Source organism: Thunnus thynnus, chromosome 9 (genome assembly GCF_963924715.1).
Source record: "Thunnus thynnus chromosome 9, fThuThy2.1, whole genome shotgun sequence".
Taxonomy (NCBI): domain Eukaryota; kingdom Metazoa; phylum Chordata; class Actinopteri; order Scombriformes; family Scombridae; genus Thunnus; species Thunnus thynnus.
The window spans coordinates 31,637,584-31,691,438 of NC_089525.1; the positions used below are offsets into that span (position 1 = coordinate 31,637,584).

At 39.0% G+C, this 53,855-nt stretch overlaps 2 protein-coding genes across 5 annotated transcripts; both read right to left on the bottom strand.

Annotated features, from left to right (window-relative positions):
* Positions 1–4,274: 4,274 nt before the first annotated feature.
* thoc3 (THO complex 3) lies at positions 4,275–8,625 on the bottom strand. The gene is made up of 6 exons (XM_067600047.1): positions 8,380–8,625; positions 6,568–6,724; positions 5,872–6,076; positions 5,471–5,632; positions 5,229–5,329; positions 4,275–4,741 (listed from the first exon to the last, which is right to left on the bottom strand). The coding sequence occupies exons 1-6, from the start codon at positions 8,557–8,559 to the stop codon at positions 4,578–4,580; spliced, it is 969 nt and encodes a 322-aa protein (XP_067456148.1). The 5' UTR covers positions 8,560–8,625; the 3' UTR covers positions 4,275–4,577.
* An 829-nt stretch (positions 8,626–9,454) lies between these two features.
* Positions 9,455–52,767, bottom strand: shtn3 (shootin 3). 4 transcript variants are annotated; one of them, XM_067600049.1, is made up of 17 exons: positions 52,454–52,766; positions 46,299–46,359; positions 28,706–28,800; positions 28,089–28,263; positions 27,596–27,693; positions 27,313–27,394; positions 26,880–26,974; positions 25,271–25,417; positions 23,593–23,746; positions 20,132–20,309; positions 19,058–19,128; positions 18,838–18,941; positions 17,747–17,761; positions 17,077–17,145; positions 16,169–16,295; positions 14,358–14,652; positions 9,455–13,159 (listed from the first exon to the last, which is right to left on the bottom strand). In XM_067600049.1, the coding sequence occupies exons 1-17, from the start codon at positions 52,523–52,525 to the stop codon at positions 13,024–13,026; spliced, it is 1,974 nt and encodes a 657-aa protein (XP_067456150.1). In that variant the 5' UTR covers positions 52,526–52,766; the 3' UTR covers positions 9,455–13,023. The 4 variants fall into 4 exon arrangements, with proteins under 4 accessions (XP_067456150.1, XP_067456149.1, XP_067456152.1 ...); XM_067600048.1 differs by having other exon boundaries at positions 16,169–16,298; positions 52,454–52,765; XM_067600051.1 differs by lacking the exon at positions 17,747–17,761 and having other exon boundaries at positions 52,454–52,767.
* Between the last annotated feature and the right edge of the window lie 1,088 nt (positions 52,768–53,855).

Here is a 53,855-nt window from a genome sequence, read left to right on the forward strand (position 1 = left end):
AAACCAGATAGACCCTCCTGCTTACACAATGAGACAGATTCGGATGAAGGAGGCCCCTGCAGGTAGCTATATTTGATTTATTGTCCCATGATGCTCGCTGGCAATAACATCCGAGGATATTGACCGACCTCTTCACAATGTCTCGGCTACAATAAATAACAGCTGGGATCAGCAGGGTGACTGATGGGATGACACGCTTAAGGGCCATCCGACCGCACCAAGCCACGTCGCTAAATTCAATAGCAGGTGCTTGACTCAACCAATTTGCATGTCGGCTTTGAAATGGTCCCTAAGCAAACACATAAACACACACACACACACAGTATGTCATACACAAACACTTTTAGCTTTTTTTGTCCTGTTGGTCGGGAGATTGAAGAATTTATTCTTCAAAATCATCCATCAGTTACAAGGTTTGCAAATGTAAAAGGCCAGTATGATGACTAAAGACTAAGACATGTTGCCTCTTGGAAACTATTTTCATATTGCAAATTTTTGACTGTTAACCTTCACAATTTAAAGCTCAGCTGAAACACATAAATTGTTCAGAAGTACAGTGTTTCTTTACTTTCTAGTAGTGTAAAATAAATCTTGTTTAGTAGTTAAAAGTCAGAGCAAAAGGCTGGATTTTATACTTTAAACTGACTCTTTTTTTTAGCGTTTAACACTCGTCCCTGTGGACTACAAACATGGCTGATAAAAGGTTTGTAGTTTCCTCCCTTACAGAGAACAGATGCTGAATTTATGTCAGTGAAAAGGCAGAGTTGGTTGTTTTAATCATTATGTCAGAGTGAGCTACAAGTAAAGTGAGATGAACATATGAAAAATGTCCCGAGAATCCATCTCTATCATTATGATCCAAATACTAGAAACATTTCATCTCTAGAAATCCTCCAAACAAAACAACAAATGATTTCATGTGTCAGTGGTGGTTTGTTAGCTTTATGCTCAAAAACTAGTTGATTACATTTATTGTACATCAACACATCACTTTTCTATTTCTGTTTATATAACCATATTCTTATTGTCACTGTCATCTTAATTGTGCTTTTTAGTATTTGTATATATTTTGTATATTTTGTATATAAGTTTTGCACTTTTATCTGTTTTATATTTAAGCTTTGTTCTTTTAATGGCATTTTAGCTGCTTTACATGAGTTTATTTCTTTTAATTTGCATTTTATTTGTTTATATATTAACTTATCTTGGGACTGATATAGATACAGATAAATGTGCTGTAATGTTTCTATTTCTTGTACGTCATACAGGTGGTGGCTTATATAGGTTTCTGATTTTTATTGTTTGTTTGTGATTACGCTTGAAAAGTAGATAAAAATGATGAATTTTGATGATGAAAATGATGAACAAAGTTGACTGCTGAAGGAAACAGATGTGAACAGCTGTGTCTTGTGTCAAAGTCACGATACCTTCAGCTTTGCTCCTACAAAGAAAAACACAAGTCATAATTCACAAAAGCTCCTTGTCAGGTAAACGTAATTATAGGTTATAACTGGCATTTGAACAAACAACCAGTGATTTTGTTTCACTGGGAATAACAAGCTCCTGTTTCCATATAAATCTTCTTCTTTCCTTCAAACTTTTAGCTGTGAAAATTCACTTTACAACTTCAAATAAAACTGGAAGTGAGATATATAATCTTCCCACAGTGCAGCTCTCTGTTCACCACATAAATCAGCTACATTATGTTCAAGCAGTGAAAGCATTTTCAGCAGCAGCTGTTTGCCAAAAAAAAATGCACAAAAATTTACAAATAAATCAATAAACTGAAGTTAAAATATTATATATTCATTCTGAGGAGAGGTTATTTTCATTCATTAATACCAGTGACTCAGCAGAGATGACGCTTCACAGGATTTCACAGGTTTTGAGCGCTTCTGTCTTCTTGGACGACAAGGTGCTCATGTGGTTTTTAAATTAAAGTGGGGGCAGCGGGGAGCCTTGTGACATCCCCGCTACGATGACAGGAAGCTGCGAAGCGAAAACATCCTGCAGCCTGCTGGCCTGAGGCTCGGGGGGGGGGAGGAAAGGGAGCGGCCAGCTGTCACCGGCCCGGGCCGAGGGCCTCGACTCTGGGCTCACGCTGCGTACGTCTGTCACGGCGGACGAAAATGAAGTCATCACAGGAGAAAAGTACCTGGACAGACACTCTCACTGCTTTAGAGTTGGACTGATGTTGGATATTTATAAGTCTGCAGAGGGCCAGTAGTTTATACTGAATATCGTGTTCTTTCACTTATAAGAAAAGAGGAAGGACGGACAAATCCATCTACAAAGTAACCAGTGACTCAGCATCAAATAATAGCGCTATAAAAAAGTCAGTCATTATGAAATGTAGAGGAGGAAAAGTAAAGTCTGGAAAACACTTAAAGGACACGTTCATAGTTTTTCAAGTCTGTCAGGAGCCCAAATCAACCCTGAAAGAGGTTTTTCTAGCTATCGTCATTTCTCATGTTCATACTGACCATTAAAAGATCCCTTCTGAATGACTTATCAAGTGGATATCTTCCAAAGTTAGTTCTTTTTAGTGGCAAATTCCCTCTTTTTGTTTCTATCTGCAACACACAGAGAGGGAATTCAACACCAGGACTGTTGCTTTGGTAGATGTAGCCACTTGATTTGACTAAGTCAGACTGATGAAGACTCATATTAGCTTCAGATAAACTTTACACTGAAAGCACACCAGGAAGGGATCTTTTAACGGTCAGTATGAACAGGAGGAACTAATTAAAGCAAGCAAAACCTGTGTCAATGTACATATGTGCATCTGAATATTGTTTGAAGACAGATTGTAAAAAACTACTTTAAGTAAATTATGAGACGCTCAAAGCTGAGTTTAAAGTTATAATCCTTATGATTTACGGAAACGATTTATGGCCAGTAGCTGTTTACTTTATTAGTAGTTTTCCATCTTGCTGGCGACGTTTTCTGCACCAACCCTTCACACGTCACGGTCAGGATTCACAGAAAATGGTGCAGGGATGATGGGATGTGACGCAGGTGATAAAAGCAGGTTCAGTATTGCTGTCTTATCAGTGGTGAACAATAATTAATAAATATTGGCTTCATTAATCAAACAAGTACATCTTTGGGAGAGTAATGTGTGTGTGTAGGTAGATTGTAGGGCTTTGTGTGGATGCATGTTGACTTGGTCTAGGTTTGTTTAATCTCCACCTTTTATTACCAACACACACACACACACACACACACACACACACACGCACGCACATCACAGGCCGGATCGGTTCAAAGTCCAGAGTGATTAAATGAATGTTTTCTCTCTGCTGCAGCCCTTAACAACATAAAAACACTGAGCTTCATCTTAAAAAACACTAAAAATGAATTAAAACCTGCCTGTCCTGCCATCATTTCATCAATTTCATCAAAAAACCTTTTTTGTAAGTGGTTATAGTTGATGAATCTTTTCTAAGTATGATTGATAGACTCCATTTTACTTCCACAGATACTTTAACCTTAAATATTATTGTCTCTCCAGTAGGTTTATATTGATGCAGCCTCCTTTTTCATTCTTTTTCTTCTGTTGCCTTTTCTGTTGTAGGTTTCAACACAAATTATAGCTCATTATTAGGATGAACTTGCCTGCATTACCAAAAAATTTAATATATTATTTTTTTTATATTTTTCTATATAACGGTTGTTATGGTAACTTTCTTAAATTACTTATGTGATTTATGATCTATATTGATCATGTGATCTATTTCACGAGTCTATATAATATTAATGTTACTTCTCAGAAGAACGTTCTGTTCCACATGTGGGAGTATCAGACAGTGTTGTTCAGCTCTGCTCTGATTGGTTCAGCTCGGGAGCAGATTGACTCTCAGTCATGCAGATCACAATCACCTGAGTGCTAAATGTGTTTGTGCCTACATATTGTTTGTCTTTGTCTCTGACGGTGATTTGACGACGCCTGACGAAGATCTCTGGTAGATCGAAACGTTGCTCAGTTAAATTAGCTGGGAGTTATTACAGTACAGTGTGCAGATCTTTTTTCTGATCTTTGCCTCTATGAATTCTTCTGGACTAAGTGTAATAAATATGTTTTATCTTCTATAGCATGTGAGAACAGATTTTAGTCTAGTATGCTTTGGAGAATTTAAACCATCAGCCTGTAAAAAAACTGCCTCATCACATCTTACAGAACTGAGAAAAAGACATAAATAATTTAATTACTTTGATTAAACAAACAATCCAACATTAACATTCATCAGTAAGAACTCATGTCACACAAGATATAAAAAGATCATTTTTTTAATATCAAAACAATGCATATTTTACATAAAAAACAATATATTACAGCACCGGGATCATGTTTTTATCTGTGTATAAAAATGGAATAAAGTCAGCTGTTTTATAGGAAAGGTAAGTAACTCCTGATGTGGCAGCAGCGCCATCTGCTGGTAGAAAAAGTCACTTCAGCCAAATGCAGCATCCTCTTGTTTCCTTGTGATGCTTCCTTTTTAATTTCCTCACGGTCGGTCAGACTTCAGGAGACAGCAGACTCATTTTTTAACCAGAACAAACTCAGCTGATGCGTCTCAAGAGTCATTGGGAAGGCCGAACAGTTTCACGGTGCCCGCCTCTCGGTTGTTGTCGTACTTGCCCTCCTTGTCGTCGCAGGCGTAGGCCAGCAGCGGCCTCTTGGGGTGCCAGGCGACGGTGAAGGTTGGAGAATCGCACTGAACCTCCCACAGCTTCTCTCCTACAAATACACACACACACAAGAATTGAGGAAGAGTAAAATTATGTCAAATAAATTACGGCCTGAAACACTTTTGGGGCTGTTAAAGGCAGTTATTGATGATGTAGATTCTATTCATAATTCCTGTCAAGCACCATTTCCTTTTCCTCTGATTTATTAACTCCAGATGTTTCTGCCTCATGTTGCTTTTTTGAAATAACTTTCAACAAAAATGAAACAAATGGAGGATTTTCCATTTATACTGTAACTGAAAAGGCTCCACAGCTGTTGCCTTTGTGAAATACACCAGAACAATTGACAGAAAAGTTTTCTTGCCTGAGCAATGTCTGAACATTCACTCTTTTCTTTTTACCACCAAAGAATGACTCCTAAACGTCTTTCTTCTTTTACCAGTGAACTTCCTGTTCAGAACAGTCACCTGATTTCCTGCCACAGTGTTTGGTTCTGCAGACAAGGTCTCTCTGACCTGACAGGATGTCGTACTGACCTGTTTCGACCTCTGCGATGTCTATGAAATGATCCTCGGAGGCCGACGCCAACATCTTCCCGTCGTGGCTGAAGCTCAGCGTCCTCACCGGCCAGTCCAGCCTGCGAGAGCAACACAAATACGAAGAGGTTTATAATTCCATACAAAGAAAGATTCAGCAACATAACCTTACAGGGACAAGTCACAATGATGCCAATTTTAACAGGCACAGAAAACACACACACACACACACACAGACTGACCTGGAGAAACAGCGAACACACACCAGCTCGTCCACATCCCACAGGCTGACCAGGGCGTCAGCGCTTCCTGTGGCGAAGTATTTTCCTGTGGGGTCGAACTTGATGCAGATGCAGTTGGACGGGTGAGCGTTGATGGACTGAATGGGCTTCAGCTCCGGATAACTGCAAACAACCAGACAGTTGATTTCAGCTCAGTCACACAGCTGGAGACACGTATGAGACGCAGCAAGAGTTACGATAATCTAAAAAGGATCTTCACACCAGGTGGAGCTTGAAATGTTTGTTGTCAGCTTTTTAACGTCTTTTTACATTCCTGACAACCAGTTCAGTCACTTTCATACCAAATTTTTTTTTTTTTTTAAATTCAATTTCACCACAGTTTGGCTCTGTGCGGTTCCTACCTTAGGATATTGATGCAGCCGTTGCCGTTTGTGAGGAAGAACATATCGTTGTCATTGTTCCAGGAGATCTCGTTCACCTCGAACTTGAACTGCTCCTCCGCCTTGGAGCGATGAGTCTTAGCGTCGATGAAGGTCACCACGTCGTCTTTGTTCCCGACAGCGATGGTCTGACCGTCAGGGCTCCAGCAGATGTTGATGTTCTCGCCTAAAAAAAACAAACAAAAAAACAGGAAATCAAGAGTTTAATATTCTCTCTTTCAAAGACATGAGTTTATCAGGTTATGCAGTATAGAAATGTCTTTTTTTCCATGTGGACGGAGGGAAACAGAGCAGCAGGGAGGAAGCGGAGTGTCTCACTGGTTCTGTCGGACGTAGGAGGTGTAATTCCAGACGTGTTACTGTGAAAACTAGCGTCTGTGAAGCTTCAGGCTGTGAGTTTGTAGTCGTGCTAAGTTCCGCGAAAGTTCTCACATACGTTATGGATTTCATGGTGATCAGAACTCCTATCCTGTTCCACTCTGATCGACTTATCCAAACAGGGAGAAAGTTGAAGGTTTGATTTTTATTAGGCAATTAACAGCTATATTAATAGCTATATACAGATTTATGTCAATTATAATCATAAGGTTCAAATATGTTCCCTACCAATGAATGACTGTGGGTTCCTGTAGGGCAATAATTTCCATAATGTCTTACCTTTGGTATTGACAGTGGCGATGCATTTGGTGGTGCGGACGTCCCATATGCGAATGGTCTTGTCACCGGACGCTGTGACAAACAGGTCTGGGTTGGTTGGATGCCAGCAGAGCTGATCCACGCTGTCACCGTGACCTCTGTAGTTGTTTTCCTTCACCTGGGGGATGAAAGAAGCTCTTATTTAACAGACAGCTACCGGATTCCCTCAGAACCGGACCTTCACAGGAGTAACTGCTGAGTTCATGATATATTATAGAGACCACATACAAGCAATGAAGTGAGGAAAAAGTGTTTATGAAGCTTCCTGATTGTAATTCAGTCAGACATAAAAGAAATTTCTAAAAATATCTACAATATTTCCAGCTTCCTGAAAGGTGCCATCGCTTACAGCTACATCTAAATAATATTCAATATTAACAATAATACGATCCATTCAACTGATTAAAAATGAGCTGTACACTGGTTATTAATGGTTTCACATGTTAACCATTACAAATATGTAAAACAATGAAAACAGCTGGTTAATTTAGTATCAGTTGGGTGACATCGGGTACATCCAATTTATTTGTCCTGCAGAGTGTAAAAGGCTGTTTTCTAGAGCTTTGATTAGTCAATTAACCAATTAGTTGTCAACCATTCATTTATTTGCCAACTATTTTGATAATTGATAAATCGCTTGGAGCAATTTTTTATGAGAAAAAAAACAAAACAAAAAACAACAAATTCTTTGATTCCAGCTTTTCCAATATGAATATTTTCTGGTTTCTTTAGTCTTCTATGGTAACAACTAATTCATTAATCGTGAAAATAATCGGCATATTAATCGATAATGAAAATAATTGTTACTTGCAGCCATACTATTTCCATAATAAACCTGATAAACCTGTACTTTTTAAGACATCATTTCCTTACAAAAACTGACTTCACAAGCTTTAGTAAAAACACTAATTTACGATAGTACATGTAAAACACAATTTACGTTAAAAATTCAAAGCTGTTAGTTTGCTACAGTGTTGGGAGAAGTACTGAGACCCTATGCTTAAGTAAAAGTACCAATACAGCAATGTAAAACTACACCATCGCAAGTAAAAGTCCTGCATGACAAATCCTCCTTTAGTAAAAGTACATAGGCTAAGTATAATCAACTTTTTGTAAAACATCAAAAGCCAAACAATGTGTTGTATTTTACAAGCTAGTAGAAAGTACAATATTTCCCTCTAAAATGTAGTTGAGTGGAAGTATAAAGTAGCATCACATGGAAATACTCGAGTAAAGTACAAGTACTTCGAAATTGTACTTCAGTAAACGTAACGTTACTTAGCTACTTTCCACTCAGTTAACGTTACTTGGTTCGGTAATGTTATAACGTGCTATAACGTTACTGATTTGTCGTTAAAACCGCTTAGAAACACAAATCATTACAAACTAGAGTATTTGCTGACTGCTCTACCAATTTACAAATTAATACAGGAAAGGCTGTGCGTTTAGACTGAAAGTTAAAACGTTAAATCAGGACATTTAAGAGCGGAGTTTGACGTAATATTTTCTAGAGTTAAAGCTAAGTTAAGTCGAAGGCAGATTTCGTGGCTATAGCTAATTTTTGCAACAGCGAAAATTTGATGTCGGTGTGTTGGTAGTATGTTAAACACGGTTATACTGAAGTCTGTATGTAATTACAGGCCACAGAAAATGTTTGTTTTATTACTAGATAACGTTAAAACTTCCACAGGGACCAACATCCTGCACTTTCATTCATTCTCTGAAACGAGGCTAGCGCTAGCATGCTAACCTGAAGACTGAACGGCCACTCACCAAACGGTCTTTTTCGAGGATGAAAACGCTCGCTGTTTTATCGAAAGACCCGGAGGCGAGTCTCCTGCCATCACAGCTCCACGCCACCGAGTGGACTTTAGCTGTATGAGCCGGGAATTCACGACTTTTGTTGTTATTTTTGAAGCTTTCTTGCATCTCTTGATAGTACTGCGACGCCATCTTGACACTCTACGTAATGTTTAATCAACGGTTGGAAACCAGCCGTTAGGAGCTTTACCGCCATCTTCTGCTTCGGAGTGGGAAGCAAATTCTAATTTTAAAGGTGCGGTGTGAAGGATTTAGCGGCATCTAGCGGTGAGGTTGTAGATTGCAACTAACTAAATACCCCAAATGTCTCATTTAAATGAATAGGAAAGTGTGTACAAACGTTTGACTGGTGCTGCACAGTGGGAATTTCTTCTCTCAAGTTTGGACTTTTGAGTTAAGGGAAGTCTTCATGTTCGAACTAAGACAAAAAAGGTGGATCTTGGTGTAGTCTGTGCCTAGAAAGGCTCTGTGTTTATGATAATGATACTTCTTGTCTATACAGTGATCAGAAAGCAGATTAAGAAATAGACATGAAAGTATAATCAGTATAAGGTAATATTTCCATGATGGATGCATCATACAGCGAGAACAACAGGGCCATGTTTGTAGTTCTGCTCTGAAAAGCTGGTCACAGTTGGTGGAAATGCTGGATTCAAACACTGGTTTCACCCGGGGTAAAGATGTTTTCACCCCGACAAACAGTAAACACCTGTGCTATCACGAAATACCTCGGAAGATGCCGGATAGAAGGTTAAATAATAGCGTTTTTATTTCCCCATGAGGTTTGTGCTGAAAAGCCCCCAAAACTGCAAAAGAACATATTCACAAAGGTTCATTGATGTACAATATTTTAGTGTAGAGGCAGAGTTCAAACACAGAAACTGAATAAATAAAACTACATCAATACCATTAGAGGAAAGCAGATGTGGGTTTTTTGTTTGTCTGGGTTTTTTTTTTTTTTGTTACTTGTTACTTTCCATCTGTGGCTTTTGCTGATTTCTTCTTCATATAAAGACAAACACAAGTGTTAGTTTGATTTGCAATTTATTTCAAGTGATGCTAAAATGAAAATCCATGTTTTTTAAAAAACTTTTAACACTCCATTTATATCCCAAACACACACAATATCTATAATCACCCAAACTCTGTCAGATACAGTAATTCCCTTTGTTAAGTAGCCACTTGGTTAACAACTGTATGCAATCAGTACAAGGACCCAAAAGGCAACCCAGCTGCAGGCCGGCTCTACAGCTGTCTGGAGGCCTGTACAAGGCCTTGATATGCATAATATTCAGACCTGTGGCAGCTTAAACGGCTCTAGCGGGTTTGTTTTATGTGCAGCCTAACAGTTCAATAACTCCCTAACATCTGGTCCTTTGCATTAGAATAAAATACACCTAATGGACAGAACAAAATGCACTTTTAAATGTGTTTCTGTGTTTTAAGAAAGACTGACAAGGTGTGACAGCATCATACAAATGTGCCTTATGTAATTGCATACTCTTCAAAATTGTTCTTAATGTTGCATCACATTTCAGGAAAGCTATATATAAACAGCAGGCCTTACAAATAAAAGTTTAAGGAATGCACGGTGAAATGTGATGGTGGGCGTGTTGACCGAGTACAGAAACGATAAGGGTGTGTCAGAATATGTGCATACGGGACTCTGGACTCAGTGCTGATTCAGTGGAGGAAGGCGTGTGGAAGACATCTTTTCTCCAGTTGAGGGACAGTGACAATATCTCATGAGTTTTTCACACCATGAAATGTAACTGGGGACGTTTAGGTTTAGAGGCAGGTGTCTGTGGAGAGGTAGACAAAGTACACAAGCACCTCATTCCTCCAAAGCTGTTTTTCTTTTTCTTTTTTTTAAACTGCTAGTCTTTAAAAAAAAAATGGCTTGCTGTTTGTTTCCTGATGCCACCAGCTCCCAAACGATTTCTTATCAAGCCCCAGAAGTGGATTTGATGAAATTTTGTCCCAAGGACCCTGAGAAGATTTCTGTTAGATGTGATTTAGTTGTAACTATGTGCTACTGTCTTTGCTATTTTGAGGGGCAAAATCTCTTGCACTGTCTCTTTAAAACCTGAAATATCAGTCACGTTTCTATTCCACGTTTGTCCGTTTTTCCACCATAAACCTTCACAAGCCTTACAACACACTGATAGTCGACACGCTGAAACCTGGACCAGGTACTTCAGCCGCAAAAAGCCAAAGAAAAGAAGAAAGAAAGAAAGAAAGTGGCTTTCTGTACAATTTTAACCCTTGTTGTATAAATTGTTCCTGGTTGTTTTCACTCCCTCTATTTAGACTCAGGAGGAGGTTGGACTGAACGGAGAAAGTTCATGAATGAGATACTCTAAATACCTGGATACTACAGGTAGGGCTGCACAATTAGGGTTAAAGACACCAGCCTGGTTATTTTGTTAGATATTTATAATCACGATTATGGCTGGAACCACTTTAAGTATGTCAATAACTGTCAAACAAAAAATGTAAAAAGCACTTTAAACTTCACTTTTGGACAGAACAAAACAGCAATTTCTGGTCAGATTGCTGTAAAAGTTTCTGTGGAAAAGTTATGCTCCCCTAATTTTGACAACATCATGAGATTTCTTCTTCTTCTTGGGTCATCCAAATCCAAATATCCCCCTGACCAACATTTTGTCCAAGAAAAGGTATCTGGAAAACGAATTAACAGATTTCCATGAAATTCTCTGAGGATATTTACAGTCTATAGAGAGTGAAATCCAACAATTATGACGACCCCTTTGATTTTAACACTAGCGCCACCATCAGTCCAAGATGTCAAGTTGTAATTCCCAACCTTAAGTAAAATGTTAAGCTCCACTATTCAAGGCTAAGTCATCAATATGTTGTTTGATCTGTTGAACATTTCAGCCTCGTGGGGGGGGGGGGGGGGGGGGCTAGCAGGGCTTTAGGATTTCAGTCCAGTTAACACATTTTGTACGCTGCTTATTTATCCAGGAAACCAAGTTTTCAATTAAAACATTCAATATTCATAGATAACTGTGTTCCAATTCAGCCATTCTTAGAATTTTTCAGCCTTAATCAAGGTTATCTGTCGTTATAGTTGAAGGAAAAACTCTTTTTTTGCATCTTCATTTAAAATCATCAGTATTTTTTTCACCACATCAAATAAACTATATACATTTGTTTCAGTACTGCCACTGACTAAATTAAACATATGATTACACACAGCCAACTGTGCAGCCCTCGGTACAAGTGGGTGTGAAGAAGAAGAAGAAGAAGAAGAAGAGGAGAAGCAGAAGAAGCCGGATTAACTGGATCCTAAACGGTACAGTGCATTCCTTCCGATGACACAAAGCGATATTGAACGGATCCTTTGTGCATTGAATAGAAAAGAAAACAAACTGAAAAAAAAAACATCAACCTAAAGCTTCGCAGTCATCATATTAGTCAAAGTGTTTGAAGAAAACGGAGGTTCTGTGCAAAAAAAGGTGCAGCTTCCCTCCTACAGTTCAGTCAGTCAGTCCTCCAGGATCCACAGGTTTGTATTCAAAGAAAAGAACAACTTAGAATATCGACCATTATAGAAAAGCTCCACCGTCAGACTTCTATGGGACATTTTGGAGTTTTTCACAGATAATTTTATTGAGCTTAAATCTTCACTTTTGGTTTTATTGATGGTGGTTTTAGTGAAGTTTTATGTGTCTGGTTGTTGTAGATGATAAAACCTGCAAACTGAAGGGAAACTGGCACAAATAAAAATGGAAATTAAAGAAAAAAACTCAATATTTTTTTTATGTTTTGGACATAAACAGGTCAAATTATATAATATTAAATTATAGTAAGAAGAAAAGCAACCATTAGAAAATAAATATAAAAAATGATTTTGTGTTGCTAAATTTAGATTTACTTGTTTCCTACCCCGTTAATATTCTCTTTGACTCCTGCTGCATTTATGAATTATTTTTTTTACATTTTTGCAGGTTTTTCTTCACTTTTAAGACACATCATCCCTATGATGTACCATTTATACCTTGACTCATCCATGTTTTCTCTTTAAACAAAACCTACTTTCCTGGCCGACCAGACGGACAACATTCGCAATCATATGAATATTAAAAATCACGGTAACAGGTATGACTGTAGTGTTTTCCCACAGATGTTTAATGTTACCAGCAAAGTTTCAAGATTTCTTCCTCCAGCTGCTTTAGGCGACAGATTGTAGATCTCACAGTTTTGACCAAAGTCTGTATGACGGGGTGGAGCTTCTACAATGGCCAGAAATGTTAAAAGCGCATTCACACTGAGCCGTAAACAAGTAAATAAATGAGCTACATGTTAGTGACTTTTCTTTACAGGCCCTGGTTGGCTTTTAACTGGTTAAGTGTGAAAATGAAAAAAAACAAAACACAAAAACAGCAGTACAATAAAGTCAACTTCTCCGTTCTAGTTCCGACCCTGTAAAATCAAAAAGCCATGGTGTGATCGCACCCTAAAACTTCCGATCTAAGAGTGAATCTTTGATGACATCACTCTTCATATTAATCAATAAATGCATGGATCAGATGACAGAAACTGAACCGGGATCCTCGGAGTCCATCCATCCTAGCACTCTGCGTCGGTGTTGCCGTTCTCGGGGCCGGCGCAGACGGTGGCGTGTGCGTCTTCTCTGGGCTCGGTGTGGTCAACTCCGTTTGACCGGACACATTTCTCTGTCGCGTTTCCATCGTCCTCCCCGACACTGCAGAGCGGGGACAATGACAGGTCAAAGGTCACAGATCCAAAACAACCAAATAACAGCAACCTGGTTACTGTCAACTTCCTGCAGTAACATGAAAAGTTATGTAAACAATAAACCTGGTTTCCTTTATCAATATGATATATTGGCGTCACCAGGTGCCAATCTTCTCTATGTGCTTAGTGCAGGCGGTGAAACAGCATTTAGCATCTTTCTTTCAGTCAAGCATTTTCTTAAAGGGATTTATAAGCATATTTACATTGTATGTATGTGTACTTTTATTTATTTTTATTTATTAGTTTATTTGTCAGGGTCCATGCAAAAAAAAAAACATTGTAACAGGTTAAAATAACATGAAACAGATGTATTGGATGTAGCATTTCTAGCCGAGGCTAATTTGCGACCCCTGTCCATGGTTAGCTAATTAACCAAAAGCTCATTATAAATAATGACATCCTAAATAACAACAGTATTTACATCATATAACAATTTACATGTGTTGCACATGTGTATGTTCCCTAATTCATGGCAATGATGTATTTGTGTGCATAATATTTATAGGTGTGTGTGTGTGTCCATGTACATACATGCATTATATGTATGTATGAATGTACATTTCTTATATGTTTGTATGGATGTGAGTATAAGCACATATTTTTTTATTTCATTATTTCATTTTCATGTAAAGCATTTTGAACTGCTTTTGTATCTATACAAATAAAATTAGAATTGAATTAAGTTACATTTAACAAAGCTGAGAGGATTGATCAGTTAATTTAGCTAAATTGGTAACATTTAATGCTTCCACTTCGTTCAGGCTGCAGCGTTGTGTGATCTGCTATCTGGTTTAAAACATAAAAACCTTTAATCTGAGGGAACTGACTGAAGCAAACTCACCAAACATTCTCTGGTTTAAGTTTCTAACAAGTGAAGATTTGATGTTCACTGTATTTAATTGTAAAGTGAACATCTTTAGAATTTTAACTGTTGTTTGGACCAAACAAACAATTTGAAAACATCAGTCTGAGCTCTGGGAACTTGTGATTGGTATTTTTCACTATTTTCTGGCAATTAATGGAGCAAAAATGAATTTAAAAATAAATAACACAAGTTATCATTAGCTGCAGCTGTAGAAGTGAGTCAGCGGAGCCCCCGTGCACCTCCCACCCTCCGTCATGATGCTGTTGCAGTTATTCTCCACCTGTTGATGCAGCCGTTGCTGATCGGAGACTCTGCTGTTTCTTTCTCGGACAGAGAGCTGCAGGACCTCCTCTCCTGCCAGGAGCCCACTCGGGGCTCTTTGCCCGTGTCGGAGCTCTTCCTCCTGGCTACGATGGGCCCCGGCCCTGACCCCCGTCTCTCCGGGCTGACCCTGGGACCCGCCGGGTCGGAGGGAACGCTCAGCCCCTCTGGATCCTTGCCCGAGTCGCTACTGGTGCGCCTTCCGTTCAGGCTGTCGGAGGAGGAGACGTGGCTCATCTGGCCCTCCTTCTCATCTGCAGAGGAGAAGAACAGTTTGTGTTTGGGAGCGAGGACGTACCGGAGAACAGGAATTATGTAACACGCTGCCATGTTCACTCTGTCTCAGGTCATTCAGTTCACTGTCTGATCATCAGTGAGTAAAAATCACTGTTATATTTAGAATACCTTCATTAAACAGTTTAAACAGACTTTTACTTTTTTTGTTGTTTTATTTTGGCATTTTTAATGTTAATTTTATTGGTTTCAAGATTTTATTGTCACTTATTTTCTCATTTTCACCCACATTAACATCCTCCATCAATTTGTAATCTAAACCACTACAACCTTCAGTCGATTATTCTCTGACTATTGTTGTTTGACTTTGTATCTACTGAATCTGCTCTCATTTTCAACGTACTTTTGATGGAAAAGTGTTTTCATTTTGTTCTGGTTTTGTTCTGTTCTCACAGGGAGGAGTGTAGGGCAGTGACACAGTTCACTGCGTCTCTTCGATGCGTCTTTTACTTTATTTATTCTCTATTTGAAAAGTCTTTTCGGGATCTAAGTTGACCGGCTTCCCTTCAGACCAGAGTCACTCATGTATTCAGTTCAATCAATCGCGGAAAAACGGATAAATCCATGTCAGCAGTTAATCTGACCTCCTTTCATGCTCAGTGTGTGTGTGTATGTGTGTGTGTGTGTGTGTGTGTGTTGATTCTGCGGTGTAGGTTGCCCTCTTCTGGACACACACAGACACAGCAAATCAGATCGGTTTTGCCCTCAGAGCATGAAAATGTTATGAGTACAGTCTCAGCGGGAGTCGAACCTCTGACCTCAGCAGTTTGAACGCCGCATGCTCTGAAAATTGACTAACAGAGCGACATGATAATTAACAGCAGGACCTCGTCTGAACCGTCGGGGGACAGAACTCATTGATCCGGCTTCATGTCTGAGTTCACTTTTTGTTTTATCATTGTTCAATTGGCCTTGTTTATTCTTCTGCGAGCCTATATTTGATTTTATTACCTGATGTTATGAATCATGGACATATTTTCTTGACAAATCAAAGAGTTTAAAGGCCTCATTAAACGCCTTAAAGTCCTCGACTCAAAGATGTGTGTTTCCCTTCTGGTTCCTTCATCTGCTGAAGGAGGAAAGTTTCTCTGCGTTCATCTTAAATCTCAGTTTAACATGTGTGCTATGAGCGTGTTTTGTGACATCACAACTATTTTGGAGCCAATCGTGGTTCAGTAAGCAACTTACACGAGTACAACTTTTGAAATGGAAAATATCTTTTGTGGAAAAACCACGTATTACGCCCCAAATTATTATTTAAAGCAGAGTATTTTTATATGTCTGAAAACATGTCTGGAGGGGAGCTTTAAAGATCATAATTAAGTTTTGTGGTTTGACATGTTATGTTAAAGGTTCATGTCAAAGGAGGATTGGTAGGACGATCTCCATCACTTTCTACTGGATGGAAGTTTTAAGTATGTGCAGGATGAGTCCGCTTTGCGTTCCTTCCTGAGCGTCCTCCTCAGGTGCGTTTACCTCCAGAACCGGCTTCTCCCGCCTTGTTGCGTCGACGTCTCAGGATGACCTCCAGCTCGCTGTCCTTCTTGCCCGGCGGCGACGGCCCCGCCTCCTGGGAGCCTCGGCTGGGGCTCCTCTTCACCGTCTCCTGGAGGCAAACACACAGCAGGGACTTTATCATCCACAACATGTGTGTCCATGTTTCAATTACATTAATACTATATGTCAGTGTACGACTGCTTTATTAAAGCCCCAGTGTGTCATCGTTTGTAAGTTACATATTATCTCATTTATATGTAATTGCATATAAATTGCAGGTGTGAATTCAAGATATTGACTTATAGATTAAAAACTGTATTTTATGTGTTTATTAATTGATCATAATAAAAAATGTCTTCATCTCTTCTTAAAAACTTTAAAGTTTTTGTTTTCTCTGAAGAGTTTTTTTAAATTTCTGTTTCTTTTTAATGTTCTTTTCTTTTGTCTTTCATTACTGGAATTGGTTTTTATCTGTTTTATCATAAAAAATAAATGAATAAAAATAAAGCTTATTGTGTAGAAACTTTACTGATGTAAACAAATCTTCAGCTTCAGACAACAATAATAACTAATAATAATAGGTGTTGTCTAGTGTTAATCACTGTTTTAATCTTCAATCAAACCGAAGCCCTAAAGAATCACCTCCTATTTACGCACAAACAACTGATAACATTCATGATCTCGGTCACTTCCAAGAGGTACAAACATGTTAAAAAATAAAGGAGCGACTGTTAAAAATAAACGAGCGACTGTTATCTCAATCATTTCCACAAATATAAATTATGAGATATAGTTTATCAAGACTGAATTAAGGATTTTAATTTCAAAGCAGCAGTTTTGAAACATCACACATATCGTGACAAAGCTGATAAAAAAACTGTTTTTACCAGGATGCCTTTCAGTTCGTCCATGGCGCTCTCCTGCGGTTTCTCCTCACACAGCGGAGGAGAGAAGGGCTGAAAAAAAAAGACAAATAATTCATCTTAACTGTAAGTTTTCTCTCTGTATGTAAGTCAACACTTAGAGCGCTGCGTTCAACGGGCTCGTTCCACAAGAGTGATTTGCAACTGTAGATACATGTGTGGGTCCTACAGTCCGCTCACATGTTCATGTATGGCTCACAAATATATTTTGATGAGTTAAATGTGTCAAAAATAACACGACAGAAAATGATCTCATGTTGGAAACTTGGTGAAAGTGGCCCCAGAATCACTGACGAGTCGGATATTTCAGCTTCCTATGAGGGAAGCATCGGTGTCTTCTGAGTTTTCTGATTAAAAACTGATCTTCCTCTTGTTGACAGATTGATTGAATGTTTGCTACAGCAGCACTGTAGACTTCCCTTTTGGAGAGGAACAATAAACCAGCGAGCGTCCGGCCCCATTAAGTTATTTGAAATGGATGTTAAAATGTGTTTAACTGATTAAAACAGGAAGTTCTGCAGCATGCGTGTGTATGTGTGTGTGTGTGAGGTCAGGGGGAGGGGAAAATGTCTTTTCCCCGGAGAGCGTCGATGACATCACCTCATAAGATTGATGCAAATGTCAATATACTCACTTTTACTGCTATTCTCTGTGGCAGCACAAAGGAGGAGACACGCGGAGAGGAAAGAGAGAAGAGAACAATCAGCCAGAGTGCATATAATGTGGAGTCAGTGTTTACAGATGTCTGAGCTTCACAGAGTGACGTAAAGAGACATAAAATGACAGCGAAACATGTTTCAAACTGATGAAGCAGATATATAGTTTCACTTTTTTTCCCCATCATGTTTAATTCTCTTGTGCAGTTAAAATTGATTTCAAGGTCACAGGAATATCTGAGTGCCTCTGTTGTCAAGTGCACTGTCACCTCTGACCCTTGACCTTCTTACTGTTATTGCATTCAGGGTCAAAAACTAATGAGGACTGAAGCTGATCACTGTACAGATTAAAGGACAGACTCACAATTTAAAACAACAGTCAGGTCCCCAAATGAACACTGAAACATAATCATTCCTCCTGTTCATACTGATCATTAGAAGATCCCTTCATAATGCACTTACAATGGAAGTGATCCACAGTCCTCTTTCTGTGCAAATGAGTCAAATCAAGTAGATATCTTTCAACGTTACAGTCTTTTTAGTGTCAAAGTCCCTCTTTTTGTTACTATACTTCCACCTGCAGCTCAACAGGGAAACACAAAGAGGGAATTTGATGCTTTTGATTTTTAGAATCAGGCAGAATTTCTGCTCGATCGGTTGTCGTGATCTCAAACTGCATTTCAAACGACAACAGATCATTACCATCGTACATATTTTTCCCCAGTACTAACTCTCGTTTCGTTCCGGACCCATTCCTCCATCACCTGATCCCCCTTCACACCTGCACACCTGCCCCTCATCACCTCATTAGTCCCTCAGTAGATATACCAGCTCACTCATCCGTGGCCTTTGTCAGATCGTCTGTGTGTTATCAGTTCATCATCTCTGCCTGTTATCAAACCCGTTCTGCTTTATCTCTGCGTCCTGCTTCTTCCTCATGTCAAAAAATAACTACATATAGAAACACGGATCATCAGAATCCTCTGCAGCAGTGAAACTTAACCTTTGCTAAACCAAGAAAAAAACACTGATGTTATTTTTCTCAGTTGTCCGCCCGTCTGGTCCTCACCTTGTTCTCCTGACTCTTGACGGGTCTCAGGACGACGCCATGTTTGATCCGCTCCATCATCTCATTCACCGCCTTCACCTTCACGTCATCTACGCCCTCAGCAGCTGGACAGAGAGAAACAAGACGCGTAAATAAGAACTCCAAGATGTTGTAACGCATCATGATAAACACGTATGACAACATGGATAGAAAAGGGCGTAACGGTCAGAGTGAAACCCACCTGGAGGCTGCTCGACCTTCACGGACGCTTTGGAGCCTTTTGACGACTTCCTCATGATGGCTATCAGAGAGCTGAGAGAGAGAGACAGACAGTAACTGAGGATGATTTATTATTATATTCTGAAAAACAGATCATGAATCCCTTTCGAAGATCTTTCATTTCTCCGTTTCTCACTCGCAGCTCCGTCGCCGTTTCGCCGTCCACTGGAAAGGTTTGATACGTGGAGCGTCTGTTCTTCAGCAGACACCTTTATATAATATAGTTCAGAGATGTTTTGCCAACATTTTTCTCATTTTACAATCATAACTCATACATGTTTTGCTGCCGCATTTAGATGCTCGTCGCTGTACTTGAACGTGACGACTTTTTAATGTGTAACTGATGTGTAAAATAACGACTTTACCCGCAGCAGCGTTTTCGTAATGACTGCTGGTTAACAGGAAGTATTTATGTGTAGTATTTATTTAACCATGATCAATTTTCACACTATGTCTGACATCTGACGTCAGAAACACAAAGATATGGAAACGAGGAGAACTTCAGCGTGTTTTGAGTGATCATACAGAGCAGGACCCTTCCTCTCTCTCTACCTCTGTCTGTCTCTATCTCTCTCTACCTCTGTCTCTATCTCTCTCTACCTCTCTCTATCTCTCTTCAGGCAAAGTCAGCAACAAATTAAATGCATAATTAAAAGGTAATTTTGAGTAAACTGTCAGTGAATACCCTCATTTATATACAGTCAGGAGTGAATTTCATGCTTCAGGAGGCATGAATAGACCCGGCGCCGCTCGCTGTGGACGTTGCACGTAATGCTGCTTTTATGCACTGAACTGCCTTTATTATGTCTTTCAGTTTGATCCTAAAGATGCTAAACAAGTTTATTATTATTGTTGCCACTTTGTCATACAACACTATGATTAGTAAATTAAATTGTAGAGTAATGTTAAAGCACGGTACGATAGCGTACAGTAAATCCTGCACAGCTCATGAGTTTTTAGTCATGTTTGTTGTATCATCGTCCTTTTATTCTTTTGTTGTTCAGTCACAGTTTATATTAAATGTAAACGTCCTCACCTGAGGGGGTTGCATCTGGAAGGGGGAGGTGGAGGAGGGGGTGGAGGAGGAGGAGGAGGAGGGGGAGGTGGCTGTGGGGGAGGGGCAGGAGGCGGGGCCACACCGGGTGCAGGGGGAGGAGGGGGTACTGGGCTGGTCGTCATGGTGATCTTTTCCCGGGTCTCCTGGAGCTCCCGGACTGTGGGGAGGAAGAAGAAGAAAACAAAGGAGACTTTTTAATATTACAAACATCTAACTCATCACTTTCATGTACTGCAAAAAAAAAAAGATCTGTGAGATTAACGACTTTCTCAAACTGTCTAATAACTGTCTATTATTTCAGTAAATACCACAAATATTCACCAGATATGTGTGTTTATCTGTAAATATATATGTTCTTGCAACTTTCTGTCCCATCATCTTTAGTAAGTTCCTCAAGTTTTAATTCTCATGATACGGGTCGACCATCTTCACCTTCCTTTCATGGTTTACATCTTTAAGTACTTCTGCATACTTTCATTTACAGAATCCATTCATATATCAATACGTTCAGCACTTTAAGGAAATTTATGCTATTACTTTTTATTTTTATAACTTTTATGCTTTTTAAGATATTAAGCTTTTTTTCAACTTTTTTTTTTTTTTTTTTTACAATGTAAGTAAATGGGAGCATACAGACACATGCATACTGGCCTTCATACTGTACATACATACAGACGTGTGACAAATTAAAGGAAAAACCCGTACAGGTCTGAATGCTTGACCTCTACTTTTAGGGGATCTGGTGGCTCTGTTGTGTTTTGGGGGGTATTTTCCCGCCCTGAGAAGCAGACGCCTCTCAAAATATTCACATTCTTACTATTGTTCTTCAAAGGTTTATTTATGATACGGGGCAGGTGTGAGGAAACACAGAACAGGGCTAACGATGCTAGATGCAGGGCAGGTGAGAAGATGGGAAAAGAAAGCACAGGAACATAAGATGAAACAGCAAAAACCCCCCCAAAAACACAAAACTCTTCATAATAAACCGACCTGCATAGAACCGCCACAGAATAAACATGAATACAACTCAAATACCCAACAACCAACACTACAATCTCTCATCTGCGACAAACAAAACCAAAAAAACCCCAAAACACAAAAAGTTCAAAAACCAAAAAAACACAAAAAGTCCAAAAACCCCAAAACACAGTACATGGACAGGTGTCCAGTGTGGAAATGCTTAACACATTAGCTTTATTTCTATTATCTGGCTTTATGCCGTTGTTTATACAGTATGTGCAAATAAAAAATGTACTAAACTAAAACTATCGCTGTTACTATTATTACTACTACTGTTACTTCTGTAGATGCATCCATATTCTCTGATTTTAGTTTGTTCTTCTTCTCTACTGTAGCAGCTCCGGTTTAATACTTCAAACCTCCGAATGTCACTCCAGAGTGGAGTCTCTTACCGAACGCACAATCTTCGGACACCGTGCGACTAAAGTGGTGAATGAAAGAGGCTTCTGTTTATGTTTTTTTTTTTTCCTTTCTAACGGTTTCTGGTTGAAGCCAATTGGTGGTTTTTGGCCCCAAACTTCATGTGACCCATTTAAAAGTAACAGACAGATGCCATGTTGCACGCAGAGAGAAATTCTGCATGTTTGCCAGTTTTTCCTGCAGCAGATGGGTCAATGGTCTGTTTCAGCATCAATGGAGAAATAAACACACAACAGCCACTAATGTTAGAGGCTAGTGACAGAAGCACTATTCAACACACATCCTGTTTACTGTGATCATCCAGGTGGTGCTTGATTTTTATTTTATCATATGATGAGACACATGCATTAAATCTTGTTTTTTTGGTGTAAAAATAGTGAATGATGTCTTTAGTTTTCCCCCTTTAACATTCTCCCATGTGTAGCTTTTACTAAATTGTATTAATATGTTTTTCATATTAATATTCCATTAAATATTAAATCATGTTATTGTTATTTACTGTATTAAGGCTACGTGATGCATCAATTGAGAAAAATGTTGAAGACAGATTTTCCGGCTGCACCTTTTCATCAAACGTTGGAAATATTCTAAAGGTCTTTCAGCAAATTTCCTCTAATTCCAGACAGATTTGATATCTTTGGAAGCTTTGTGATCTCCGCTAGAAATGTAAATTTAAAGTTCTGTGTCTGATTTTGGGCCTAAAACTGGGTCAAACGATGTATTCCATGTTTGAGTGTTAAAGGAAAGGTTCACAATTTTTCAAGTCTGTCATGGCTCTCACCGTGATCCTAGTGTGTATCTCTGTCTGTGTTCGTGTGTGTGTTCTTGTGTGTCTGTGGGCGTGGCTACTCCCTCCTCCTCCTCCTGCTCAACCTGCGACTGGCACACCTGCTCATCATTACCTCATCCTTTCGACAATATATCTACTCAGGCTCTCTTTTCTCCTTTCTGTCTTTGCCAGATAGTTCTGTCACCCATAGTCGTAGTTAGACGCTCAAGTGTGTTTTTTTGCTCCTCTTTGTGTTTCCCTGTTGAGCTGCAGGTGGAAGTATAGTAACAAAAAGAGGAACTTTGGCACTAAAAAGACTGTAACGTTGAAAGATATCTACTTGATTTGACTCATTTGGACGCTGAAGCTTCATATTAGCTTCAGATAAACTTTTAAACACATTTTTTGCACAGAAGGAGGACTGTGGATTTTGTCCCCCATCACTTCCATTGTAAGGTCATTATGAAGGGATCTTCTAATGGTCAGTGTGAACAGGAGGAATGAATACAGCAAGAAAATTTTAATGTTAATTTCGGCTCCTGGCTGTTGTTTTAGGACAGACTTGAAAAATTGTGAACCCGTCTGTTAACGTATCAGCGCATGCGTTAATTATGCGAGTCTGCCCATGTGTGTCTGTACGTAGTAAACATGTAAATAACAGGTTTGTGCTGGTATGTCTGTGGGTTCATTGTTGCTAGTAAAGAGACGCCCTATGGATAAACATCATGTTTGCAAAGGCTCAGGGCTGAACACTGCAGCCTGTAGACATTCATTCTTGTTTATCAGTTTGTTGTTTAAGGAGGTATCTAAATACATAAAGTAAAGGTGTCCAAAGTGACATCCGGTTTTTCGCACGCATGCATCGGCAATGTGGGGTTCATTCTCTCGCTCAGGGACACTGTGACACACAAACTGGAGGTTAGGTTAGTTTCACCAGCTGGCTAACTGCTAACCTAGCCAGAAGCATCAGTATTGTTGCTATGGTTACCTTGAGCACTGATTTAAATGGTGGTTAAACATTAATGAGATGTTTTTTGATGTTTGATGTGTCTACATACATGGAAACCTGCCAGTAAATCAAGTAAACATGGTGTGTATGTGTGTGTTTCTCATCTCCTGCTACTTTTATGTATGTGTGATTAACTTCATAACTAATTGATGCACATGTCCTGCTGCGTGTCTGAGTGTAAATGACTGCATGTGTCACATAAACACACACACACACACCCACCTGTGTTCTCCAGCTCCTTGTTCTTCTTCTCTGCTTGCTCCAGTCGTCCGTCCACCTCCTTCTTCTCCTCCTCCAGCAGCTCCAGCTGCCTCTGCAGAGCCTCCAGCTGCTTCTTCACACAGCTCTGCTCCAGCTGGGCCTCCAGGCTCTGCACCTACACACACACACACACAAACACACACACACACACACACACACACGGTACTGTATGATTCACAACATGGCTACACAATTATTGAAATTTGAAGTTTATTTCAATCAATAACAGATAATTTGGCAAGAAATTATAAAAAAGGAAATTACTTAAATACCACAGCTGAACACAATAAAACAACATGAAGATTTCTGCAGGCTGAAACTACCCAACCCTTTTTATAACATTTAATATCATCAAGAGCTAACACCAAGCTAAAACTAACAATATCCTGCACCCAATCATACTAATACCAATGTACCTTTATGTTCAGTAAATTATTTTTAAACATTTTCTAAACTTATTAAATGTGCTACATGTTTTCAGTTCCTCACTACAGCTTTATTCTTTATGTGGATCCCCGTTAGCTTCCACAAAGTGGTCGCTAGTCCTCCTGGAGTCCAACAACAACAACAACAACAACAACAACAACAACAACAGCAGCAGCAGGAAATAAAACAAACAGAAATTTAAAATCACATCGACAAGAAAAATCAAAACAAGCCAAATAAAAGATCAGAAAATAAGTGAATTAATAAAATGTAGGCAATACAAATAAATACAGTAAAACAGAATTGTCAAGATAAAAACAAAAAGACAATGAAAAATAATCAAAGTTTCTAAAACCACAATAAACTACAGCTGTACCATAAATTCACCCCTTTAACTGAAATACAATGATTTCTTTTTACATCAGTAATTTACATCACAATCTATTAAACGTGTGAATTCCTCTTAAATCACGTTGACTTTCTCTCATTTAAAACAACATTTGGATACTTTCAGGTAATTATTGATTTTGAACTGATTTTTAACATGATTTGAATCTTTACTTTAATAAATAATGAGTTTGTTGGTTCATGGTACTTTTGTTTACAATTATTATGAAGTATAAAAATTGGAGTTGTATTTGTTTTATATGTATTTCCTCATGCTTCTGTACATACAGTATGGAACTATAGAGGAACTGTATAAGGTGTATATAATGAAGCTTGGTTTAGAATATCCTTAATTTTATAGAGTATTGCAACTGACTTTAAAGGTTTTCCAGCATGATTTATTATTTATCATCACCTCCAGAAATGTAATTTCAGACACAGTTTCAATTTCAATTTATTAGAATTTCGTTTTCTCAGTTTTACACTTTACTGTAAAACTTTTTAACATCAGGTTATTGTCACTGAGAGTGTCGCTGTCTTTGTCAGGAATCTCCTACGAAAATATTGTTGTATCCCCACATCTGAGACAAAAATACAAAAATAAAACCCTGTTTTTGTCCTTTAAGACAAGCTCTAGCTGGCTGAACAAACAGAGACGGTGATGACTCGGTCCTTCACAATGAGTCGAACTTTCTGTCAGTCAAACTGGGCGGATATCTGATAGAGACGGACATGTCATCAGCTCTGCCGGGAAGAACACCGCCCTTCTGAAAATAGAAACTGAAGCGGCACATGTTTGGAGCTCTGACAGCTTTTTTGGGTTTACCTTCTGCTGATGCTGCAGACGCTCCTCCTCCAGGGTTTTGGTGATGGTGGAGACGTCCTCCAGAGCTTTCAGTAGCTGAACGCTGGGCTCAGCACTCTGCAGCAGGAGCATACTCTGCCTGTTGGCCTCCTTCTGCTTCACCAGCATCTGCAGAAGAGGAGGGAGGAGGAGGAGGAGGAGGAGGGAGAAGGAAATCAGTAACAATTCACATCTTCTATATTTCTACTTCCAACAAAGCAACCCAGTTTATCCATCACACACAAGGTCTGTTTTAATCCTGCAGGCTTTTCACTTTTCAGGTCAGTAAACAGCATATTCAGGACATTTCATTAATCAGGCACAAGGTTATTAACACACATCAATTACCAGCACAACAATGCAGGTCACCATTTATCACTGAAGCTAATAACAGCATCACCCAACAGCTTTCATTTGATGGAAAGCAGTTAGACAGCTGCTATAAAAGTGTTATGAGACGGCAGCAGGACAAGGACAGGTGTTCTTCACATTAAAGGTTAGCTGACGTTATGTGTTATGTGTTATGTGTTCAGTGTGTTTGATGGATGAAAACTGAAAAACTCCTCCACTGTTGCCACACTGCTGGTTTAATTCACTTTCAAGAGTTACAAGCAGCTATTTTTGTATCCAACAGAAGCTGAAAAAACAAGTTTTTTTCTCTACTTGATTAAAAGAAATAATACATTGAGAAATATCAACACTGAGTTCAATATCTTTTAATAGTAAAATTGTTTGTTGTGACAAATCCTCAGAGAACTACTACACCTCTTTTGGTTTTATGGCACATTTTCTGTCTTTTCCTTATCTTTCTTCTTTTTTGTTTTTAAGTTGGAGAAGTTTCCGCTCTTTTAAAACTGACAGGAGCCCAGTGTTGAGCCCTGAGGAATACCAAGTTTGTTTCCCTCTTTTCTTTCTTTCTCATTTTCCTTTTTTTCTTGTAAATGTATCCCTTTATTTCTTTTTTTCTGGTTCTGTCTGTCTGTATTCCTTCCTCTTCCTTAGTCTTTCCCTCACTTTCTCTCTGTAATTCACTTTCTACTCCGTCTTTCAAGAACTTTTCCTCTATTCTGTACGGTGGCTGAGAAAGCTCAATACACTGCAACTTGCAACTGCAGAAAAAAACTAAAAGATAAAACACAAATAAATAAAACCACAATGACAACAGAAATTATGAAACACATTCACCAGTCTGACAAAAACAATCCAGGGTGAACAAATTCAGATAAACCTGCCAAACGCTGCCTGCCCAGCACCAAACAACAGACAATGATAGAGACTAGCTAGTGAAGAAAGTGGAACATTTAGCAGCTAAAGAACCAGATATTTTTTTTCAGGAGCTGGTGGAGACCAAACCAGAGCTAAAACAAGAGAGATTATGGGATTTTTGTAATTAGCCATAACAACTTTCACTTTATTTTGATGTTTTTGTGGCCTTTGATTTCCAAAAATCAATGAATGCATCTTTAGAGTCCGCTGCAAACTGCTAACACATGAACACATACTCTGTCCTCCTGCTTGCACTGTGTTACATTATAATGCCCCAATTTCCACCTTGACAGCAGTATGTTTGTGTGAGCTTTTCTTCTTTTACCTCATGTGCATAAGTCTCAGCTTTGACTCTGAGGCTCTGCTCCAAGTCGAGCTGCTCCTTCATCCCCTCGTACTCCTGAGTCGCCATCATCGAGACTGCAGAGAGACCGCCAGACAAGAGCGAGTCATTTCACAGAGAGACAACATCAGATGAACACTCATTAACACCAATTTCTGCTGTCAAATCATATTATTCTTAAAATGCAGGAGAATTTTTTTCCAAACAACTTCTATTTAGCATGTTAGCATGTTATATGCTAATATAAGCATGTTGACAAGTACAGTTAACTTTTAACCTTTTTATAATTAATATAGTGTAACATACTGAATGTGTATTAAAAAAGTGTTTTTTTTGTTTCAGAGTTAAAGTTTAGTAGCGTGAACTTCCCCTGCTGTAATGTTTTTGATATATTTCATGATGTGCTGCGACTCACCTCTGTTAAATCTCTTGATGGTTTTATTTTGTTGCTCAACTGTTTCACGCAGTTCCTTCATTTCCGCCTGATCTTTCTCGGACTGCAAACAGCGAAAAAGAAAATGTCAACGAAATCAGGCACAAGGCATCTGAAGAGTGAAAATTTGCTTTAATTTAAAATTTGATCTACAGTGTAAAATGTTTTAACATTTTAAATAAATACTGTATGTTCTGCCATGACATTTCGCAGCAGTAGACGTTTTTGGTTCTGTGACAGGACGTTTGTACGGCTCCCTCCTCACCTGTGCGGCCATCTCTTCTATTTGTCTTTGCTGGTCATGAATCTGACAGACGAAATTCTTCTTCTCCTCCAACAAGCTGTTCACCGTGTCCCTCAGCTCTGACAAAACACAGAGACGCACATCTGAAAGTGAGTTCATTCATACTAAAAATGACAAAATGATTTACGCTGGAAAAATGCCAGCATGCAGACTAGAATCATTAGATTTTCGGGAGTGGTGTTGATGAGCAGGAAAGCAAAACAGTATGTTAATATGATATAAAGATAGTAGTGTACTGTGGTGTGATGCCTCCATGGATGTGATAGAAAATAAAAACTATAGTAACATTTCCTGGAAAATGTTGGCATTGATGGCTTTGATATTTCTTGTGTATGTATGTGGAAATGTTTTGTTGATGGTGGAGCTAAAGTGATTCATCTTCTTGGGACAATTCATATTTACAGCAAACTTAATGGTAGTTAACATGTAATTGATCGTGTGTATTGTTCACTACCTTTAACCTGTTGTTGGTACTGCGTGAAGGTGTCAGGACTGCTGTCTGCTGCGTCTGTTTCCGCGTCTGCGTCGGTCTCCAGCGCGATGCAGTCCGAGATGCTGGGAAGCAGCTCGTCCAAACACGGCCGAGACGACAGGCTCAGGTACTTCAGCTTCCTGTTCTCACAGTTCAGCTGGAGGGCAAAGGTCACAGGGGTCAATGATAGCTCAACTCTAGCAGTAGCTTGACCTCTAGTAACAGCATCAAGTTACTGAAAGTATTTGTCTAATGAAGAGTTTATGGAATATGCTTGTCATACATGTTCCACATTAATTGATGCTGCTTTGTTGTTATATTATATTATATATAGTTTAAAAGCAAAAATAAAGATTAACTTGTTGGATCAACTTCCAAACAATATTAAAGTTTCATACTGTATGAGGTCAGAGTTTTTGCTGTGGAGGCAGTAAGAGATGATGTAGTCTCTGTGCCGAGTCATCCTGACTCAACTTTTCACTTTATTCTCCTCCTAATGCCAGCTGGACCCTGGACTAATCTTATAGCATTGATTATTGAGTGTGTGTGTGTGTGTGTGTGTGTGTGTGTGTGTGTGTGTGTGTGTGTGTGTTTCTGACCTTTGTGGCCAGGGCCTCTGCATTCTCCCGGCACGACTTCTCGATCTCTAGCTGAGTCTGCAGAACACTCACCTCCTCAATCACCATCTGAGACACTGAGGGGAGGACACACACACACACACACACACACACACACACACACACACACACACACACACACACACACACACACAAATCATTTTAATGGTGCACGATATACTGCATTAAAGGTGCAGTGTGTAGAATTTAGTGGCATCTAGCTGAACGATATTGGCAGAAATATAATATATACCGGATAATAATAATACTCATAAGTATGTTTAGGTAAAAAAAAATTAAAACACACTTATGAATATTACATTCTGTTAATAAGGGCAGTGGTGGTGCAGTGGTTAGCACTGTTATTAAGTAAACATTGTTAAGCCGGTGATTCTGGGTTTGAACCAACCGGCCGGATAATAAAACAAAATCTGTCTCAGTGTGATGAAGGAAGCTGCCGTCTGTCCACTAAACTAAAAAGAAGTTTGGAAATGTTACACTAATATATTTACAGGTTCTCATTCCTGGGCTTAGCATTGAAATGGAAAACATACAAAATCATTTTCAAAAAGGAACAAGGTAGCATCCATTTTTAATCGTTTAACTAGCAAACAGTGTAATCTCCTGTTTTTAAACAGCAAGCACATCTCACGCTTGACCTCTCATGTCAGAAATACAAACTCACACGAGTTCCTTTTGAAGGCAGCGTCTAGATTTTGCATATAAAAAAAACAAGAAGGAGTAATGTGACGTATTGTCAAGATCACAATAAGTGTGTTTCTGTGTAAAACCGTCATAAACGATAACAGCTAAAGCCTGAGCTTGTTAGACGCTCGCAGCTGTCAAACATGTCACCAGAGCTCAGCTAGTCCTCAGTTATTTTAAAATGACCCAGATATGGAGACTTTAGGAAAATCTAGACCGAGAGGAGAAACTCAACGTGATGAAGCAGCTTTGCCGTCACGTCAAAATAAAGATCAAGCTTCTCTCTTTTCCCTCTTCCGTCTCCTTCTTTCTTCTCCTGCTGCATTTCGTTTGTAATGAGTCGGACTGCTGGGAGATGATTTCTATCATTTCAACCTTTTTCACACAAGAATTTAAATAATATCGTGAGCAAACACATATATTTTGAAATCAATTTTAAGAAATAATCCAAAACAATTACAAAATTCCAAGCTTCTCTTCTCTGCAAGTTGATACTAAAACACAATGAAGAACTAAAAAATTACAACTTACATCCATTAAAGGACCAGTGTGTAAGATTTAGTGGCATCTAGCAGAACGAAATAGAACATAATATTCATGAGTATGTTTTAATTAGTATATAATCACCTGAAAATAAAAATCGTTGTGTTTTTGTTACCTTAGAATGAGCCCTTTATATCTACATGGGGAGCAGGTCCTCATGTTTCTACAGTAGCCCAGAAAGGACAAACTAAACACTGGCTCTAGAGAGGGCCTTCATGACCACTGTAGCTTCTTCTACACGCTTGGAAGGGGAGGGTGAGGGGAGATGTGTTCATTTGGTTGCAATCTGCAACCTCACAGCTAGATGCTACACACTGGTCCTTTAAATCTCAATATTAAATCAAATATTTGCAGAGCTCAACTATCATTTCCTCTTCATCCGTCTCTCTCTATCTTCATCGATCGTTTCAGTTTCGTTGTGGTGACACAGTCGGACCGGGACTCTTTCAGGCTGCTGTGGCTGGATCGTGTTACAGCCGGCAGGAAGCTCCCACTAACATCCCTGATCCATTAACGGTGTCCTTCCTGGCTGATCTACAAGCCCCAAATGTGATTACACTGTTCACACACACAGCTGAGGGCAGAGGGGAAGATGTTCCTGCCCTAAAGCACTGCCAAAAATACTCTCAAATGAGATACATGTAATCTTGCTTATTTGAATGTTTTATTTAAGTTTATGCAACTACAATAGGAAGATAATTATCAGCTGTACAGATCTTATGCGTTCCAGTACAGTAGCTGTGCATCTACCACAGCTCCTATTAGTTATGTTCATAAAGAATAGTTTTGCTGCAGTGACTTACATCCAGTGCTAATGTTCAGAGCCACAGCAGAAGTTAGTGTAATGTTCATGTAGTGCAGTCAAAAGTGAAAGTGAGTGTGTTTTAGTCTGTATAAGACTGCAGATATTTCAGTTTTAAGACTAAGAGTTTACAGCCATGCTAGCAGCTCTGAGAAGCTAAATGTTTATGTCAACTTGCTAACATGCTAATAATGACAATGGTTAACATCGTGTTAAACAAGTGTAACGTTTACCATTTTCGCCATCGTAGCATGCTAAAGTTTGCTAATTAGCACTAAAAACAGAATACAGCTGAAACCGACGGGGATGTCATTAGTTTAGCAGGTATTTATCTTACACCAAAGTATTGTATGAATTAAATAAATAAATAAGAGTAAAAGTTAAAGGATCACTAAAGTTATTAGAATTCATCCTCTGGGGAACATCAATGTCTGAACCAAACTTCACGGTTATCCATCCAATAGTTGTTGAGATATTTCATTAAAAGCCAAAAATGTCAACCTCATTATGGTACTAGAGGTAAAGTACGACCATGAATGTCTGTACACATTTTCATGACATCAAATAGTTGTCGAGATATTTCAGTTTGGACCCACGTGGTGGACCGACAGACCAACAGACCGACCACTGTTACCATCTCTAGAGCTGCTAGCGTGGCTAAAAGTCCATTTATAAGTAGTGATTGGCCAAAAACTGAGTTACTGATTTAGTCAATGGTCAATATTTTGAATCCATAGTGTGTAGTGTGATTTAATTGGACTGCACTGTCTTTGACCAATATTTCAGGAAGCTTCAGACCAGTTAACTCCTTTCCACTGACACCTGCTGCAAAAAGCCCTTTCTCCTGTTTTAAGTTTATTTAATGTCTTTTATAAACTGAAATTGGTGTAGACCTATCACTATTTTTGGAGTTCCTCTTTCATGTTGCTTTCCCTTGAGCCCAGGTCGTAACAGTGTCCACCCCTGTTTGTAGTCATACTTAGTTCGAATTTACCGTGTCATTACACTAGAATATTCTCTATGGTTTGTTTTTACCCAACTGACACAGAAAAAAAAGAGCTCAGATGGTGTTATAATGAACAAACAAACAAATCAATAAATCCTAAATAAATTATACAGTTTGGTCCTCAAACAAAAGACAACGAGGTGGCACTTTTCCAAATGTGAGAGCCGATTACGAGACACCGTTTAAACTAAAAACTACAACAAACCAACTATCTAATTAACCATCTCACTAGCTAAGTAACCAAGTCATCCATCTTATTTACTGGTGGCATATTGGAAAAATTTAAGCTACGACATGAATTAACTGTGTTGGAGAATTTGAGTCTCTCTTCAAACGGAAACTTACATCTTGCAGCTTGCTTTCTTCTTTCCTCTTTCTTTTTATTTGTTCCTATGTATTACTTAAAATCACTGTATTCAGATTTCAGCTATGAAGACAAAATAACAACCTGATATTAAAATATGTTGTCTTTAGATGAGCATTCAAACACAGTCATTAAGTCTCAACATTCAGCATATAAACAGTGTAACGTTCACTAACACCTGCTCAGTGCACGTTTCACATCACAAACAGCAATTGAGCAGTTAATGACAGGCTGCCTGTCCTTCATTTTCCACATGCAGACGTGTTGTTATGCTGCTGTAAGTGAAACCATCCTGCCTGCTCAGCACACGCTCAAGTTTCATACAGATAACAAAAGTGTCTGTAACACTATCACACTGACACGCTGCCATCAATCAATCCGATTCAAATAATGACTGAAACATCTGGGAGTGTTATTATATACAGCCATAATAGAAGAGTGACAGAGATGTTGAAGAAGAAAACTGCTAATTTATGTTCACAACCGTCTTTTCGTTCAATTCTTGACTGAGCTCAAATATATCAACCATCCCTGAAACAGACAAATAAATGAAAATGAGTTTCAGAGACACTGTGATCAAGACGTAATTGTATCACAAGAGTCAGAACTGTACGTGACATCCAAAGCTAGTCTATCAGTCCCACGCAAGTCCACTAATCATCATACATCATAATGTCAAGGGAGTGAAATCATTTTAAGCAAAGTAAAACTGATGGATTAACTGTGTATTACTCTGAACTAGGGCTGCCTAGTATTTTTTTATTGCATGTAAACTGTCATCGTGCACAAAAAGATTACTTTTTATCAAAAGTAACTTTGCTGATAACTGTGTCCATTAAACTGTGATGTGAATAGTTTAACTATATACACACCGGCCACAGTTTAGACAGCCGCTCTGTGATAATACAAACTTAACACAAACAGCAGAAGATGAAGAAGAAGAAGCACATTTATGTGGCAAGTGTTGAAACATTATTAAACTGGGTGTTCCTCTCTACCTCAGTCGGTAACTGTATGAGATAACCTGTATTTTTAAATATGCATGATCATGATAGCCTTGCAGGTGATGCAGGTCTTTTATTATTATTGCTGTTGTGTGTTCAAGTCCTGAGAAATATGACTGTATCTTAATCCTCCTGCATTAGAATATCCAGGTGACACATAATGTCCCACAATCACACTGATCTTTAGAAGAAGCCAAATATTTAATATGCAACAGTATTAGAAAACCATGAGTAAAGCTCGCATTTATATTGCTTATATATACCTACTATTGTGTTAACACACTGAGGAAAAAACAATAAGAATGTCTCCATGACGACAATCACCAGAAGAATAACTGTATCTGTGTCATCGAGGCCTTCAGGCCCACAGAGCCCATTACGCTTCAGCCTCTTTCTGCCTCTCATAGATCTCAGGTGGAAGGTTCTCTGCTCGCAGGCTACATGACTAATGCTTCTCTGTCTGTGATGATGCAGCCTAGACGCAATGCAATTAGTCCTACACGAACACACAGAGACACACACACACACATACCAGCAGGGCTTTGTGTGTAGCTGGTATGTGTGTAGATGCATTATGTAGGGATGCTTTTAGAGGACAGCATGTCTCCAAGACATCACGCTGCAACTACAGACCGACCAGCAGCTCATATACTGATCCGATTTCTGAAACACAGAGCTCTGACTTCATTTAAAGCTTTAGAAGTAAACAGATCCAAATCCATTATTTCCTTTTCCACTAACAGTACTTTGTAAAGAACCCTTTTATGGGAACCTGACAGAATAAAAGGCTTGATCTTTTATATTATAGAGATACTACAACAACTACAAAGCACTCAGAGAACAGGCTCCTCCGACCAAGGCCAAACAGTCCTCCCAATGTGTTATTTCAATACTGGAAAACATTTTTATTCTGCCTCAATACACAGAATGACTGTGAGAGGTTTTATTTCTTAAAGGACGGGTTCACAATTTGTCAAGCATGTTTTAAAACAACAGTCAGGTGTCCATATGAATAGTGAAGGAGGTTTTCCTCACTGTAATCATTCCTCCTGTTCATACTGGCTATTAAAAGATTCTTTCAAATGTGCTTTCAATGTAAGTGATGGCAGCAGTCTGAGACAGTCATATCAAGTGGATATCTGACACATTTACAGTCTTTTTAGCATCAAATTCCCTCTTTGTGTTTCCTCGGACAGTGTTTCCCTGTTGAGCTGCAGGTGGAAGTATAGTAACAAAAAGAGGGACTTTGGCACTAAAAAGACTGTAACGTTGAAAGATATCTACTTGATTTGACTCATTTGGACGCTGAAGCTTCATATTAGCTTCAGATAAATAATATATTGACTACATTTTTGCACATTTTTGCTGTGGGTTTTGTTCCCCATCACTTACATTGTAAGTGCATTATGAAGGGATCTGCTAATGGACAGGAGGAATGATTACAGCAAGAAAAACATCTTGGTCTTCTGTGGCCAATAAAGATGAAGTGAGTCCATTTAGAGAAAGCCAATGAACGGAGAAAGAACAAGAAATTATTCCCGGAGAAGACTCTGCACCACTGCTTGATTCGCAAGCCCCCATTGACCACTGTGACTTTATTTACTGGCAGATACAAGTTTGGGCTGATTGTAATACTGTATGTATATTCTTGGAAGATGAGCTGACCATATCTAGAGTCAACATCTTACAGTATGATGAATTTCATGACAGAAAAGTGAGAAAAGCCACCAAAAACAAGTGATGCTACATTTATTTAATAAATCATTCAGAAGACTCAAGACTTTCTTGTTACTTGTTCTTTGTTTCGATGATCCTGGACAGAGATGTTGACACATCTTGACTGAGTTTTTGATTCACGTGAAGTGTGCAGAATATTATTTGCATGACAGTTCCTTTTGTATTGTGTGCTACAGGAAGAATGTTCTCTGCGTCGGGCTCTGAAGCCAATTTTACATAGTGGCCAAACCATGTAAGCACAACTTCCTGTCTGTCATGTGATGCACAAGCATTTTTTCTGCACACAATCATTGGAAAAGAAGCAGCTGTAAAACGGTAAATAAATTTTCTGAGCGAAATGATTCGCTTTACTATCAGAATTTGATCCATACAGTCCAATAACATTTAGAAGTCTAGAAGGTCCTCACAATATGAATAATTTTATCCCCATTCAAGTGAGCAGAGAACCAACAGGAAGTCAACCAGCTCGGCCAGTGGAAGTCTCGGACGCACCGGAAAGACTCTTTAGGCCCAAAAGTGCGGATGCGTGAGGAAGACAGGAGACACGGCAGACTGTTTTTGGCTTCCTTGCAACTTTCATAGGAATGAATTGGCCCTGTCTTTGAACACAGCATCCAGTTGTCCTTAATACATCCATTGGCCAAATGGGTCTCAGTGTGATTGTTTTGGTCTGCACCCAAGTAGGATTGATGTGTTCAGATCAATTGCACCACATGGGAAAACTAATATCAATCTGAGATGTTTGCCAAGCAATATATCTCAAATGTCACTAAAGGGCCAAAAGCTGGATACAGATCAAAAGAATAGCTTTAGCTGCAGTAGACATTTTACCAAGTGACCTTCGAAACCCTTGATGGTCTCTGAACGCAGTGCTAGAGAGGCTCTGGGTTTGGGTGAGGAAAGACTAGTGAGAAAACCCGAGTATGATATGAGAGAGAAGGAGGACGGGGAGGGTTTCTGGATCTATTTTTAATCCCTCATTCAATGTTTAATGCTTCTGGATGGGCTTTAGTGGTGTGATTCCCTCCCAGCCAGAGACTCATTTAAACCCTCAGCGCTCTCAGGGCTCTATTCAGTCGCTTTAACCACCGTTTCAACCTACATGCCACGGTGGATCGTCCTCAGCGTTGCTCAGCTGCACCGCAGTTCAACTGAAGCTCTGTGGGTCAGACGCAACAAAGGAGGCAGAGACGGGAGGAGAGCGGGTCATACTCTGCTATTTATAGTTCTTTTTTTTTATTTTACTCTGTTTTTTACTTGAGAAACCAGCAGCTGGTGCCATCACAGGAGAATACTGGAGAATTTTCTGTTAGCTGAGTAGTCAAGCTTGTTTTCATTTGATAATTGTTTTGCCGTTTCCAAGGACTTAAACTAGTATTTTTCTTTCTTTATACAGCTATTTGGTGTAGAATTTATTTAAAATTTTGTTCATAAAAGCATTAAATTGTATGTATGTATGATGTTATGATTGATGTCTTTCTTTTGGGATTGTATTTGTGTTGACGGAAGATGTCTTGCTGTATTTTTGATTTTCAATATAAAACAGTGGCATGACAAGGACATGGAAAAATAAAGAATTTAACCAACTAACTAATTAATTAATTAATGACTCTGCTTCCTGAACTATAATCACCACCCAATTCTTGCATTTGTCCAATGATCTGCTGTTGTGTTCACTGACAGCTGTTGTTTGGAGGAACATTTGACAGCAACAGACACACAAAAACAGTGACAAGTTTAGATGAGAATGACGCAGTTGTACAGTTTGTTGCAAGTCTCATTACAGAAATAAATATATTATATATTTACCAAAATGTAAAAGAGAAGCTCCACTTATGATGTGCTTATTTTCAGCAAGTGTGCATTTCATTTAGGGCATCTATGTTGTGTGTGTGTTTTTTTTAATTTTTCACTGAAAAAGCGATGAATGTTTTACTTGAAATACTAGTGTTTGGTGCATTTAGAAAAGCAAACACCTGCATCAGAGGTGTCTGATTACACTGTACGATTACTAGAAAGTAATGGACACCTGTCAGCCAATCACAAATAAGAATTCTCAGTGACAATGATATAAATATATATATTTGGCAGACAAACTAGAAGAATTCTCTCTCCTTCGTCATTATAAATCAAACTTTTTGGGAGCTCTGAAAGCCATACAATGAAACTAGGGTCTCCTTCATGAGGTAGTGTTTGTCCTACAGGCCTCCGTCACCCTTCAGAAGAAACTGTTCTGGGTCAGTAACTCCTCCGAGTTTCAGGGCTACATAAGATAAATGACGTGCCCTTAAAACCTGTAATGATCAGACTAAATACAAAGTGCTGCTTTTGTTTTTCACCAGTGCGCCGGGGTAGGGGAAAGCCTCTTTAGTGACGACCCATGTTATTAACAGATGATTTGGAGGATTAGCCAACGGTAAGCACATTCATCCGTGTGTAATGGTGAAATCCCAACACAGGGTGTTAAAACAGGGTTCAAAAGCTGGCCAGGGAACGATCACAAGCCAACATGCAACCAGTCCAAGCCAATCCCAAAACCTTTCTTGAATGATCGTTGCATTTACGTAAAATGGTGTATTTCGGGGGAACTCTGGGACACATCAACGACTGAAAAAGTCACTTTCCTGCTCGGCCTACAAAGGATTTATAACAAAAAGAAGCATGAGTATTAATGCCAGTGAGGTATAAGCTGTAACACTAACCCGAGGCTAAGCTGTGAACAATAGGTGGACTAATGCTGCCTTCAAGTGCTTCTCATAAGCTTCTGCTTGAGAGATTCAGAGTGGTATATATGAGTTGTTGTGCATTTGAGGGCTGCGGATGGGAAAACAAACAAACCCAACTCTAAACAGTTAAAGAACACTGTTTTAAGACAGATTTTTATAATGTGTAGTGTTATCAATACCAAAATAAATATCTATCTTCTCTCTATCTTTGGCCTATAAGAGAAAAACAGGCCAAGTTCCTATGTCTGATAAAGAATTGGCTTGGTATAGAGTACATGTTGATCTGTTGAGTTTAGATTGAACATAAAAATCATGTTATAAGCACCCATCTGGTTTAATAATGGAGGCAAAAGTTTAATTTTCTGTTGATTGTCCTTGTGTTTTTTATGTTTCTTTGACTTTTAACATCTCAGGACCATGTTGGAAATACATGTTTTTTTCTTTAACGTAGATATATACACAGATACCTTATTAAATTACATCAGAGCAGCCCACACCTAACAACGAAACAACTTGAGCAGTGTGCTCATGGACAACAAATATTACCAGTAATTAAGGAGCAAGAATAAAACAATATATAGATATAAAAATGATGAGTGATGTAACACAATTTTCAGCCAGCACAGAAGCTGCGATAGTCGTTATAAGCAGTTGCTACAAGCAGTTGACTGTATGGGTGTCTTTAAACAATACTCAAATAAATATATTTAAGCATTTTTCAATATTCCTGTAAGTCAACTTAAAACAACTTGCACAGCTGCATTGCATGCTTGACGCCATTTTTCTGTCACAAATTTTCATGTATTAAAGGATAGGTTCATAATTTTTCAAGTCTGTCTTAAACAATAGTCAGGTGCACATATATAGGGCTGGGTACCAAACTTCAATACTTTAATGGCACCGACCAAATTGCTTCAATACTATCGAATATCAAAACATTCTTGTCCAAATTTCGATACCTAGCAGGAGCGAAGCTGTCCAGAACATCCAGCTGCTTCTCAACATAAACAGCAATGTCTGAGGTCAGCAACAGCAGCTACATCAGTAACAGGAGGTTGGACCAAAACACATAACCTGCAGGTAAGACAAGACGAAGCTGTATTAAAATATCAAAGATGATGATACTGCCTATCGTTTGACATCAAAACAGTGGTGGTTCGGCGGCTGGCGAACAGCTGACAACAGCGTCTTGTGAGGCTCAGCTAACATTAGCTACCATTAGCTGTGTTGTTATAGTCACACTTAGACTGCTTTGCTACGTTAGCAAGCTACCGAACCACCGCTGTTTTGATGTCGAATGATAGGCAGTATCATTATCTTCAATATGTTAATACAGCTTTGTCTCGTCTTACCTGCAGGTTACCTGTTTTGGTCCAACCTCCTGTTACCGATGAAGCCGCTGTAGCTACTGCTGTTGCCTCCATTTGCTACATTTTGAGCTGTTAGCCCGGCCAGCATTAACAGACAATATACGACACAAAACAACTGTCATAAAGCGAAGTGATAAAACCATTTATGCTAATGTTAATTAGCTGCACAGAGAAAGTCAACACACTTTCTCTTTAAAATTAACCAATGCTAAGTTTTGCTAGTTTCTTCGATATAGCATGATGTTCATTATGTAAATTAGGGTCCCATTTAGAGCAAAATAGACGATAAAGCAAGGTATGCTTTAGGGCATGACTATCTTGTGATTGACAAGTCGCTACCATGGCGGTGCACGCGTGGATGTATAAAGAGAACTGGATACAGCGTTGGAGGCAGGGCCCCGTTCATTCCTATGAAAGTTGCTCATTGGCGCATGAAGCCAAAAAAGTTCGACTTCCGTGTATAAAATTACCCGGATCTTCCGGGATCATTGGGCCCATAGAGCAGGCGCACTAGTGGCTTTTGCTGGCTGAGCCAGCTACTTCCGGTTTAACCCTCCGGCTAACTTGAATGGGGATAAAAAAGAATGGGGACGTCTCTTTCACAATGTAAGTCTATAGAAAAAAGTCTTTTTGGGCCCAATAGCGCCACGTGATGTTGTAATTACACGGTTTGGCCGCTATGTCAAATTGGCCTCACAGCCCGGCGCTGTTCCTGGGGGCTTGGGTGCATGAGGTGCTGTAGTTGGACCCTGAGAAGCTCCTCCCAAGCTCCACCCTCTCATCCAAATATGGTCACCTCTCATCACTTCTGGCTCCAAAAAATCAAGATGGTGACAGTCAAAATGCCAAACTTGAGTCTTCAAAATGGGAGTCCACAAACAGATGGGTAACGTCATGGTGGCTACATCAATTATTTTTATACAGTCCTGACCAGGCGTCGGTATGTGATGAGTTGGGATTGAGAATGTGTTGGTAATTACAGTATTTTCAAGAGCACTTTAATGCAGGGAAAAGTGCTGCCACAGGCTTTTATCTAAGTACAGTAGACTGAATAAGTAGGCTGCATAAGCTAACAGTGCCACAGGCGATCAGTTTTGTAAAGTGGTATCACAGTTAGCTTCCAGCTACTTGTTCAGTTACAGCTTCAGATGACACTGCAAAGAGCCTGAGATTGCGTGAGTGAAAAGAAATACTCTGAAGAATATCTACCTTCATCTTAAACCATTTCGATTCATGAAACTAAGGTTATTTATTCATGTCTTTTTTTGGAGCGCTGTGCTGTGAATGTACCTGTCTCGTCTGTGTTTCTTTTTCATCTTGATTCAATTCTTCTCTTTTGTTTTTGAGGCAGGATATTTTTATCGATTTCCCTAGAAGGTGTCTTTCCATTGCCTGCAGTTTTTACATATATATATATTTTTTTTTTAACATTCCTTTTTTCCAGTTTCTTGTCATTCGGAAACCAACCCAAATGTATTTCTCTGCCTGCATCTAATTTGAAATTTGGAGAGAGATTTTGTCCGCTATTAAAATCTCATCCTGAGGCATGTTTGACACTCAACTCCTTTGCAAACAACTTGTTCTGCTGCGTGTCTTAATACAAAGCATAAATTACAGACTGTCAGACATCTGCTCCGCCTGCTTCCTAGCAGCTGAAAATCTCAGTAACATGCAGTCTATTTTAGAAAGGTAGTTTGTTCATATACTGAGTATTGGAGAGACTGTCCTCCCAAGAAGAAGAACAGGATCAAACGTTTCAGCGAGTGCCCTAAAACAACATATATTTATGTTCAATTGATAGCGCCCTCTAGCTTATACAGGTATATATAGCTTGTTTTAGACCAAGCAACCTGCTGATGATGTCATTACGATTCATCCTCTGGGGAGCATAATTGTCAGAATGTACAAATTGTCATAAAATAATAATTGTTGAGATATTTCACTCTGAATGAAAGTGTTAGGGTTAGGGTTAAAAAAAAAAAAATCAACGACAAAGTCATTTAGAAACCCAGATGCATCACAGATTAAATTCACTGTCAGTGTGATCATGAGTGAGCTCATCCGTCAACGATATCGAGTGCATTACCTCACAGCGAGTTACAGGTCAGGTCATGTTTTCACTGTTTTATAGACAGTTAATCTGTGCTGAACTCCCTCAGTCTGGCCTTTCAGATTCAAACGAGCCTGAAATCAAGTACCTGCCGGCGAGACCAGTCTACCTCATTAAATCCATTAACATGTGGCTATCAAATATGGAGTAGCAGGTAGAAAGGCCTTTTGAGGGGCCACAAAGGATAAAGAGTTATTCAGGAGTGGTAACCCCCTCCCTCCCTCCCACACACACACACACTCATCCTTCCCCCATTTTCTGCTGCTGAATAATTCATGGGAGAAGGTTTTAATAATTCATGGCAATAACATGACAAGAGCGACTGCTGTCTGCTCAGGGGACAGGCAGTGAATGAATAAATGAGTGAATGAATGAGAGACTGAGCGTATGAAGTGACGGCGTCCGCAATGAAAAGGCAGATTAGAGTTTTTGCTGACTGTGAGGATTTGAGGTCCATTTTTGCTGCTTCAGACAAGTTGTTGACATGTTTCTGACACTGAATGAGGTTTGAGTACGGGACCTGTCTTTTACGTATCTTAGTTTTTATTCTTTTTTTTCACTTTTGGCTTTTTAATAAAAGTGCATCTGCATCCCTCTTAGACAATCAAAGGATTTCCAACATTTTAGTTTTTGTCAGCTTGTGAGGAAACTACAAAACATCCTGACAAATAACCTCAGTTTAATTATTTACATCCAACTCTCCCCGCTATTTTACTTGCATGTAAATTCTAAAATGTAAATCTCGGGATGGCCTAGGGGTCTGACTATGTAATCACAGTGTCCATCCCTCTCCTCCCTCCAGTCATTTCCTGTCATCTTTCTATGGTCCCTCTCAAATAAAATAAATTTAAAATTTAAACATATATTTAAACCAACAAAAAACTTGAAAACTGCTGTTGAGTGCTGACAGAACTGACTTTTAGCCAATCTCAATTACATACTGTGTGTCGGCCTTTCACAGCAACACTCTTTATGAAAGACAATACCTCCTCCATTATCGTAATGGCAGTGAAAGTAAATCACCACTGCAGAATCATATAATATGAACACACTTGAGTGGAGACTTGACTATGATGTGTGATGAAGGGTATAAGAAAACATAACCTAGACCTATCGATCTGTTTGTTTTCTTTCAGCTCTTGTTTCTTCTTCTGCATTTTTTCTACCATCCACAACCATTCAGTAGGCGGTCGCCAAATTCATTTTAAAATGTCTAAATCTAAACTTTACGAGGTAAGTAACACTAGGCCGGAGCTAAACACCTGAAGAATAATAGTCTACAGCCTTGCTAGCGGCTGTACTTCGTCACAGTGGAGGTTTGCACTAAATGTCAAATGCAATGACAATGCTAACATGTATAATGTTTACTCTGTTCACCATCTTCGTTTAGCATGTGGTAATTTAGCACTAAAAACAAAGTACAGCTGAAGTGGATGGGAGTGTCATTAGTTTTGGACAAACTCAAATTTTGACTTGATGATGGTGCTATGCAAAATTATTGCATATCAGTCCTGAAGGGTACATGAACATCTGTACTAAATTTCAGTAGTTATAAACACATTTCACTCAAAATCTGAACCTCTGGGCGACACTAGAAGAAAAGTTAGAAGATCACCAAAGTTAATGGGATTCACCAACTGGCGACCATGAATATACTTTCAAAATCTCATGGTGATCCATCCAATAGTTGTTGAGATATTTCAGTCTGGACCAAAGTAATGGACCAACTGACCAACATCCTCCTCCATACAACTGCTAGCAGGACTAAAACCAACATTCTTCATTTGATATTTGTCATAATAAACTATTAAAAGTCTGTATCAGGTAATTTTATTTTAGGCTTTTATGATGACGAATGGTAAATTATTCCAGTGGTTGATCACCCAAGCAGAACAGTTTTTTTTTAATTTGTTTTGTTTTGTTTTGGCACTATTGTAATCCTATTCATCTTTCTAGTGGTTATCCCTAAAGGTAACCATCTAGAAAAGACAGTTTGGTTGTGTTATTGCACATATACCCCAGACAAATGCTAAAAGACTACAAACAAACCTTTCCTCCACCTTCAACCACAAGGCACGCACTCTATCAACATCTTGTCTTAATGTACAGTTCAGGCTGTAAAAAAAAAAACAATTGAAACACCACACCGAGGTGAAGCTCCAGGTGGAGGCTACCTGGGTTTCCTGTTACCTTCTGAACAATAACAGCTCACTCAACAGGTGACCACACTGCCTGACACCACTGACCTCTTCTCCATGACAAATAAGTTTCTTTGCAATCCATCTTGTGTAAAAAGGCCACAAAAATACATACTTAATCTCTTTGGAAAGCAGATATTGCTTTGCTTACCTTTTACAATTATATATGAGGAAGTCACAGGATTTAAAAAGTGACTTTAATTTTTCTACAGAGAAAACTGCTGAATGTTCAGAGGCTGGTAGTCTTCCACTTGGTTGTATTGTCTTAAATCATGACAACAGACAGAAAGGGTCTCACCTCAAGCTTAACTTCAAAACTATACTTTATTATATGTTTTATAGTTTAGGTCCCCATATTTAGCATTTATAGGCAGTCTATACACAGCTAATAAATGAAGTTAATAAGTCAATAAATGATTTGGAACATGTTATAATGTAGTTGTAAGCAGATATAAGTGTTTATTAGTGTATTTGTTAACAGCCATAACTCCTCTGGGCAAACATAACTTGATGTTGGTAATATAAACAGATATTGAATGACAATATAGTAAAACACAGTTGTATATTGAATATTGTACAATTATAAACACTTAAAATGTCCTTATATATTCTCATAACTACATTATAATGTGTTATAAACCATTTATTACATGTTTATACACTGCTTACAAATGCTAAATTGTGGAAGTTAAAGTTAAGTGTTACTGACTAACCACTTGAGTTTTTATCCTGCAGCTATGAAATTTTCTTTTATTCACTCTTATTCACCTCACAGGAATATGATATGTAATTATTATTAATAAAAGCTGTAAACTTCCTGTCTATGTATTGTCTTACCTCGGTGAATAGTCATGACAGAAACCAGCGCAGCCGCAGCGTTATCAGCCAACAGATAATGGCAGACGTTCAGCTCCTCACTGGGCACAATCAGGAGGTTAAACTCCCCAACACACAAACACTGACCTACAGTTGGCTACCTAACCCGACAGTCGTCATGGAAACGGGGACACCCCCCCTCTTCCCCTCCTTTTAAACACACCCATTCAGAGGACAAGGTGTCGGTGATGTCATGTTGCCAGAGGTGAGGAGGAAAGGTGTGAAGGATGAGAGGGAGGAAGTGAAGGTATCGGCTGTCCAGTTGTAGGTAGGATGATATGTCTGTCTATTTGGTGATAAATGATATTTGGATAGAAGTGTGTGTGTTGGGGGTAAATCTATATTTAATCATTTAAAGGATAATACCAGTTTCATAGTAGTTTTGTCTTCCATTTCTATCAGTAATAACAAGGTGACATCACCAAAAAGAAATCTGACAGATAAAGAAACACGAGCAGTCGATCAATCAATCACACAGGTTGGAAACAAACCAACAGTTAAATCCAGATTATCTAAACCACTTTATTTGGAGGTCACACTGAAAGTGAGAACACCTGAAATGTCAGTAATAATTAAAGTGAGCGCACAACTAAGGTGAGAACAGCAGGTCAACGTTGAAGCAGGAGGATGGTCTGTAAACTGTAATGGATGTTTGGATCATTACAGCCCGCCTTTGTTTTCTTTTCCAAAAAAGTTTGATTAACCTCGAGGTTTGTTTCCAATCTCCCCATTATAGTGATGTCACCCAAATCTTAGCAATTAATTTGGTCAGAAATTATATCATTACTGATAAGAATGATGGACAAAACTATAAGAACAACACACATGTTGTAATAAACCATATTATCCTTTAAGTACCAACTATTGTCAAAGTTTTCACAAAAAATAATAAAGATAATAGGATTTATTTTGAAATCCAAAGCCAGCCATTCATTGGCAGCCATTACCAATGACCACACCATGAGCTCACACTGTAAGATTTATGAACAGTCGTAAGGACAACAGGAAAGCATTTCCCCCCCATGTTACTCTTTCTATTATGAATGTTTAATATATGAAGGTTTTATATTCATAAAACTTTCCCAAATCCCAGAAAAATGATTTTAAAGTTTATGACATCATCCCAATGTAAAGTCATTGGATTGAGTGGGAAAAAACACTTCTATACATATTCAGTGGGACGCACGATGCAGAAGCTAGAAAACTTTTTTGGACTACGCGCCGGGTGAGCAATTTTTATTCGAGTGCATAGTTCCTAAAACATCCATGGCTAACATGCTCACAATAACAATGCTAACGTGCTGTTGTTTAGCATTTACCTTGGTTAGCGTGATAGTTTTTTGATAGCAACTTTTGCTAATTAGCACTAAACACAAAGCAGAGTTCAGGCTGATGGAGATGTCATTTGTTTTGCAGGTATGTGGTCATAAACTAAAGCACTGGACAAATGTAGACTTTGACCAGAAGATGAAGCTAGATGAAAAGTCAGAGCATCACCAAAGTTATTTAAATTCATCTTGTGGGGGACATGAATGTGTGAACCAAATTCAATATGAATCCTTCGAATAGTTGTTGAGATATTTCACTCTGAAGCAAAAATGTCAACCTCATGAGGATGCTAGAGGCAACGTCAAGGGATCATGGAAGTGATAAGGATTCATCGTCTGGAAACTTTGAATGTCTGTGCAACATATTCTGTCAGTCCATCTTGTAGATGTTGAGATATTGAACTGGATAGGTGAACATTTTAACCTGCTGGCGGTGCTAGAAAAAGAGTCAGGGGATCACTAAAGGAACTGGGATTCACTCTGTGGGGATCTTGAATATCTGTATAGAATTTCATAGCAATCCATCCAACAGTCGATATTTCAGTCTCAAACAAAGCGGTGGACTGACCAACCAAGCAGCACTGAAATTCCTACAGCCACGCCATGAGAGTGGCTAAAAATGTGGGGTTGAACATCTGGAGAAGCACCTCATGAGTTTAAATAACTTCACTGTGCCTCCCCAACTGATTACAAACCTACACGTTCGTCTGATCTACACTTTAAAATAAAGTTCTGTGAGTTTGAACGATGCTTGGTGTCTGTGATGGCGGAGGAGTCTGAGGAGGTGTAAGGAAGCACGGACTCACCTCTCTTGATGTGTTTGAGTTGTCTCTCGGCCTCGTCTCTCTCCTCCGTCAGCCTGTTGCACTGCGGGAGCAGACAGCGGGGTCAATGTGTGAGATCATGTTCCACAACAGACTGAATATACAGGTCACTGATACCAGCAGCAGCGTTCAGTTACACACACAGTGAGTCACACACAACCACAGGCTGTACAACAGTTTAGCTTGGCTGTTAGAAGACACAAAACACTATAATCTCCAAATGTTACCTGAAATTTATTGGTCTGTATTTAAAAGCTGCAGATGATGAACCATGGAGCCTGACTGGTAACAAATATTTGATTGTTTATGCTGACGTTGTGTTGCTCAAATGACTTAATTTGTTTCTGATAAGTTATAGTAGCAGGAGATACTGAAGCTACAGACTTCCTTAAGGTTTGGTAATGTGGTTGAAATCTAGATCATGATAAGAATATATTCATCATCACAATATATAGCAAATGTATGCAAAAACACATATAAAATCAAATTGATGTTCAATGTTACAGCAGACAAAACTCGACCAAAACCAGTTTTAAATAACTGTTTTTATTTATTGTATATCTACTTTATTCATGTCTACTCACTTCAGCTTCTTCCCCAACAGAAAAAATGCCACATCCCAAGACCTGCAGTCAGGTGTCAATCCACCAAGACCTTTGCCTCTCCTCCAGCCTCACAAATCAAACCCCTATACTACACTGAATTATTAATATGAATGATTCAATGAATAATTTCAGTGCACAAGCTACTGTATGAAAAATTTTACCCTTGGTACCAGCCAGGGTCCATAACCTACAGAAGGAACTGATTTTGTGAGCAAAACTCTTCAGCTGACTCATAACTTCTCTGACTTTTATTTAGTGCCACCAGAGTCTGAATGACATTATTTTCAACTGGAAAACTGAACTGCAGAGAGAACTAAAGCATTTTTTAGATCCCAGATTTTCCTTTGAATTGTCAGAATGGCCCACTGTCTTCTTGTATGCTGCTTTCAAAACCATAAACCTCAAAATGGATTGCACACAAAAATTTAAAATAACAATCCCAAGTGGTGTCCAGTGGCCATGACAAGAAACTACAGGGTTCAAATAAACCGCTCACAACATGCTGACTGTGGCTTTAATGGAGAGCAGCCTCTGTCGATCTTCAAACGCACCAAAAAATTGGAAATTTTGGGAGCCAACATTTCAGTCTCAGGAGACTTAAGAAAGTGCAGTCGAGGCAGATTTCTGCTCTCTATGCTCTCCATATAAATATTCATTGTGCTTGATCCTCCTCCCTGCTGAAGGCTGCGCTGCCCATCTCCATCGTCTCTAAATGTTGCCTGGCCTTCACAATAACACTGACTGCCTATCACTTCTGATAACAGACTGACTCCCTCTGCTCCCGCTGACTTGACGGCTGCCCTACAAAAGGCAAAAAGGCTGTAATTTTCTGATCTGATGTAAGTATCCCCTGTTGTGCTAAATTTAGGGTGAGCAGCTGTGGAGAATCCTGGTTTGGATGTCAGAGGGATGAAACTTGGTTGACAGCAGCAGCAACTGCAAATGTCACTGAGGTTAACAAGTACAAATTAGCCTAGCCCTAACCCGAGATCGAGTTTTCTGCCTAACAAACTAACTCCTTGTGGTGATTTTATACTCAATGATCAATTATTTTTTCTTCCCCTCCCACTCTGTTCAAATTCAGGTTAACAAGAGAATGACATCATCTCATTTTTTAGCCAGTATCGAAGCTTTTGCCTCTTTTGTTTTCAGGACAGAGATCCACAGTGGCCTTCTGAGTGACCACAGTCAATAACGGTGAAGCTGCACACGGTTCATTTAAAATGGTAATTGGAACTCATAAAGCCTAACAAAAATAACAGTCAACAGACAAAGAAAACTGTCTCTTCAGGGTCGAACAACCATCAGAGGACATGACTGACTCCATGTACAACCATTCATTATATCATTTTGTTCCTTGTTTATCTTTTAGTTATTCTACATTATGCGGTAACACGATGCTTCATCTGACCCAAATCCAATTTGGTTCCAACAAAATCACAGAGGGCAAAATAAGTCCACATGGATATTTTGCATCTCATGAATTTGCACATTGACCGATATCAAGCCGACTTTATTGTCCAAAAAAATGGAGGAAGCTTCTGTAGCTTGTAAACTGTGTTCCACCATTCACTTTTTTTAACCTCATTTATTGAAGTAAAAGCTAGTCCACACAAGAGCAAAGGTTTGCAGACAGGAGTCGATGGTGCAAATATGTCTTTTGAATAATCTGAAGATAATTCCTGCTAGCAACTGAGCTCAGCTAACATGCTAACAGAGTTTGCTCAGAGAGCTTTATTTTCCCTCGTCAGTAACATTTTTTTTGAACGACATCGTGTGTAAGCCTGAAGAAAATGCCAGGAGGAAGGAAACTGAAGCTAAAATAGGGAACTACTCTGACTGAGTTAGCGGTTAGCTCGCCAGCTACAGTAGTTCATCAACTAGCCCAGCAAGCAGTCACTACAGATGACTACAGATTTGACACAATGGATAATATAACAAGCTTTTAAAATACAACACATTGTTAAAGATGAAACCAGTGGTTTCCAACCTTTTTTGGATTTTGACGTCTTACAAAAAGCAGTGTGTAGTCGGGGTCACATTTCACATGTCTATGAGTTGTTAACAGCTCCACCAAATAGTGATTTTTCCCTCTAAACTTCTCACATGCAACCCCTTGGTTGGGAACAACTGGACTAAAGCTGCATTCGCATGGATTCAGGCAGACAGCAGACGGCAGATGGACAACCCCTTCTGGACAGTCCGATGGAATGGCAGGACTCGGCCAGCGGCTCCCCCACATCTCCGTAAACATAGAAGCAAATTTCCAAACAGGCGTTATTTTGATAAACTGACCACATATTGGGAATTTAAATGGTAACTTTCTGAAAAAATAATAAAACTTAATAAAGTGACATATTTTGTCTTCTATATGTCAGCTTCTCTGTTTCTGTGTAACATCTGGTTGTAAATTCCATTGCGGAGGACGGCAAAAGTCATCTACCGTTATCACTGTCGGTATTCTTTGCTGGCTTCACCTAATTTTACCGTCCTGCTCTCGTCCATTAAAATGATATCCAGTTTGCCCTCTTCCGTCCACCTGAATCCATGTGACTGCAGCAAAACTAGCTAACTGTATATAAAGTAGTGTAAACTAGCTCCACCTCCAGCAGCTACAACAGTAACATGCTGCTCTAACACTGATGCTTCACTATTAATAATCTAATGATGTCATATATAATAATATATCAGTCAGAGGGACCAAACCACTACTTTTACTGCAATACTTTAACTATATTTTGCTGGTAATACTTTGAATAAAGTAGGATTTTTCATGCAAGACTTTTACTTGTAATGGAGTACTTTTACATTGCTGTACTGTTACTTTTACTTAAGTAAAGGATCTGAGTACTTCTTCCATGACTCTTCCATCTATGACATTTAATGAAATAACTTGTTGGCCTGATTGGGCTTAAAGGTTAAAACGTGTGACTTTGAAAAGGGCGTAACTGCGACATATCCACCCCGATATTCAGAGATAAAAAGGACAAAAAGGACGCTCATCATCCAGCTGTCTCTCTCTCTCTCTCTCTCTCTGTCTCCTCCAGCAGCAGGAAGCACTTGGCCCACTTTCTCTCAGCTCTACCTGCAGTCTCACACACTGTCAGCTCAGATTTCCCTTGAGGAGCACAGCGAGGGCAGCGGGTTCACCGGCAGACTGCAAGGCACTGCCGCTGCCAGGGTGAGCGGTTCAATTCCCTGCGCTGCTTAGAGAGTAGAAGGATACACAACACTACTCTAACTGTGCAGGAAGACATTTACTCAAACACTTTCATTACGTTTCATTAACTTGGAAGATGCTTTTGCCCGAATCATTTTACAGTTTTTCTCCCTGCAGACATGTATATAAATATGAACAGTAACTGACTGAATTTGAATTTTAACAAAAACATGTTGGCAATTAGCTCATAGCTTCGGTTCTGTTGTTTTCTCGGTTCTGGTGCAGCAGTGTGGCAGTGACCAGTGATGGTCGATGGCTCGCAGGTTTAATACATTTCAGCCTTTAATGCTCATATGTTGGACAGTAACAGTTGGACGAAACAAGAAAGTCTGTTTTTTTATGTTACGCTAAGTTAGCTATGTTGCTAATTATATTATGCTAGTATATTAGATGCAAAATCTCTTTCTGCACTTTTTTAAATTTATTATTTCTTATTTGAATTGTGTAGATATTGGAGATTGGATCTGTTTCTCACATTTGTCTTTCTAAAAAGCTGAGACGTTATGTTTTCTGTCCATAGACTTGCAACTAAGGATAACTTCCATTATTGATTAATCTGCTAATTACTTTCTCAATTACTCGCTTTATTGTTTTATTGATAAAATGTCAGAGTAGTGAAAAAATGCAATATTCACTTAACTATCATGACAAAGAAAAGGAGCACAGCCTCACTGGAAACCACAAACTGGGCAATGTTTGTTATTTTTGCTTGAAAATTCAATGACATTATTAATCAATTATCAAAATAGTTGCCAATTAACTTTCAGGCAACTGGCTAAGCAATTAATCGACTAATCGTCTCAGCTCTACTGTCTATATTCTAAGATAAATTAGTAGGTATGTACCACTACATAGAACTGTACAATTTTAACACTTTGTCATATGTACCAAAATAATCTCAATTTTAAGATGCACTTATTAGCTTTTGTAGCTTTCAGCTGCATTTCATGGTCTTCATTCGGTGAATGGAGTTGCAGCTCAGTTGTTATCACAAGACCTGAGTGTTCAGTCATGTGATGGGAAGGAACCATGGTGGTCAGGTGCATGATAGCATGCATGACTGAGCTCCATTTACTTAATGAAGACTGTGAAATGTGGTTGAAAGCTAGTAAATGGACCATTGAGCCTAGATTGTCTTGTTAAATATGCATTTTCCTTAAAAGTCAAGAATGAACCTTCATGCTAAAGATTATTATTTTATTTGGCGTCAAACAAAAATATATACCAGCCTGTACTTAGCTTAGCCACTGCAAAGAATCATGGGAATTGTAGTTGTTGGGTGCTAACTGATTAAATGGTGTTTTATATTATCTGATACTCTGACTGGAGCAACACATGAAGGAGTCAAATTCCCAATGTAATGCAATGGGAAGCAAAAAGGGTCAATTTCTGTGTATATAACACACATCTAATGGTTGGGGGTTCAGTTCCCAGTAACTCTGTGATTAGAGCAAGGCACTCACACTGACAGGGTTTAAGAAGAAATTCACTTAACGTGTAGAGCAAAGAAAGGTTGCAAGTTCTGTTCTCTCTTTGTGGGTCAACAGGGAGAGCAAGACACTTGCAAACCCTGAAGGCTGAGGGTTCACTTCCCAATTTAAGCCAGTGAATGAAGCAAGGCACCAGCATTGACTGGTTTAGGGGTTTAATTTAGTCCTTATAGGTCACTGATGAAGGCTAATAGGTTGTGTGTTCAGTACCCTGGCTAATTATGTGAATAAAGCAAGGCATGGCCATTGAAAGGGGTTGGGGGTTCAATATCTACTATATTTGGATCTTTAAGGTTAAATCCTCCACAAGATAAGAGATGTGAGGCCTCATATAAACTAGTTCTGCTAAATATCAGCTCAAACCTGAGGCAAGGCTTTTTCATTATGGCATGAAGTCAGATTACAGCCCAGAAACAGACTCTTTCTCCTCCTCAGCACATTTCTCTGTAAAATAACAATAATTTAAAAAAAAAAGACTAAAATCCGTTAAAAAATCTCGTTACTTGCTCATGAAACCATCAGAAAAATTCATCTCTCATACAAAATTAAGGTTTAATTTCTCCTCTCTGCTTAAATGGCGAGAAGAGCGACAAATTTAGGGAGGGGTCCGGCTCTTTGATGTCTACAATAACCTCCAGGAGAAGCCGGCCGGCGAATTATACCGGCTGAAATTAGCCTGCAAAATGTCCCATCTGAACCAGACAGACGCATGAACAGATATTTTTCAACACATTTAGAGTGATTTACATGCAGAATAAACTGGATCAGATGCAAAAACTCGACAGGATGTGTGTGTGTGTGTTTTTTTTTTTATCGGTTTACCTCTGTTTGCATGTGTGCGCCCCTCTCCTCCTCGCATCCCTCCATCTGCGCGGATGATGAGCAGGGAAGCATTTTCAGGAGAAGAGTGAAAATGTATTCCCACTTTGGTTTCCTTCTAAGCAGATAAGGCGATTTTTAAAAAAGAAAAGCAAATAAAGCAACACTAGAGGTCTATTCTCAACAGCACATGTCTGGATCCGAGCCCATTATTATTTATTTTTTTAATTTTCTTCCAAACACATGGGATGGAGGGCAGCTCTGTGCGCTGCTGCTGCCGGCGGACAGGATCCTCCCCCTCCTCCTCCTCCTCCTTTCACTGACAGCATCATCTGGCTCCCCCTAAACCCCTCCTCCCCCCCTCTTCCTCCTCTCTCCTCTTCCTCCCTTCTCAGTGCTGCAGGCATAGTCGGACCAAACCATTTGTGCACGTGTGCGGAGGTGATGGATGCGGTTACAAAAAAAATCAGTCAATTTTAATTGATTGTTTTACTTCGTTTTATATGTTGTATAGCTTGCAGCTTTCTATTATGACAATAATTACACTGTGGTCAATTTTTTGACACTTTAAGGTCCCATCAGAGTGTCATGATGCGTTCAAGGGAGAATTCGACTTTCGATCATTCTGAGCTACAGCTGCTACATCCGCGTTGCATTCAAGTTTCATTTTGTAGCAGGGAAAAATGAGAAAAGCTTATAACAACCATTAATGTATAATTATCTTGTCTTTTTAAAAACCTTTTCTATTTTGTTTTCTGTTTTCATGTGCAAGAAGAAACGAGTGGCTGTTTTTTCGTGCAATGTGTCTAAATCACTGTTGTTTACTCGTTTTATGTTCTTGTTTTTGAGAAGCACTTTGTAGCTTTCCTTGTAGCTTTTTTATCTGTGGTATCTATGTAGCCTAATAAGCCTAATGCTGCAATGTAGCTGTTACATTATTATTATTATACATTTGCCTATAATGTCATCCAGTCATCATCATTTCAATTGTAATTTAAATTACAAGAAAAGGCTGTAGACATTTTGAGCTCATTTGACCAATCAGAGCTGACATTACCTCACATCACGTCACCTGCATCATGACCTGTTCAATCCTCAGTGTGACGTCTGTAAATGTAAATTTAGTTAAAACATTTTTTTTTAAAAAACTGGTTGCTTCCTCCAGAGACTTCAGATCAGCTGTAAAGGTCAACCTTTGAACACTGAGCTGTTTAGACACATTTCTACAGTGTGTGTGTGTGTGTGTGTGTGTGTGTGTGTGTGTGTGTACGTGTCTACATGGAGAAACAGCTGCCCTACAGCAGCATCTAGTGGCGCTATTATGCAATTACAGGACATTTTAAAAGACATTTTCATCATTTTGTATCTTAATTTAGTAAGATGCCCCTCAGTGAAACTTCCCTAA

Bases quoted from the DNA above. Each gene is read 5' to 3' on its own strand.
- shtn3 (XM_067600048.1), bottom strand. From the start codon at position 52,525: ATGCTTCCCTGCTCATCATCCGCGCAGATGGAGGGATGCGAGGAGGAG. The intron at 46,360-52,453 runs GTAAACCGATAA...CTGCTCCCGCAG, and splicing joins GCGCACACATGCAAACAGAG to TGCAACAGGCTGACGGAGGA. The intron at 13,160-14,357 runs GTGGAGAATAAC...CCCGCTCTGCAG, and splicing joins AGCAACGGCTGCATCAACAG to TGTCGGGGAGGACGATGGAA.
- thoc3 (XM_067600047.1), bottom strand. From the start codon at position 8,559: ATGGCGTCGCAGTACTATCAAGAGATGCAAGAAAGCTTCAAAAATAAC. The intron at 6,725-8,379 runs GTGAGTGGCCGT...TTCATCCCCCAG, and splicing joins TCCTCGAAAAAGACCGTTTG to GTGAAGGAAAACAACTACAG. The intron at 5,633-5,871 runs GTAGGAACCGCA...GGTTGTTTGCAG, and splicing joins GGCTGCATCAATATCCTAAG to TTATCCGGAGCTGAAGCCCA.